Below are 72,089 nucleotides of genomic sequence, written 5' to 3' on the forward strand. Positions count from 1 at the left end.
CATCAACTTTTCTCAACATGTGTGAAGCCAAGTAACATCTAACCAGCTTCCTCCTCCTCCTAACCTAAGTCCTGTAATATAGAAAATATCTTTCAATGAAATATTATTTTTACAAAATGCAGATAAATCTTATGCTTGCCCCCTTTGTTCACATATATCATAATTAGCATTTATACATTCACTCAAATATTTGTTGAACATATCTTACTTAGCAGACATTATGCTGGGCAGATGGTCTGTTGGCATTGTGTACAACTCTATCTTGACACTTGGGCTTTAGAAAATAAAGAGAAATAAAATGAGCGTTTAGGAGGGAACAATTTTATACTTGCTTCCTCTTCACTATTTTAGCAGGAAAATGTCAACATCAACAAAAACCTTTGAGAATCCCAAGGTCAGCAAACATTTATTGGACTTCCACTATGCCCTGGCCTCTGTGCTTGGGTCTAGAGACACAATATAAGATATCAAAGACCCTGTGTTATGAAAGACCTTAAACAAGAATGTAGATTAGGAAAGCTTTGAAAGTGAAAGCTGTCCTGTACAGAAATAAGGTGATGCCTATAGACAGGAAGGCAGCTAAGCAACCCCAGGGCCAGCAGAAGGGTTATGAGGAGCCAGTCCAAGATTTAGTGAGCCTTCCAGGATTTAGACAAGCAGGAGTTTTCAGTCCTCAATTACAGAGCCCTCTAGGAGCCCCTTCCCAATATTCCTCATTAAAGTCACATCATAATCTATCATTTCCAATCCTACATACATACCTACTAGTATCTCTGACCAAGACCATGGGAGCCTTCAGGAGCTAGGAACCACGGTTCCCTGCTGACTTGAGAAGTGTTTCGTCTGCTAGATTTAACAAACAGAAATGCAGGATGCCAAGTTAAATTTGAACTACAAATAAACAGGAAATAACACTTTAATAGAAACATGTTTCATGCAATATTTGTATTTATTTTGTTCTGCATTTTATCAGGCAATCCTAGATTTGGGGTAAAAGCTTTATTTCTGCTTAACATCATCTGGCATCCCAGACACCAATTTAGATATACTTTCTTCCACTTATGGTTGTCAGCATCTCAAAGTATTGAAACATTTAGCAGGAGGTACCTATTTCTTGATCTCCATTATCTACACATATATTTTTTTAGAACAAATTATAACTTCTCTTTGTTTCTGCCCCCTTCTTATGTAAAATGGGAATAATAATGTTCTTAATTCCATAAAACTGTTGAGATGAACTAATAATATATGTATAAAGTACTTAGGACAGGGCCTAGAATATATGACTCAATCAATATAAGCTGTTATACTTATTGGTTATAAGTAGTTACACTTATCACCTTTGATCCTCCTTGAAAAGGAAATTAATTTTGGTGGTATGGGCCACTTTTGCTGAATTTCTATCTTTTTCAATTGCTGAATTTGGGAAATAGGAAACAATGGTTTGCATGGTGCAATTAATTTCAAAAGAGCAACAGAAATTAATGTATGCCAAAAATCTGCTAATGCCACTATTGTTGAATTTTAATTCACCATACCTCTCCCATTTTAAACTGCATTTATGGGGTGGGGTAAATGTTCATAGAGAAGTTCTAGAGAAGTCAACAAAAAATTAATATACAGTGAAACCTGACAGTATTATTTTTCAGTGTCCTAGTCTTTATCTTAGTGTTCAGCTATAATTAATAGAATTTCTGGAGGGTTTAGAGTATTCATATGCTAATAAGTGAATGTATCCTTTCTGAATATCATTTACCTTAATTTGACATAATTTCTTTAAGTATAATAATTCAAAGAAATAGTTTTATCTAAAATCAGAAAGTCTCAATGGCAAAAAGCATTTCACTGCCTATATGTTTTTCCTTCTTAAATGTTAATGGTTAAGTATTATCTGAGCAAAGAGAATTTTTGTAAATATAACTGTGTCTATTTTCACCCACACTAGCATCTAGAAGTCCAGTATAGAAAAAGCTTGCTATTTTTTTTTTTTTTTTGCTTTTCACATTTGCTTTGGTTTGTGTCCTTTTTGAAAAACAATGAGAAAGAATACTTTAAGTCTGTGTATATACCTATCAACCATTATGACATCACCAAGAATTTTACATTAGTTATCATATTGTTATCTTTCCAAAATTATTTGCTATTTTGAGCCTTCTTTCATTACAAAAGTCAAGGAAAATTTCAATATTTAATAAAAGAACTACCTGTTGACACAACCACTGCACAGAGTTAAGTGTACTTAACAAAGCAAGAGTTAATTAAAGTAATGTTTATCAATGTGATTAATTGAAGGGAGACAATATGTATTCCTGAAGTGAAAAGGGCACTGAAGTATGATGTTTCAGTTGCTAGTCTCATTCTGGTACTGTCACTAGTCAGCTATATTAAATGTTAGATTAGACCTCGAAACTGATTGTAAAATGAGAGAAATAGAATGAATTATTCTGGGATCTATTTTCTAAAATTATAAAATTTCATTACATGGTTGATACCATCAAATTAACTTCTTTTCAATTCAAGCTTTTTATACAATACTGTTGCTTTTATTCCAGAACTGAATTGTGGGGGAAAAGTGGTAACAAAGTTCAAAGTTCATTTCTGTCTATATGTCAGCCACCCAAGACTCAAAAAGACTTAAAAGAAAAATTCTTGTGTCAGAAACATCTGCCACATTTTAGGCTTAAATTACAACAGGATTCCAGCTCCAACACTATTGTCACTAATCTCTTAAAAAAAAACCATATTCCAACATATGTAGACAATCCAAGTGTCCAGTGGTATATGAAGGATAAACAAAATGTGGTATATATACTCAGTAGAATCCTACTCAGCTCTAAAAAAGACATAATATTACAACTTGTGACAACATAAATGGGAGTGGAGGAGATTATGCTCCCCAGGAACTAAGTCAGCAAGAGAAAAACAAATACCCAATGATTCCATTCATATGTGGAATATAAAGAAACTATGGAAAGAAAGGTAAAACCAAATCAAACAAATGCTTCGCTTCCAACTGCAGAACTAAGGTTGTCATAGTAGGAACTGAGGGCAGGTATAAAGAATGCAAAATGTTCAACAGACTGTGGCAACAGGTTATTGGTATTTTTGTGGTGGGGTGTGGTTTGCAACATATGTGTTCTAAATCAATACTTATCTCAATAAATATTTATATTGAGGTATAATTGATTTATTAGATTATGTTAGCTTCAGGTATAAACATAGTAATTTGAAATTGGTATGCATTGTGTGATGATCACAGCAAAACTTCTAATTACCATCAGTTATCATACAAAGTTACACTTCTAGTAATAAAATAAATAAGTCATGGATATATAATGAGGCATAGTGAATGGCTAATAATATTGTAAAATTGAAAATTGCCAAAGGGAAATCTGTCAATTTCTTTTAATGTAAACAAGCAGAGAAATCACTTCAAAACACAGGTTTTGAACCAGTCAATAATAGCAGGGGGTAAATATTTAAAGCGTTAAATGTAAGCAGCTAGGGGGAAATATGTAGCCTTAATATATATGAAAGGGCACAAAAAAAATGTTTCAAATAGATTGTTCACCATAAAGTCGGGTGTTGAGTAAATAGAGTTATTATAAAAGGTTAAATATGACCCTGGTTAACCACCCACACATACCCTTTAAATACACCTACATATGTGCATGAATGGGCCATTATTAGCTTTCATTTATGTTAATCCAATAGAGATGCTGTCATTGAACTGTAGTTTCTCAGTAGTAATGTTTTGCACCAGAAATCCTAAGTGCTTGACTCATTCCTTTGAAGTTGTTTCATAATTCAGAATAAAAATGACCCGAGGAAGGCTATCTCTTTTGCCTTCTAAATGACTTTCTCTTGCCTGACCTTTTATTGTAAAAAAAAAAAAAATCAAGTAACCCTTTGTTAGGATGTTGGGCTAATTACTCAAAGGAGTTTTATGCAATCCTTTCAAATGTGAACCAACCAAAACAACCAGAATTTCCATTAGGCCGTTGTTGGAGGGGACACAAACATAACAGTCCATACCAATGTGACTCTAGAGCTTAAAGATAATTTGCAGTAAAAGTTCTTCAAAAATAAGTTTCAGAGAAACAAGGCCAGAATGTGAGAATGTAAAATGAAATTATAGTTGCTATTAGTTATTATTAGTAGCTTTCTTGGTTTAAAATTAGTAAAGCAATGCAGTGCAAAAATAATAATGTACTCTGTTCTTTTTACCATCCTGCAAATATTTATTGTTTTCTTCATTTATTATAGTCATATCATTGACCCATCTGATTGAATTAAGCCCAACGGGTATCATGCTTTCAGGGTATATTCTGAATTTTTATAAATATCCTCACTTTCCTGAGAATTTATTTTTTTCAGAGTAATTTTCTATTTTCTACCTGTCTTTGATAGTGATACAACCCCTAGTCAAACAGAGGGATTTAAACTGTCATCCGATTGTGTCACAAATAATTTTTCATTTCTTTCTGTCATAGAGTGGCAGTTAATTTCAAAACTTCCTTAAGGAAGTGTCAAAATTTTAAATCTAAGAACAAATGTTGGGAGTTTTTATTTTCTGAAATTTCACTTGTATCTGCTAATGGAGCTCAAACCTGAAAATGTCTGTAATTACATTTGAAGTTCCTCAATCTCCTTAGATTTGCCCTAAATGATTTTAAAGCCAAGTTAATTTATATTTAGTCCAATTTTTTAAAAAGATTTATTTATTTATGTTTTCAAAATGGGGTACAGGTCAGAGGTGTGGTGGGTGAGAGGATTCACCAGACATAGAGTGGGGAGCAGAACAGGCAGAAGTACTGAAATACACCGCTGAGGGGAGCAGAAGGTGGGTCAGGAGAGGTCTGCCATGCTATGTGGGTCAGCTCCCTGGATCAAACTCGTGCTGCAGTGGCTTCTGCTACCAGGGAGAGCCCATATTTAGTCAGATTTTATCATAAATTTCAGCACAGTGGCAAGTTATTAATTAAGCATCATTTGAGAACTTGATCAAATAAAAAATATAAATGTTGATATCATTTGAAGACTCTACTAAGAATACAAATAACAATTACTGCGTGAAAGAGCACTATCCAAAGAGTTAAAAGGCAAACTATTATTGGGGAAATAATAGCAAATGATATATCTGATATTCAGAATAAAGAACTATAACTCAATAGCAACATAACAAACAACATGACTAAAAGATGGGCAAATGACTTGGAAAGAAGATATACAAATGACAAATAAACACATGAAAAGATACCCAACATCAATAATCATTAGGGAAATGTAAATCAAAATTTTAACAAGATACCATAGCACACCACTTCAAACAAAAAGACAAAATAATAAGTACTGGTGAAGATTTGGAATACTTTTGCACTGCTGTTGGGAAGATAGAGTGGTGCAGCTGCTACAGTAAGTAGTACAAAGATTCTTCAAAAAATTAGGAATAAAATTATCATATAATCAGGCAATCACACTTAATGAGTAGATACCGAAAAGAATTGAAAGCAGTGACTCAAACAGATACTTGACTATCTGTATTGGGGCATCTTTATTCATACCGGTCAAAAGATGAAAGCCAGTCAAATATCCATTGACAGATGAATAGAAAAACAAAATGTGATGAATATATACAATGAAAAAGTATTCAACCTTAAAAAAAAGTGAAATTCTGGCATGTGCTACAACATATAACTTTGAAGACATTATATACATGAAATAAAATGAACATAAAAGGACAAATATTACATGATTTTATTTATATGAAGTTCTCAGAGTAGTCAAATTTAGATATAGTAAGTAGAATGGCAATTTCAAGGGGTTGGAAGCAGGAGGGAATGAGTAATGGCTAATGGGTAATGAGTTTGGAATAAAAATTTTTCTGAAAAAGAACGGTGCTAAGTAGTTTCACAACAATGTGAATATCCTTACATGACACAGTACCATACAGATAAAGTTAAAGTTGTAAATTTTATGTTATATTACTGCATTAAAGTATATAAAAATTATATGGTACATAATACAAATTACATTTTCTTTAATTTTAAAAATTAAAGAAAGTGAAATCATTCCTGACTGTCTCCATTGGTCTTACAGTCTACAGGAGGAAATGTGTGTATATATAAAATTAGGATCTAAATAACTATAATACAAAGTAAATAAAATAGTAGTTGAAATTACTACTCTGTTCAGTGATGTGAAGATAACATAATAGCTGTTTAAGAAACAGTTTTACAGAGTATAATTGTAAGAGGAATTACAATTCCTCAGGAAAAGGGGAGGCTCCTGCTTTCCTGCCCCACCCAAAGTATGGTAGAGCTGAGCAGGAAGAAGAAGAATGTAGAGTGGAGTCTGAGAATAAGGAAGCAGGATTGAGAGCCAGAAGGAGAACTGAGGGAGGCATGTATGTGAAGAAGCAGCTCTCATTTCTTGGCCCTGGGCTGGTTGAAACAGATGTGGGTGAGAGACCCATGGGGAGGTTCACTATGGCAGCATTTGTCTTGATTTTGATTTTGCTCTTTTCCTCCCAGATTTGTCTGGCCATTTCTAGCCCTTTTCTGTGGGTCTCTGCCATAAGGTGCTTTATTTAGTCTTATGGCAGGTTTTCAGGTCTTGCTTTGAGTCAATCCCCCTTTGGGTCGACTTTTACCCACAATTGGTTTTTAACTTTGGGAGATGAATTTCATTGTAGTATAGGTAGAGGAGGTTTTCTATAAATGGAGAAACTAATTTGCAATCACATTGTGGAGAAGGGAAACTAGATTTTGGGAAAACTAGTGATCAGATCATAATGTAGTATATTTAGAAGCAACTTTTAATGCTGTTCACCTAAAACTTATATAATGTTATAAGCCAACATTAATTAAAAAAAATAGAGATAGTGAGAGAAACCAGCATAGTCAAGGTGTGGTGAGAAAATCCGGAGGCGTGAATATAGTGCAGAGATGTTCTTCCTATGCTTTAATGTATATACAGCTCACTTGGGAATCTTGCTGAAATGATTATTCTGATTCAATAGGTTTCATGGTAAGATTCAAAGTTCTTAATTTCTAACAAGCTGTCAGGTGATGCCAATGCTGTTTTGAGAAGTTCAGATCTCAAGAACATCAGTTTACAAATCTAGATTAGTTCAAGGTTGAAAAAATTCGAAAATTAGAGGTCTGTACAATTGACCTTTGAACAATATGAATTTGAACTGTACTTACTTCAGAGTTAACGGGGAGCATATGGAGTTCTTCTGCATAGGGAAATACTATCACTGGAGCTGTTCCTTGGAAAGAACAGCTGGCAGCCATAGCTGGTGGGGATAGAATGGGCAAAGACAGATAGTGGGAAGACAGGTTAGGGGTCAAGAAGACCAATCAAGAGGATAGGAATAAAACTAGGTCAGATGTGATGAGGTCTGAAGTAGATAAGGTTTGTTGTGAAACAGGTAAAAAGGAAGATGGTGAGGTAAAAGATGTGTGTCTTGGCAGCTTACCTGCAGGTGAATATATAAGAAAACAGAGTATAAAATGTATAAAATGAAGATGATTCATGTCAATACACAATTAAATATTTCTAAGACATTTCAAATTTATGTGTGTAGTATCAATGTAATTATTGATAGTGTTCCTGTCTACACTAAGACTGTCTAGTATGGACAATAAGTAATAAGCCACTCAACCTTTAAGCATGGTGACTAATACTTAGGCTTTTGTAAATGATTATTCAGTCAACATTCACCAAATGTCAGTTATGTGCTAAGCACTGTTTCAAATGTTGAAGTTACCTAAGTTTAAGTAAAAATGACAAGCAAGAGGCCTATCCTCATGTAGTTTACAATCTAGTTTCAGAAGTGGGAATGGAGGAGGTGACAGACAGGAGCAATGTCAAGAACTAGATCAAGAATGAAATATTAGAATTTGAAAGGAAAGTAATACAGTTTTAGGTATAGATATGGATCTTAATTAAAACACAACAAAGTCTTGAGAATGTGTGAGGTACCTCCTTTGAGGTAGAGTTAAAGAGAAGGGTGAGACTTGGGCAGTGTTTGCATGTAGGAAACAGATGGATAAGTCAATGAGCCAGCTCCTGGAAGAGCAGTTAGAGGGGTGAGAGAAGTTCCAAGCTACCACACTAAGGCAGAAGTCAGGGGAGTGGGGAGGACTGAGAGACTCCAATTGATGACATAAAATGTTCCTGAGAAGTCAAGGAGAAGATGTCTGGGAGGCTAATACTGGGTAGGGGAAAACTGTTTTTGGGAAATATTATGACCTGAGGGGCTGGTCAGTAATGCTTTGCTGGTATTTCCCAAATAAAATGAGTACTGAGACTCTTTGGGTGACCAACTTACACACAGATGACAATTTGCTGTCATAATCTAAGTGCCATAGTCACTTCTTAATTAGTAATAAAATGGCCTTTTTGTAATTGTTGTACCTGCAGACTTGGAATAAAACAAAGCAAAAGTTCTAAGCATCTCACTTTTCAATAATAATTAGTGCATATTTTTTCCTCACAGAATTAATCTGAAAATAGGTTATAAATACCATCCATGTGTTTTAAAAGCAGAAAGCAGCAAACAAAATCCATGTTTTAGTATAAACATTTACCTTTATATTTCTTTCTGATATGAAGGGACATTTGGGGAGAAAGACTAAAGAAGTGCCATGTTTGTGAACTTAAGAATATCAAGTAAAACTACTGGGCTGATGAAAGCTAATTTATCTATTCAGAACTGCCAGCATTAACAGTGTTATTATGCCTATTAATTCCAGTAGTTTGCCTTGACAATAGATAAAAGTCCCATGGAACTACTGTAATTAAAAAAATTATATATACATACATATATATATATATATGTATACATACACATGTACACATACATGTGTATATATATGTGTGTATATATGTATGTATGCATATATATATGTATATATATATCATCATTCTTTGTTTTATACATTCTGGGCTGCTACATGCAAAAAAAATGAAGCTAGACTACCACCTCACACCATACACAAAATCAATTCAAAATGTATTAAAGAAATAGACCTAGGATCTGAAACCATAAAATATATAGAAAAAAATACTGACGAAACATTACATGACAGACACCTAAGTAACATCTTTAAAGATACATCACACAAAGGAAGGATAAATGAAGGAAAGGATAAACAGCTTGGACTACATCAAATTAAAGAGCTTCTGTATAGCAAAAAAGACATTATACAGAACAAAGAGACACCCCATGATTGGGAGAAAAATTTTGCACACAATACTAATAATAAAGGATTGATCACAAAGATCTACAAAGAGCTGATGAAACTCAACAAAAATAAAGTGAGCAACCCCTACTGTGAAATTTTAATAGAGCATTTAAATTACTTCCACTCCTTATACTATATCACACACACTTGCAAAAAAGCAAGGCTGTATCTTACTTGTAATACAAATGTATTCCCTGGATAATCCATATCAAAATGAAAATGCTATATTCGGAGCAAAAAGATTACTGTCTGTTGTTATGATATAGTTTTTTCTTTGTCCTAAACCCAAAGGCTGGGATTAGGAGTATGAGAAATTTCTATTTTTTTTTTCTTAGCAGAGGAAAATACAAATTGATCGAATGAGTAAGTCATTCTAAAAGCCAAATGAACAACTGTTATTAAAAACAGTTGCAATAGTCAATACAACTTTAGTAAGTATGCTGGTTAACTTTTTAGTGACCGAATGAGTGCCCTCACAGCTCTACGGTAATGCTGGCATCAAATGAAGCAACTGAATGTAGTTTTATTTTCATTGGGTATCTCAGTGTCTGGCTGTAGGTCTCTGAGAGTGGGGTCTCCAGATTTTCCTTAGTTGTCTTATATGTAATTTATGTAGTTAGTGGTGTTCACAGGGAAGCAGATAGTTTCCCAGTAGTTATAAAACTGGGAAAATAAGCATGCATGTGTTAGCATGGTATTCCAAACCCTGCACCCTTTAGCTCAGGCTGCCAAGCTTAGCTCCCAGAACCTGTCTGAGCCTCCACTGCTGCCACAGGTGAGCTCATTGCCCAAAACATACCAAATGCATTCCAATCACCACACCTTTGCCTAAATCTCACCTTCCAAGACACACCCATAGCTCTATCACTTCTCTTAGAACTTTACCCCAAAACTTTAGCTCTTAGGAGTAAATCCATTCTCTGAAAATCTGTGTTTGTTGTTAGAAACATACATGTGACATTTAGTATATGTTATGTCAGTGGTCATCTGCATCATTGCCACTTGGACTGTAAAAAACTTGATCTGGTTTTTCTTATAGAGATTCTATGAGAATCAGATAAAATGAGAAATTTTAAAGCATCTTGCAAAATAGTCCAAATTAAAAAAAAATACTTCATTATACTTCTTTTCTTGATATTGACAGAATTTTTCATAAAGACATAAGAACACTACTCTACATAATTAACACAAATAACATAGACGTAGAAGTAGATATAGTAATAAAGATTTAACAAAATCCCTAGAAGGTGGACAGCAATAACACCCTCTTTCCACAGATGACAAAGTGAAGGACAAAATGCTTCAGGAACTTGCCCAAGGTCACACAGCTGATGAAGACCTGGAACTGAAACCAGGCATTTTGATCCCAGAGTTCACACATTTTTTCACTTTGCTTGACAATCTTTATATCAGCAGGAGAAACAGCCAAGAGTTCAGCAAGGGTCAGTTCTATTCAAGCACCATTTACTGGGCATTTACTAAATGTCAGGGCCTGTGTTAAGTGCTGAGGCTGAAAATAAATATGCAAAGGTCCCTGAGCTCAAGGACAATGTTGTCATATGACTTATAGAAACAATTTTAACACTCTGATAATTGCAATAATGAGTGCATGTAATATAGACAAGTTAAGCTTGTCATCATGCTGTTGTTTTACAATTGACTTGTTAAGATGTGGAGGATATATATCACAGACACCTGCAAATACAAACATTTAAGTTTACACAGTATTGTCCATCTCCTTTGTGTTTTGGATGCTTTGCTAGGTGAGACAGTGTAATAACCTGAGTACTAGTTCTTCCCTTCCCTGAAGAAGTTGGCAGGCAGGAAAGGATAAGCTAAATGGATAAATGATAATATAACAGTGTGAGTGCTAAAACAAGATTCCTAAAAGAAGACATGAAAAAATGAACAGGCTCTTGACAAGAAAATATGGGCCAGAGGCAGAGGGAGATGATAGGTGGGGACCAAGGACTTTGCAAACAGAGGGGAATATGAAGGTACCATCAAAAAAAGGTTTGGTAAAAGACAAGTTCAGAGAAACTGGAGCACAGAGTACATGGGCAGGGGTTCGAAAGGTGGAAGAAGAAATGTATTGGTCCAGATGGTGATTGGCCTTTTAGCTCCATTCAGAACTGCAGACATAATTAAAAAGACAGTGAAGTGGCAATAGATTCTAGAACATAATAGCAATAAACTTTGTTCTAATTTTAGTTCACCAGTAAGTATATGGAGATATTAGTTTCTAAGGAATGTCATTTTAGGGAGGGGGGGCGAAGTTCCTTCTTTGATAAAATAGGTATCACAGATACACAGATACTGAATATTATGGTACTTTACAATATAAGAGTTTTACAATTTACATTAATATAAAAATTTTAAAAACTTTGACCAACAGGGAAGTAAGGAAGCATATTTAGCTTTGTTTAACCCAGGCTTTGTAAAGTATAATTTCCCCTGCTGCAGAATGCCTATGAAATACTTTACAGCTGACCTCAATTGAGTTAATACTCAGTGAGGGTATGACCCATGAATGGCCGTATGCATATGGATTGGTATCACTTCTTCAGAAAAACATTCATGTGAGAATGCTCATAGGATTTTAGAGACTATAACCTCTGGATTACATCATTTTAAGTCTCACCTTTTAAATTTCCAGCAAATATTTTCAGTATTATTTTTATGGATTATAAGACACTTATTTCTTGGCATGATTTAAAATAATGGTACATCAACAACAAAATGCATCCAGTAATTTCCACTGTTCTCTTCCTATAAGGCTTTCCCTTTCAGTCTTCTATAGAGAACTGACACATCTGTGACCAGAGAGGCTGTCAGTGTCACAAACTCTATAAGCTAAGACTTCCCAGTCCCAGCAGAAATGCACAGCTCAAAGACCAGTGTGCACCGCACAGTCCTTAGCACTGTATGTCAAACCTGGTGGGTACTAAGGCATGTGGAATAAAATGCTCTTAGACAAATTATCTGAAGTTCTGGCTTCACTTGAGTTACTGCAGATTATTTTCTTTTCATTTTGATTTTTTTTCTGAGAAATTATATCTCAAGTGAAACAAATCCAATTACAAATTTTGCCTATTCTTCCTGGGGTCAGAAGCCCCCTCACACAACTCCTTTGACCTTCTTTGCCTCATAAGCAACTCTTCTTAGGCCTCAGACAAGTTTCATTTCTTTTTAACATCTCTGCTAGATTAGACAGGTTATTATTGTCAGTTCTTGGAATATCATTTTTGTCTTTCCTCTTTAACATTAATGTTAACTGTAACTGTAGCTATGTAATTATTTTTTTACTGTTGCTCTCTTCAGTAGACTATGAATTAGCTGTATGAAGGCAGAGACTTTGTTTATGTTTAGTGTTATTCTACAGCATCTAGTAAGAAGTGTTAAATAAACATGGATTAAAGAAATTACAAATGAATAATTTAAGGAGTAAAAATAGTGGACTTCTTAAATTGGCAACAATTGAGGCCTCACTCCCAGAATTTGGACTTTTAAATTGGAAATTATAGAGAAATCCTATTCCACTGATAAGTTTGTTTATAATTGTTTGATTTTCCTAATTATAAATTAGTATTTTATTGTTTACATTACTGTAATTGATGAACACATTAAATTTACCCCATGATTTAAGTTTAATTTTATTACATGAAGTCTGCCATCCAGGTAGTATTTTCTCTATGTAGAGAAAATCTGATTGGCATTTATACACTTCAAATACCTTCATTCTCATATACTCTATTCACTATCACATAGGCATACTACATACATATGATTTGTTCCTTTAATCTGCTCCAAAAATCACTCTTCACCATTCCTTTCATTATTCCTGGGGAACTTTCTAAACTTCTTCCAATTTATCAGTATCTTTGTGGCAATGGAACATTAACTGTTTAAAACCCAGTTGATTGGGACTGGTGGGTGACATAATTAGATTGTTCATTATAAGCATGAAAAAAATTAGAGTTTGAATCTTCAAAATCCATTTAGATCCCTTCACTAGACACTTAATATTTCTCCCATATTTCCTTTTGTGGCCTGCTGAAGTGACACAGTTAAGAAATGCTTCCTCTGAGGTTGAGTTCTCCTGGAATATCATCATGGGAGGAATCCTGTGAAGATTAGTGGTGTTTCCCTTGAAAAACAGAACTACACAATTTCTTTCCAGTTATTTTCATGTCCAACTTACTTACCTTTGTCTTTTGTGAGTTTATTTTCCTACCAAAACCTTTCTTCCAAAGTGTGTGAATGGAGGGAGTGCTGCAGCTAGAGCAATGAAATGTATACAGCAGGCAGTGTGTTCAAGGGCACACCATTGATGATTAATTTGGGCTGACACACCAAGAAAACAGAGTGTAATCCAAACTTCGTGTGGTTCTATTTAATGTGTCACCTATATGATAAATTAGCCCTCCGATAGCAATTTGGCTGGAGAGCCCAACTCTAAAGCAAAGATGACGAAGGCCTTAAGAATAGCATTTTGTTCTATGAGGTTCACTCACAGTCCACGTTCAGGAGAAAGGAATAGTGGATCGCCTTCACATAAGAACACTTTGAACCTGACAAACAATAGTGACAGGTAAACAGCCTCTCCCTAGTTTCAATCCTTGCTGTTAACCACTGTGATTACTGAAGGGAAATACTTCTCTTCAAGTTTCTAATCCATTGGCTAAAGCACTGCAATGTTGGTAACCAAGCCAAGAATCAGTAAACAGACTGTTAAAATCAAATCAATTCACTCAACATGGCTTGTTAAACACTTACCAATTAATACTTTAATGTCCCTTAAGAGGATACTGAACCTACTGGTCCAAGAAAGCAAAATGCTTTTGAATCAATGCTTTTATTTTATATCAGTAAATTGCAAAGAATCTAAAACATCTACCAGTAACTAGTACAAGAATAAATAAACCTACAAATGCAGCAGTAAAGTAGTACAAAAATAGATGTAGAATATTATAATTTGAAATGTAGAATGCAAACTCAAAATATAATGAACTGGAACTATATTGATGGTTCATCAACCACGTTGTTGTCTACAGGGATGTAGCCCTCGAATACTTTAACTTTTCATTCCCTATGGCACCCATATCCTTCCCTTTCCTTCCTTAGAACTCCAGTTAATTCCCTCTCAAACCCTCCAACTTGCAGTCTGCTTTGTTGAGGGAAGAGGAAAGTAATGAAATGAACTAATGGTCCCTGGGAAGATCAGGGGCAGGTGATATACTTGGAACCAAAATAATGACAGAGAAGAGAAAGAGACTTAAAAAAAAAAAAAAGATACATAGCTATCTTTCCAAATCACATCTGGCTTCGTCATTCCAGTTTCTCTGAGAGATCCAATTTTCTACTATGCCTAGAAATACTGGATTTTACTTTGGAAAAAAGGCAGGAAAGGTATACAAGTCTTGTATGCAACTAGATAGTAGCATATTTAGAATATTTTGGAGAAGTGTTTATTTGGTATAACTGTTCTGTACTGTGGGTTCAAGACTCAAATTGCTCAAGAAGTTAAGAGAGCAGAATTCAGAAGAACTGGTCATTGAGGGAAAGAAAATTGAGTTGGAAAGGCCACAAATGGTGTTTTGGGTTTTGACCTGGTTAAGACAGACATAAGGGTGAACTAGAAGGGGAAACTGGAAATAATCTTTAAAAGCCTGATCTATGGTAAATGCATTTTGAGTCAAATTGAGTACAAAGGCTGAATTTGCAATGATTTCCTTGTTTGAATTTTTTTTTCATTCACTGATATTCATTATTTATTCATTGGTATATTTATATCTGCTGAATTCAACTGCCTGCAAGAGGGTAGCAGCTTCCCTTTCTTTTTCAACATTTGGTAAAACCCTTTCTTTTAACTATTTCTTCCCTATTCTTTCAATGAAATCAAAGGGCCATAGTCCTTCAGATCACACAGCTGATTAAAAAGTAATCTATCTTTAGTCACAAGAACTATCCCACTTAGTTATTGAAATAGCTAATCTCCTGTAATTATAAAAGTTTCATATTTTATTTCAGAGGAAATCTTTTCTAAGTTTCCCAGCCTTACTCTTGATATTTCCTTCATCTTCCTGATCCAGCTCTCATTATATCTCCCCAGCATATTCAAGGGTTGCACTGGGTGGGAAAGGGCCTGAGGTCAGGAAAAGAAAAGCTCTTTCTTGCTGAGCTAGCTGGTTGATGAGATTCATATTGGAGTCCTCTGGATGTGGCAAGTTCCCAAGCTGATTATTCCCCTGTGAGGTCACAATGACCTGCTCTGTCTTGATCAATTGCTTTGCAGACAGTTCTCATGGTGACCTCCCCTGGAAGGCCCATGTCCAGCCCAGAACAAGAAATGTGTGTACAATTCCATCAGTGGAGAGTTTTCACCTTCATTTCCCTCCCTTCCCCTTCTCTCCTTCTCTTTCTCTTATTCTTTTTCCTCTTCTTTTTCTTTTTCTCTCTCTCTGTTCTGCTATATGGCAGGCATTTTTCCTTCCTCAGAAAGGAATTAGGCACTGTTTTCTAGGCCCTCCAATGCTAAAAATATAGATCAGGTTGTCTGGTCACCTCATGAACTTAAGGGTCCTAAGAGTCCTCTTATCAAACTTAAGTGAGAAGCACAGCATATTAACCAATCCACCAAAAAGACCTGAAGTCTTTCCTTTTCAATTTCATTCTTTTTTAAATTTTGAGGTGAGTGATAGCCTGAGAACATACAGGGGTTTTTACTACCTTCTTTACAAATTCTCCATAGAGTCTCTGGAATTATAGTAATTCCAATTGTCACTCTTTGACACATTATTTAGTCTTAACAGTAGGGTATATCAGCTGAAGATGACTAAATGGTTCTGCTGTATCATGGGGCTACAAGAACAGAACTACCCAGTCAGTGCCCAGTTTGTGCCAGGTTCTATTCCAGGTGTCAGAGATTCAGAATAAATATTGCTGGTGACCTCTCTGTAGGAATGGGAAGTGGAGGTATTATGCCCTCTCCTCCACATTCTGTGCTCAGGTGGTCTTTGCTTTCTGAGCACAAGAGTGTTTTGGGCTATGAGGTTGCTAAAGGGAAAAGCATAAGTATGAGAAGTTTGAGGAAATTGGAAGTTAATGTTGTATGTGCTGACCAACAGAGATGCCAAATCGGATAGTAGAGCCAATGGAGTTGAAGAGTTTAAGGGCCATTAAAGGACACACACACACACACACACACACATTCTCTCTCTCTCACACACACACACACGCACATATATTTGTATGTGTGTGCAGGGTTGCAGAACAGTAGGAATGGGAAACAAAAATCAAAGCTAGTGTTCTGAGAAACAAAGTAAAATGGAGCAAAAATATCTGAGTTTAGAGCAAATGGGTAGAGATCAAAAGCAATTGCTTAGGAGAGTCCATTGTTTGGGACTTGCCTTGACTTGCCAGCTGTGGCATAATGTCAGAATGGGTTGAGCATTAAGAAGTATGAGTCTTACAGGCGGAATTTAGTAGGTTGGGGGAGCCCATCAGCCCTTGTGATTGTTGCCTGAAATTTATAGAGATACATCACAAGCTGAGCACCCCCTCTCAGGGAAACACATAAGATTATACAGAGGCTCAAATCTTGCTGGTGAGATACATGCTTCCCTCTTGGGTTATTTCATTTTAGTCATGTCCTTTCTTCAACACATGCATCAGCTAAATCCTGTCTTTTCTAAAACCTTGCTATGATATGTGTCCTCTGAACTCTTACAAAAGTTTGGAAATTAGTGACCTGCTGCCCTTCATTGTCAATTATTTGTATAGACACACCCTACCCTCAGACTTGCTGAAGCATAAGGACCTGAAATAACCTACTTGGTTCTCTGCCCTGCAGTTTGGCAGCTGTACCAATGTTACTCACACTGGCAGGCTGAGATCTGCCATCACCTCTGAGATCAATCCCACATTCTCACACTAAAAGCCTATGTCAGACATTTAGCACATGTCAGTCTTACTGCCTGCAACTTTGGGGTCTCAAGCTCTCACTGTCTTGCTGATTCTTCACATTTTTTTTTTTTGCCTCATATATCACTGCTGTAGAGGGTAGAGGTCCTGTTAAGCTAATAAGGTACACACACACACACACATATATATATATATAAGAATGATTTGCTTCAAATTCATTAAATTTCATTTTATTACTATGCATATATATATACTTGGCATATAAGGAAGACTGACCCCATTGGTTATGCAGTTAGTGGGAGAAGGAAGTGTGCTTTCCCTCTCACCTGAGAGAGTTAGAGGAAAATAAAATTAGGTGGAAGTAGCTTTGTGGTGGAGGAGGCAGGGAAGAGAGCTGAACTAGGGGATGCAATACTTCTCAACAGATCTTTTTCAGCACTCACCATATTTACCTCTTTGTTTTCTTGTTATAATGTCATGAAATGAGTTTGCAAATCTTCTACTCATCATAAACTATAGGGAGCACAGCAAAAAAGTAAACACTCCATTAATTCCTTGAGAAATTTTCATTCTGATGTATTCAAATCATGTGTTCACATTTAATTATTTATAGCTACATAAATAAAAATTAAAAATTTGTTTTCCATTAAAGTATCTGGTCATATAAGCTAATAACCTTGTTAACTGAAACTACACAATTATATATATAAATTTCACAGTAATTTTCTTCAGTTATAGTGGTCAAGTGTAAAATGAATCTGGCATTAGTGCTTAGGAAGCAAGAGGCTTCTGTAATTTCGATCTTTTAAAAAATTATTTATTTTTAAAGATTTTATTTATTTATACACACAGAACTGAGGTACAGATCTGAGGTGTAGGGGTGGTGAGAGGATTCACCAGATACATATTGGGGAGCAGAACAGGCAGATTGATGTAGCAGAAACAGAAGTCTGCTGTGTCATGTGGGTCACCTCCCTAGCCAGGCAGGGATCAAACTCATGCTGAAGCACCTGTGGCTAGCTTCCTAGTGTTGCTCTTTAAACCACCATAAGGGAAGGCTCAAAATTTATTTATGCATAGAAGAATTGGGGTGCAGGACACAGGTTGCGGGGAGGTGGTAAGAGGATTCACCAGAGACAGAATGGGAAGCAGAACAGGTGGACCTATGCTGTTGAGGGGAGCAGCTAGTGAGACAGGAAAAGTCTGCTATGCCATGAGGGCTAGCTCCTTCACGGAGTGTCAAACTCATGTTGCAGTTCCTGGTGACAGCCTGATCCCCTTATGCCACCAGGAAGGCCCCTATAATTTTGATCTTGATGTCTTACAAGGAAGCAATTCAAAAGAACTTTTAAGGTTACATTGTTAAAGATATGACTTATTTTCTTGTCTTATTTTAAAAAGTGCAGCCAAGGGTCCTCCCTGGTGGCACAGCAGGTTTAAAGCACAGCAATGAGAAGCTAACGCCCTTCAGCATGAGTTTGATCCCTGCCTTGGAGGTGATTCACATGGTGTGAAAGACCTCTCCTGACCCACCCGCTGCTCCCCTCAGCAATCTACTTTGTCCTCTGTCCTGCTTCCCACTCTGTCTCTGTCTCTGGTGAATCCTCTCACCATTCCTGCACCTTTTGCCTGTACCCCAGTTCTGTATGCATACATAAATAAATCTTTAAAATAATAATAATTTAAAAAATCAGCCAAAAGCAAGAGTGATCCACCCTTCTTTTGTATAGGATAAGGTAAAGATACATAGGTCACTTTCAGCAGCAGACACATCACATCATTAGTGAAGCCTATAAAATATCAATAGAAGGAAAGATGTTGGGGATTGGAACAGGTAAAGTATACATAAAAATATAAATGTATGACTTAAGTGTTTAGTTCATGAACACTTTACAAAATATTCTTATTAAATTCAAAAGAAAGAAGACACAATTCCTGCATTTGGTAATTTCATAAGACCTAGAGGAATTGTTGAGCTTAAATCAATCCTCAAATCAGAGTCAAACAGCATCCCTGGCTATGGCCATGTGATCACTTTGCTGAGCACCACCACCAGAATAACGGATAAGGATTAATGTCTGCAGGATTTGTTCAATCCTGTGTTTCAATAGAATTTTGATTTTTGCTACTCAAAGCTCTTGCCTACTTGACTTAGTTTATTGAAACAAGGCAAATATTCCAAGGGTATTAGTTCTATAACCTTTTGTGGCATGAGATTTATTCTACTTTATAATAATTATGACACTTATATATCAAAACCTTTTCATAAATTTGTCACAAAAAGGAAACAAGAGGATAGAGGTAGATAAATGCAAATCAATCAGCACTATTGGGAATATAACTCAAGGCATACACTATACTTATGCCAGGAGCACAAAGCTCAAATGGATGGAGAGTATTATTCCTGGCCAAAGAAGAGAGGAAGTTTTACTTCTGGTCCCTCTGGAGAACAATCCAGATCAAACCACATAGCTTAGCTCTGGTACCTTTGGTGCTGGTGGCTAGGAAATCCCATTTATCATCAAGATATAATTCTTTTCATTTTGAATACTGGCCCAGGAAGGAAGTAATCCCAAACATGTCACTAAAGATCTTGCCCTTTTTCTACTTCAGGATTAATATAAAGTGTTTTCAGGTATGGTTTTGTAGATTAGTCTCTATTGCTATAATACTTTTTGAGGACATATTATTTCAAATAGCAGCTGAATTCTTAGTCACTCAGCAGGTTATTTAAGTTTATATGCATGCTTATGTGTCACAGAAAAATTGATTTTTATCCCACAGTGTGACTAGAAAACCACAGTCTGGGTTTCAGTGAAAATATAGCTAGAAAACTCATTCATATGGCTAAAAAAATTAACAAGGAATGCACTACTTCATTTTATGATAAAATAAATAACTACCTTAAGAAGGGAAAAAGCAATTTAAATAAATTTTAATATTATTATTGATTGCTTTAAGTAAGAAAGGTCAGAGAAGATAAGTTACCATTTACACAACAAAACTACAACGATAAATTCTTCAAATAAGCAGGTTCAGTATCAACAGCTTTGGCCTTCAATCCTTACTGTACATACCAAAATCTTGACTCACTGAAATTTGTATAACTTATTTTCAAATAATATTCTAGGTTTGGGTTTGTTTTATGATTAAGAACCTCACTGTAAATCATAAACAGTGCCACTTTTGCAAGGTAAGTATGCAGCAGAAATATAAGATTGCCATTCATGTCCAGCTCACCTCACACTGCTTTAACACACATTTTAGAAACACTTTTTAAAATCTTAACACAACTACAGAAATTATTATGGATATGACAAAATTAGCTATAAATGACTCTCAAATATATTTTATAAGTGATAGAACCGGGGAAAAAACATTTGGGATTACTTATAGTTAAAAGGCCTTTATATAACAACAAAAAAAAATAGGAAGATTAAAAAGGCATTCTACTAACTGGGAGAAAATATTCACACAGTATATCTGATAACGGGTTAATATGCAAGATATAGTAACAGACATACAAGTAACCAATTAATAAATGGGCAGGAAATTTGAATAGAAAATTCACCATAGAGGATATCCAGAAGGCCAATAAACATATCATTATCACTTCCAAAAAGAGGTATTGGTTAGGACCACAATGACATACCATCTAACACTACTGAGATGGCACATATTAAAGAAAACAGAAAACCAAAAAACAAGAGGTGGAAAAGATATGCAAACAAAGAACATTATTAAACTTATTGGTGGGGATATAAATTTGTATGGCCATTATGGTAAATGTTAATGATTTCTCTTAAAAAATAAAAACAGAAATAATATATAACATAGCAATTCCATTTTTGGAGTATCTTCAAATAACATAAAACCATCAATGGAAAACACTATATGCTGTGCCACACTTGTTGTTGCTGTACTAACAGTAAGTAGGATGTGGAAGAGCCTAGAGGCCCATCCACAGACAACTGATGTAAGAGGTTGTGGTAAAGTCATACTATGAAATATGTATTCAGTGATAAGGGAAGATTAAATGAGCCACTTACAGCATATGGAAGGAGTTCAAGGGGGTATATATGTAGGAAAGTAAGTCAGAGTAACAAAGATAAATACTGGACATTTACATGGTAGACAGCTGAACAAAGTAAAATATTAAGGAAAAAAAAACTAGCAGACATTAAAATGCAGTGAGAACTCTGAAGTTAAAAGGGAAAAGGGAGATACACAGGGAAAGGGGATATAAGAGATAGTGGTGGGGAAAATAAAGACTGAAAGAAAAAAAGACAAGTGATGGAACAGTGAGTGTTTAGTAAAGATGTCCAGGTCAGAGCTGATCCCTGAGAAGAGAGCATATGTTGTCAACTTTGGATCAGTATTGACTCACCACATTGTCACCAACATCTCTTTGCTGAACTGGGCTGTGAGCTGTAAGAATTCCTCATTGGGACTGCTTGTGGCTTTCCACAGCTTGCCCTTTCTTCTAAGGAAACCCCATCTACCTACTATATGGGCGAGACCTCTTGGCAAATAACAAAGAAAAGTCTTTAATACCCATATGATAGTCTGGAAAAAGCACAACCAATGGTATAATGACCATCTTCTGATACATGTTCATGGTAGAAGAGTATTTTTTAAGTATTTATTTATTTATTTATGCATATAAGAACTGGGGTACAGGCCAGAGAAAGGGGGTTGGGGGTGAGAGAATTCACCAGAGACAGAGCAGGGAGCAGAACAAGCAGATCAAATGAAATACACTGCAGAGGGGAGTAGTGGGCAGGTCAGCAGAGGTCTGTTGTGCCATGTAGGTCACCTCCCTGGAGATTAAACTTGTGCTTCAGTGGCTGCATAGAACCTCATAGTACAGTACTTTGACATGTTGTGCCACCAGGGAGGGCTGGTATAAGAGTATTTTATAGCATATTGTTGCTAGAGAATTGTTGCTCTGAGGCCTTAGCAGTACTGTTCTACTAGATGAGATTTCTTTTTTCACTAGATGAGAGTTATTTTTAAGGATGGGCTAGTTTTGGTATGATGTCAGCAGGGACAGTTTGAATTTGATTTTGTTTGGGAATTCTTTTCTCAACTCTACTGCTTTTTTCATGGGAAGAAAATGAATAGAGTTGATCATGATTTTATATAGATATCTCTATAGGATACTAGTCTAATCATGTTTGTTGATGAGAAAATTTAAATGCACAGAGGGTCCTTAAGTATCCTGTGATATGCTTTGCTTCTCTACTCTGTTGTTTTTCCTGCAACCCAGTTGTGTTTCATTGTGTGCATTCTTTGCTCAGTGTTCATGCCCAGTCATCCCATGCCAAGTGGCTGGAAATGTAGATGGAAAATTATTATCCAGAGTGAAGAGACTTACACTGCCTTTGGATGGGAAGATGCCATGCTCATTTGGCCATACCATCATGTTTGTCTGATGTGGTGGAATGAATGCAGTTATCCAGTTTTGAATTTATTTAACCACATCATTGTGTTCTGCCTAATTAAGGAGAGAAACGAAGACTTAATACCACCTAATATATACTGGAAAGAACACTATTTTGGAGTTTGGATTAGGAATCTAATCCTATAAGTCTCGTGTGGGCCACCTTTCAATAATCTTCCATTTACATTTCACTGGCATGAAAAAAACAGGATAGAATCCTGAATAAACAAAATGTAGAAACCATGCTTTGTTTAATTATTCCAAAGCCCTTTGTCTCTCACTTGTAAGGTACAATATGGCAAAGGCTCTTGGCAGATGCCTAAGAGCTTTTATAACTGGTGTTGAGATCAGCTGAAACAAAGACACATTTGTTGAGCTCCAGCTTCAGATGCTGGCCTAGCTGTTCAGAGGTAAAACCATAAGTGTTTGCTCTTGGATATGGATAAGAGTTGTTCAAAACATTGATTTGCCAGTGCTTACATAAGGCACTACTGCATATTATGAAACATTTGCTTGCCTAACACACAGGAAACCATTTAGAACACAATGATAGCATGTGGTTGGAAAAAGAGGCAGCCTTAGGGAGAAGGTATTCCTGGGAAGCAGGATTATTTTCTAAAACTCAGATTAGATTAGGTATTTGGACACAAAAAAGTGAATCAATTAGCACCTCTAAAAAAACAGCAAGGAGCTCACACAAAACTAAAGAATTGATCACAATGATATACAAAGAACTAATGAAACTCGACAAAAATATAAACAACTCCATCAAAAAATGGGCAGAAGAGTTACAAAGACACTTCTCCAAAGAGGAAATGCAGATGGCTAGCAAGCATATGAAAAAATGTTCAAGATCACTTGTAATACGGGAGACGCAAATTAAAACCACAATGAGATACCACCTCACACTAGTGAGAATGGCACATCTTCAAACAACTAGCAACAACAAATGCTGGTGAGGATGTGGAGAAAAGCTCTCCTGCACTGCTGGTGGGAATGCAAACTAGTACAACCACTATGGAAAAGTATTTGGAAGTTTCTCAAAATGCTAAAAATGGGGCTTCCATATGACCCAGCAATCCCACTCCTAGGTATCTACCCAAAAGACATAAAAACACTGATCCAAAAAGACACCTGCATCCCCATGTTTACTGCTGTTTTATTTACAATTGGAAAGAAATGAACACAACCAAAATGCTCAAAAGTAGATGACTGGATTAAAAAGATGTGGTACATATACACAATGGAATATTACTTAGCACCCCCCAAAAAAATAAACACATGCCTTTTGCAGCAACATGAATGGAGCTGGAAAAGATCATGCTTAGTGAAATAAGACAGAAAGCAAAGAAAAAATACCAGATATTTCACTTACAGCAGGAGTATAAAGGACCAGGTGAGAAAATAATAATAACAATGAACAACTATATACCAGACATTTTATGGGGATGGAGTAGGGAATGGGATCAAAACGGTGGGGGGAGGTAAGTGCACTGGACTATGGTGATGGCCATGGGTGATTTGGTGATGGGAAGCCTAAGGGGATTACAACTGAGATGGAAAATGGCACAAAATGATGTAAAAATAAATTATTATTTAAAAAAAAGACAGCAAGGAGAAAAACAATAAGCAAGCTGGGTAATGGTGTGCATAGGCTATGGAGAAGATACAAAGCTCCTACCTTTTGGGGATAGGAACAGTTGCTTAAAGTCTACAAATACCGGTTTTCATTTATAATGTGGAAATATTGCCCACATTGAATATCTAACTCCCTCTTGTCTGGAGAGTCAAATGAGATTAAGTCCTGGAAGTAATATTTTCAAGTGTAAAATGTTACACAAATGAGAATCCTGACAAAACAATGACAGAGTAATTATTTTCAGGGTAAAACTATCAGCTAACATTTAAATCCTTAATTTTCTAGACAGTAACCTAAGGACCTTATATGTTTTATCTCCTTGGGTTGTATACTCTTAGTAATCTTATATTTTCTAGAATAGAAAGCTGAATAATTAACAGGTTAAAGTGCTTGATCAAGGTCTATTGAGCATCCACATTTGAGCTTGATCTTCTACATTCAATTGTCTTTTCTATTATAAGCATAATGAATTAATCCTATTATAGAATTCACTTAGAGATGATTTCCATGGATTCATATATTCCACTAAAGCAATTTTTCTTGTCTAGGATTTTACCAATGAATCTAAGCACTATCTCAACATCATTTAAGACATATTCTCTATATGTAGCACACTCACAAAGGAAGTAATTAGATTATTTCAGAGTGACAGAACTTGACATGCAAGAATGACTACAGAATATTTTAAAAGCTACATAAAAGCTATTACAAAATTACAAGGACTGTATAAAATGAATTCTTATAAAAATAAAATAATTTGGGCAATCACATAACCTTAGTAGTACCTTCATTTTTATAACTAGTTGCCTATTTTACTTTTATTCTTTAATTTCACTATCAAATGCCTAGTTCCTAGAATAAAAGTCCTGATTTGAAAGTGTCTGAGGTTCCCCAAACTGCACTGTTTAATCTGGCAACCACTACTCATATGCAATGATTTGAATTGTATTAAGCTTAGTTTAAAAAACACTTGTCCCTCCATCACACTTGCCACATATCCAAACACTCAATGACCATATGTGCTATTATACTGAATACTGCAAACCAATTTCCATTATTGTATTGGGCAGCACTATTAAAGAGTATAAAGTTAGTAGGTGTCTTCATTTTCAACTTTGGTGGGGTCTTTCAGGTTATATAGGTAATCACTCCAGCAGATTTTTAGAAATACTTATGGTGGAAACAATTGAAAAAGCTGGAACTAATAAATGATCAAGAGAACAGAAGGGCCTCCCTGGTGGTACAGGATTTAAAGACACAGCTCTATTAAGCTATTACCAGTCACTGCAGCATGAGTTCAATCCCGGAGCCCAGGGAGCTGACCCACATGACACAGCAGACCTCTCCTGTCTCACCAGCTGCTTCTCTCAGCAGTGTACCTCAATAGATCCACCTATTCTGCTCCTCCCTCTGTCTCTGGTGAATCCTCTCACCCACAAACCTCTGGCCTGTACCCCAATTCCTGCACACATAAATAAACAAATCTTAAAAAAAAATAGAAAATTGAGACATCAAGATTGGAGAATTATTTAGAATTTGTGGGTTCCTCATGGGTAAAGCATAGGAGTTTCCAGTGAAATGTTTATTGGTACATAGATGTGGAAATGGGATGAAGAAGAGTGAGCAAACAGTTCTGACAGAACAGTCACAGTTGTTCAAAGAGGGCTTTTTTGACAGATGAAGTGGCCTGTGCAAAGGCATGGAATACTGAAAAGGACTTTTAATATATATATATATATATATATATATATATATTTTAGATTTATTGATTTATCCATATAGAACTGGGGTACAGGTCAGAGGAACAGGGAGGTTGGGAGGATTCACCAGAGACAGAGTGGAGAACAGAACAGCAAGATGGATGAAATACACTGCTGAGGGGAGCAGTGAGTCAGGAGAGGTCTGCCGTACCATATGGATCACCTTCGGGGTGAGGGATCAAACTCACACCGAACTCACACTGAAGCGGCTGTGCTCACTTGCAGTGCAGCGCTTTAACCCACTGCGCCCCCAGCGAGGGCCCTGAAAAGGACTTTTGACCTGGCTATGGGGACAGAGGACTTCAGAGAAGTAAAATTGCAAGGGGAGACAATAATAGAAAATGGCACTAGAATTCAAAACAAGTTTCAAATCATAATGGGCCTTGTATACCTTCAATGTCTTAATATTACCCATTAGGACACAAGTAGATATCAGAAGTCTTCAACTGTAGAGTGACATGATGACTTAGTTCTATTTTTCAAGAAAGTAGCTAAGGAAGAGTGACTTACGTTAGAGATTGGAAAACAACTTCTGAAATTTCCTTAGTAATATTTAATTGTGCCTTAATTGTCAATGATAATACTTCATCATTCAAAAAAGAATGACCTTAAAAATATCTACCATATTTTTGACATTAAAAAATAATGGCACTAAAAAGGACAATTAATGCTTTGTTAAGTATGGTAAATGAACTCCTAGCCTGGAGTTAAAATTTTAGTCCTCTACTGAATAAATAAAAAAAAAATTGTAGAGAAGTTTATAAATCCATTCCTGATCAACATATTTAAAATGCTATTAATTAGTTTTATAAGTTTATTAAATAAAATAGTTGGGTTAATAGTTATTTATCATGTTGGAAATAAAATGGGAACATGGATGAAATAAGAAAAGGTTAATAAAGATCAAGGACACCTTCACTGTGCTAGTGTTTGTTTTAGATAAATATTTGGTAAATGAGGGACAGACTCTTCTTCCCTCAATTTTTCCATATTATTACTTTAGTGCTGAGGTAATTGTCAAAACAAGTGAGGATATATTGGAAATCACTGCCTCTAATCCAGCCTCAGCATTATCCTGTGCCTTAGGGGTTGTGAATCCTTGTATATGTCTCTGGATATGGATCTGGAACAATAACAAAGGGAGTGAACCATCATCCACTTTGATCACTGTGAGTCTGGAGGTTCTGACTTCATAAGGCAGAAAGAGACACTTCTATTCAGGCCTAAAATCTGTACTATGAAAAACATAAGAGCATCATCAAAGGGGTCAGTCTGACATTTTCCCAAAGGGTTGAATGAATTGCCTTTTCAAAGAATGGGGAGGAAGCAGCCTCATGGGTCCTCTCATGCCCTGGCCTCATGACTCCTCATTTCCCTGACCCAGTTCAGTGCAGCTTGACCCTGTTTGTGGCTCTGAAAGGCACCATCAGACTGCTCTGCTGCATCAGAACACACGAAAGAGGAGTATTTGGCTGCTTCAGTAGAAGTGTTATTATTCTAACCCACTTTAGGGATACAATTAATTTTCATTTTATGTATATGATACTTAAAGCCTAAATTTATTTTCACTGATGTCATTTTTTATTTTAGGTTATTGGACTTTGTTTCTTTTTTTTTTAAATCAAATATAATAGTTTATTTTTACATCATTTTGTGCCTTTTTCCATCTCAGTTGTAATCCCCAGGGGCTTCCCATCACCAAAACAGTGTACTTCTCCACTCCCCTCCCAAAACCTAGTTATTTTTAATGATCACCCAGACGCAGCTGAAAAATAAATCACAAAAAGGGACATCTGCTTCTATCATGATGAGCAAACTGGTGAGGAATTTGTATTCTTACTGTAAACTATATAAAACTGGACAAAATTTGTAAAATAATTGCTTCAGAGATTATAAAGGAAAGAGTCTTGGACTGTAATCTCTGAGAAAAGAGAGACAGGTAAGTTGAGCCAACAATCAGCATAGCTTTCTGCCAGGAACCACTTACTGAATGGAGTTACAGGGCCGGGCAGCACCAGCATAATACAGGGTCATCCTAAATAAAGAAAGAGAGAGATAAAGATTCCTTGTTCAATGTAAATTGATACAGCTGCTATGGAAAATAGTAAAGAAATTTCTTAAAAATTTAAAACAGGCCCTCCCTGGTGGCGCAGCAGGTTAAAGCACAGCACTGAGAATCTAAAGCCGCTTCCACATGAGTTCGATTCCCGCCTGCCCCGGAGGTGACCACATGGCGTGGCAGACCTCTCCTGACCCGCCCACTGCTCCCCTCAGCAGTGTACTTCGTCGATCTGCCTGATCAGCTCCCCACTCTGTCTCTAACCGCCCCTGAGCCTCTGGCCTGTACCCCAGTTCTGTATGCACAAATAAATATTTTTTAAAACAAAATTAAAACAAAGGTACTATATGTTTCAAGAATTCTATTCCAAAGTATTAATCTGATAATTATGAAAACACTTATTAAAAAAGATATATGCACCCCTATGTTCATAGCAGCACTAATCACCATGGCACAGAGATGGGAGCAATCTAAATGCCTATTGACAGGTGGCTGGATTAAAAAAAAAATGTACATAATGAAATACTACTCAGTTATACAGAAAGATGAAGTCCTGTATTTGTGACAACATGGGTGGAAAATGAAGAGATTATTCTAAGTGAAATGAGTCAGAAAGTGAAAAACATATATAGGACAGTTTCAGTCGTATATGGAATATAGATTAAAGCAAATAAACCAACAAAACACAGCAAAAATAATAACTAAGCTCAGAAAAAATTGGTGGTTATATAAGAGAAGGGAAATGGGGGAATAGGGATAAAAGGTCATTTGATAGTGTTGGTGGCTAACTAGAACTTTGGTGGTGGGGGTAGTATGATATCTACACACATCAAAGTTTAAAGCTATAATCTCAAAAAGTATACAGTATTGTAAACCAACAGAAATCTATAAAAAAATTAACATTATTTTTCAAAGAATTCCCATTTTTGGGAAGGTGAAATGACCGAAATTTATAGAACAGACAATCAGAGAGAAGGGAATTCTGTGGACAAAAAGCTACAGAACTCTGCATAGGGTCTTCTGGAGTATAGATGCACAGGAAGAACCTCCTTGAGGCCAGAAAAGGACAAGCAGGAAGCTGTGAATATTAAGTGATGATGTTCTACTGCTCTCTCACTTTTTTAGAAATCTTGCAACCACAAGTACTGGCTATATTTATTATGAGCTTTTCTTTTTTTAAATTTTAAACAGATGGCCCTCCCTGGTGGCGCAGTGGGTGAAAGCACAGCACTGAGAATCTAAAGCCGCTTCCGCATGAGTTCGATCCCCGCCTGCCCCGGAGGTGACCACATGGCGTGGCAGACCTCTCCTGGCCCACCCGCTGCTCCCCTCAGCAATGTACTTCATCGATCTGCATGTTCTGCTCCCCACTCTGTCTCTGGTGAATCCTCTCACCCTCCGCAACTCTGGCCTGTACCCCGGTTCTGTATAAATAAATAAATCTTTAAATAAATAAATAAATAAATAAATAAATTTTAAACAGATGTAGAACAATCTTGGGAGATAAAGCTAGTATTTCTCTCAGTAGCAAAGGACAACCATGTTGCCCATTCATTATTAAAGGATTCAGTTTTTCTCGCTAAGATTTTCTGTCCAGGACCACACTGGATGTGCAGCAACACATGTGGTGATAAGTTTGATGGGAATTGGGGCTCAGAAAGACAGTGCAAATACTGACGCTCCTGCTTCTGCTCCTGCCATAAGTAACTTCTATTTGCAGAGAATTCATTTTTTTCTGCCAATAGTCTTAAAATTGTGGCAAGCTAACGTGTCAGCTCACAAGTTGGGTGAGATAGCAGTTCTTTCATTTGGACTGTTTTGGTGATGAAGATGGAATGTTGACAGAGATAACACTTTCTAAATACCAAGATGATGGCCTCATGTGTCAAATAATGTGCTTTGAGAGAAAACCATGAGAATTAGTAACAAACATGTTGGCCAGTTTGTATGGTCAACTGGGCAGTAAATGGTTGTCCCTTCTATAGTCTTTACTGGAGAAGAATTGTGAAGTGATTACAGGGTGAGTACCAGAAACTGGACTCAAACACACGTCCCTGATTACTGTTAATTCTCCTTGAGGAGGAGGATGTTCCTTGTCAATATTGCAATCAGCTTCAGGTCTGTCCTACTGTAACATTACTAAAATTCAACTGGACATCCTTCTGGTTAAAAGTTTAACCTTCAATTACCTCACAACATTTACAAAGTGCATAAAACAACAACAAAACTATAAAACTTTCAGAAGATAACATAAAATTATCAAGATTGAGAGTAGGCAAGCATTTTAGGACTCAAAATGTAAACTGTAAGAAAATTAATTGGGTTTATCATCAAAAGTATATATTTCTACTCTTTCAAACACCTTTTTAAGAAAATTAAAAATAGTGCCACAGAGTGTAAAATAAATTCTTAGTACATATGTCTGAAAATGTTTATCCATAATATATAAAGACACGCAACTTAATAGAGAGAAAAATTCAATTTAAAATGCACAAAAGATTTGAATAACTTCACACAAGCATATATACAAATAATCACTAGGCATATGAAAATATGCTTAGAGAGGCAATTGCAATTCTCATACAATGTTAGAGAGGATGTAAAATGGCAATGCATTCTAGAAAGCAGTCTGGTAGCTTTTTTATACATTTACCATAAAACTCAGCAGTTCTACTCCTTGGTACTTACCCAAGAGAAATAAAAACATATGTTCTTTTTCTATGAATGAATGTTCACAGCAGATTTATTCATAATAGTTCCAAACTCAAAAGTCCACTGAAAGATGAATGGATAAACATGTGGTAGTATATCCGCAGAAGGAAATACTTTTTCAAGAAAGAAGAGGGAAAAACTACTGATAGATGAGTAACCATGATTGACTCTCCAGAGCATTATGTATGAATGAAAATAAAAATCCAGAACTAACAAAACAGAAAATTCTATGTGAACTCACTGATATATTATTTAAAAATGATAAAATAAGCATATTAGGGAAGAAAACAGATCATGGATTCGGGTTGCGAATTGGAGGCCAAGACTGCAAAGTGGAACAAGGCAACTTTTTGGATGGCTATTCTTGAATATGATGACAATTACATGGGAGATACATTATTCAAGTTCATCAAGTTATTTTCTTAAAATGAGTACATTTCACAAATCAAAATTGCAGTGAAATACCATCAAACGACAATGAGATACCTATGGAAGAGACTCATCAAAAAGAGCAGACACAAGGAGTGATGGTGCGGGTGTGGAGAAAATGAACATGTGTACATTGTTGGTGGAAATACAGACTCATTCAGTTTCTATGGAAAACAGTATGGAGGTATCTAAATATGTTAAAACATAGATTTATCATATGATCCAACAATTCCACTTCTCAGCATATAACTGAAAATCACTAATTTGAAGGAATATATTCACTCTCCTGTCATTGAAACACTATTTACAATAACCAAGATATGGGCTCAACCCAAGCACCTAAGGACAGATGGACAAATTAGGAGATGAGGCATCTCCTAATAGAATACTGTTCCGTTGTAAAATAAGATGAAGTCTTATTTCAACAATATAGATTAAATTAGAGGGGATTATGCTAAACAAATAAATCAGAAGGAGAAAATGAATGTTGCACTTTTTTACTCATATGTAGAATATAAAGAAACCAACAAATAAATAATAGACAAGGCTAAACTAAAACAAGTTCTAGAAATCTAACTGCAGAATTGAGACCACTGGATGGGAAAGGTAGTGGGGGAGGGATAGACGGTAAAGGGAGACGATTGTTGGTACTTTAGTGATGGGCATGGTATGATAATATACATTTGAAGAAGTGTGAACCTATAACACTAAATCATATACAACATTGTAAACCAATGTTGCCTCAATAAATATGATATAAATTGAAAATAAAATACATGGATGTGTTTCAGTATAAGCAAATATTTCAATACAACTGATTTAAAATAATAAGATAAACAAAAATGTAACATGGCATATCAAAATGACTGAAACAAACCTGAAAGGGTTCCTACTAGTAAAAGAGGACAAGCATCAGAAAGAGAATCTTGGCTCCAGATACTCGAACTACAAGGAATACATAAAGATACATTACACCGTAATTATATTATGTGTGCACACATGCACACATATACATCAAAGAATGGATATCATTCTAACATTAGTTTTTTTACTCTTTACCCAATATTTATTCTTTTTTTTTCTTCAAAATCTTTTCCGTGAGTAATGACTATTCAAGAAATCTTGAAACAGGTTTGCATTATTAGGGTCTTAGATTTATAAAAATATTTTTAGAATACTTTCCTGAAAAATTTGGATGAAATATTGAAAAGCCAAATCACACAAACAGTTGCCTAGAGAAAAAGCCCTGCAGGCCCCCACTACAGGGAGTTTAACTGACATGTGCCCCAGCTGTGGCATTCTGAAATGTATTGCTCATTTGTGTAAGGCATGGGTTCCATAAGCTGGTTCTAGTCAGTGACTGATTGTAGCAGGTTTACTAAAGCAGTTTGATCTTGAGGGACACAGGACTTTTCTAGTGTACTTTGGCTAAAGTACACTCCAGGGGCCTTGAATTTTGATTAGATTTTATAAAAGTCGAAGATACGTTCACCCAACTTCCTTTCTTTCTTTCCTTGATTTGGAGTCAAATATGCCTCATAGTTGGAAGGTCCTTTTCCAGCTACCTGTCCAGTTTTTTTTTTCCATAGACATTTTCTTTAGCAAAACCCTTGCAAGTTTAATGTCATCTTGGTGACAATTTCATGGATAACATGAACACATGCACAGTACAATATTTTATCATCATTTATAGCAATCAAGTCCCAGTAATGGCTCTAAAGTTCTTATATTCATCTCTATTATATTTTGTCTTATTAGTTTAAGGCCAATTTTTTGAGAATCATGATTCCATTGCCTTATATATCTATTATCCAGCTTTCGCAGGTTTGTGAGACATCCAAAAAGCTTCTTCAACTTGTGAATAAAAAATCCAAACTGAGGGGCCTCTCTAGTGGCCCAACAGGTGAAAGTGTAGCACTATGAAGCTCTCCACTGCAGCACAAGTTCCATCCCCCGTCAGAGAGGTGACCCATGTAGCACAGCAGACCTCTCCTGTCTCCCCATTGCTCATCTCAGCACTGTATTTAGTCGATCTGCCTGTTGTGTTCCCTACTCTGTCTCTGGTGAATCATCTCACTGCCCTGAATGGGGAACAGAACAGGCAGATTGACTAAATACAGTGCTGAGGGGAGCAGCAGGTGAGATAGGAGAAGTCTGCTGCTCCACGTGGATCACCTCCGGTGTGACAGAACTCTGCACTGAAGCAGCTGCAGCTAGCTTGCAGTGCTGCATTCTAACCTGGTGCACCACCAGGGAGGGCCCAAACTAATAGTTTTTAAGGATAATTTTGACAAAGACTGAGAGAAGACCTGGCAAATAAGCAAGAGAATAACTATTCTGAAAACATTTTTTCATCTTAAATATCCATGGTCACATTATAATTTTCATACTTTAGAGAATTCATTTTTCATTAAGTCATAAATTTCATGGGATTCTAAAAAAAATCTAAAAGGGCAGAAATAAACATTTCATAATAATTTTTTGTCATTGTCCCTCAATAAATTTCAATGATATTGGTATAGATTATGATTTTTATTAGTCTACATTTTTAGAACTCATGAATAGAAAATATTTAGAAAGGGTTCAATTTTCTCTATAAATTATGGTTAAAGCTTTTATCCTTTTACTTCCTTGAACTCTTCTAATATTATAAGTGCTTGCTATGTATAGAAATGTTCTATTACATGTTTCTTGTCAGCCCTCTTGAGTTATAGGTAAATTTTCATTGTTAGCTGATGAGTGCGGTTGATTTTGTGTAGTTGATTTTTATGTTTTTCCTGGAGAATGGGGAAGCCAACTCAATGGCTCCTGAAAAACAGATGAAAACATGATGGTACTACAGAGGACAACTTGAAAAACAGATTCAAAGAGGCCCCAAAATAAAAACAAAAACAAAATGAAAACCCAAAGAGGACAAAGAAGGAACTGGGTATTTGCTTATGCAAACTTTTTCTCACCTGTTATTTCCTTTTAAAGTGTTATTATCTTTTTTTAGGAAAGCATACAAAAAGGATATGTTTTCACACCAATAAGAAAGCCCAAAGTAAAATGAGAAAGAGAGAGAAAAGGAGAACGAGACAGACTAATGGAAGAAATCAAAGGCTTTGAACAGAAGAGGTATGATGTTTTCTTTTATATAGGAATGAGTACTTTTGATGTTTAGAATGCATCGTTGGTGACTTGGACTAGTTAGTGATCCAGAGAGAGAATCTAAGATATGTCCCTTAAGCTACCTAGCAGCATGACTAAGAACAAGTCACTCTAAACAATAAAGTAGAACTAGGGCTGGGAAAACACCAAATGTGCGCACCCAGTTAGAACTGAACATTTTGTGAACTAATAAGGTCTCTGTGAGTTTCTCTCACTAAAGAGAAATGTGAGAAGGAAATGTCACACCCTGCTGAGTAGAGGGGAATGTCAGAGGCACCCTTGCCACTTTTTCAGGAAGTGTTTGCCTCAAATGAATTATGACAACAATCCTCCCCAGCTGGGACCATCAACTCAGACCCTGCACAAAATCCTATCTTCTTAATAATTAGTGTGCATATGAGCCATGGTGTTAGATCAGTACAACATTATAATCCTCAGATGTGGTAGGCTGTGAACCACAGTGAGTTTATTTCTCTCCATACTTCATATGATCATTCTTGCTGCTGGGAAGGCGCCCAACTCTGCCAGGAGGAGCACAACTGTGAGTGGCCCCACCCTCTCATCAATACTTCCCCTGCCTTCCTCGCATGGGTGCTCTCGTACATGGTTTCCCAGAGAGGCCTGCCAGTATTCACTGAGCTCACACTCCTCAGAACACTGTCTTGGGCGCTCTAAGAGATATACAGGGCAGAGAAGACATGCTCTTTCTTCTGAGAATTGTTGAAAACTCTATAATTTCCATAGTCTGGCACTAACTAAATATGGTTATTTCTTGTAATGCCTATGTTGACACACTGACCTGGGTTTAACTCAAGGGATTTAGAAAATTAATACAAGTATTAATAAGTGATATGAGAGCCTTCCAAACAACAAATGGCAAATATAAAGCCAGGCTGGTGTATAGTAGATGGATTCAAAAGAACGTCTAATTTGATCTCACCACAATTATGCTTCCTCTCTTACTTCAAATATCCCAATCATAAACTTTGTAATGAATAGGCAAGAGGCAAATTTTATTCCAATTCATACACTTCAACACTCAGAAAATACTAAGAAAAATAGCGAATGCATATTAAACACTGATATTTGCATAGAATTTTGCTCATTATTTTATGTACATCATCTTGTTAAAGATTCAAAAGAACCTATAAAACAGCTACAAGTATTATCTATCCCCATTTATGCAGATGAGAAGTGGTGCTCCAGTAGGGTAAGAACTTTCCCATCCAGCATGTGGCTAAAGATCATAGAGTTAATATAAAGGGGAACCCAAGTCTAATGACAAAAGCCCTACTCTTCACTACTTCACATTGTTATTTACCAATGTATAGCTAAACAGACTTGTTACACTATTTAAGGCCAACAAAGTCTTTCTGGGAATGATTTAATACAAAGACTCATGTTTGACAGCTTAAGAAAATATTTTGCTTGAAAAGCACAATTGTGTTATGCCTATCCTTGTTTTTCTAATTAAGCAGCATTCTCAGAGCTTTTGAAATATTATCAGTTTTCATTATTTATGATAAATATGTCCTATAAAGTAGTTGTTGATAGTGATTAGTGAGTGCTAAGCTACTGCTCCTAGGGGAAGTGTGGACTTAAGTTTCTGTGGACCTCTGATGACATTTTTGTCAACTAATCAATACGTAATCTTTTGTATGTGTGCTTTTCTGTTTAAAGACACTATTTAATCTTTATTGTTGACTCATTAACTTCAACTTATGGCTAACAGCATTCTAGCTTACATCAGAACGAGCTCACTTTACAAACTATTTTCTCTGTGAGGTATACATATCACAGCCTTCTTTACTGAGGGATGACACAAGATGGCACTTCTGCATATACTGGGGCTTGGTGGGGGGCACTTAAACGAGTGAAATGACCAATGGGAAGCACAAAAATTTAACAATGTGGTGCTAAATTGACCACAAAAGGGACACTTATTTATGAGAGCTGAAATAGAAAGGTAGAGTATCTCTTTGTTCAAACTCAGCTGGGGACAGACACCTCTGTTGTGGCATGGGCAGAAGAATATGGGCTATGCTTATGCTTGTTTTTCTAACTAAACAGCATAAATCTTTCTCAGAATGAGTTTTTGAAATATAATCAGTTCTCATTACTTATGATAAATATGTCTTATAAAAATATGTCCTTCAGGCCCTCCCTGGTGGCGCAGCAGGTTAAAGCACTGCACTGAGAAACTAAAGCCACTTCTGCATGAGTTCGATTCCCGCTTGCCCTGGAGGTGACCACATGGCGTGGCAGACCTCTCCTGACCCTCCCGCTGCTCCCCTCAGCAGTTTACTTTGTCGATCTGCCTGTTCTGCTCCCCACTCTGTTCCTGGTGAATCCTCTCACCCTCCACATCTCTGGCCTGTACCCCAGTTCTGTATGAATAAATAAATAAATCTTTAAAAAAAAAAAAGGCCTTCAAAAAGTATATGGACAAAAGCTTCTCCAGATAAATACTGGGATTACAAATAAAATTTGGCAAGCAGTTAAGTAGGTGAATTCACAGATACTGAATTGTGAATAATGTAGGTCAAAAGTGTGTGCATACGTATGTGTATGTATTATATATAACTTAACCATGATATACATACAGAAACATACATATGTATGTGTATATGTGTGTGTGTAACTATGTATATGTGTGTATAAGTGTGTCATTAGAGATGGAAACTATTTTTTTGTAGGGACAGGTATAGTTGAAGCATGCAGAGGACTCTAACCCCCAAAGGGCCTTAGTATCTTTATCTCTGAGCTCCCATAAGCCTTATTGCTTTCTCTATCAGTGCTCAAGTGAGGAGATACATAGGAGAGCCAGACTCTATAGCTTGGCCTGTTGCCTCCTTTGCCTGCGTAGCAGATGGCAATTCTTACAGAGAAAATTCATGGGAGGAAACCTATCATTAGAAAGTCATCAAAAATAGGGCCCTCCCTGGTGGCACAATGAGATAATGCACAGCCCTGCAAGCCAGCAGCCGCTTCAGTGCGAGTTAGATCCCCTCCTGGAGGTGACCCAGGTGGCACAGCAGACCTCTTCTGTCTTGCCCGCTGTTCCCCTCAGCAGTGTACTTCGTCCATCTGCTTGTTCTGCTCCCCACTCTGTCTCTCACCACCCCTGCACCTCTGGCCTGTACCCCAGTTCTGTATGCATAAATAAATAAATCTAAAAAAAAAGTCATAAAAATAATGGCCCTTTAAACTTAGCATATTCTTACAGAATGTACATCTGTGTATAAATTAAATAAGTTGAATAATTTTAAACAGTTAGTTGAAAACAAAGTGAAAAGAAATCCAACTTCCAGAATGGGAATGGTAACTGGCTGTCCCTTTCTGCAGCATCTCCTACCCACACGCACACAGAGAGAAGAAGTTCTGGTGCTTTGTTTGAAGCCTCAACCCTGAAGTGAGGTGAATCTATGTTACTGCATTACTTTTTTTTATTTTTAATTTTATAATTGTGATAAACTGTACATAACATCTACCTTCTTAACCATATCTAAGTGTACAGTTTTCAGTACTATTAAATATATTCAAATTGCTGTACAAATTTTAAGCCTATGAACATTAAGCAACTTTTTCTCTTTTCCCGCAGTCCCTATATTGTGTTTCTATGAATTTAACTGTTCCAGGAACCCCGTATGAGTAAAATCAGACAGTATTTATCTTTTTTATGTCTGCTTATTTCATGTTATGTGTTACTCTCAAGATTTATCCCTGTTGTAGCACATGGCATAATCCCCTTCATTTTTAAAGCTGAATGCATACATTATATTTGTTTATCCATGGTTAACAGACACTTGGGTTACTTCCACCTATTTCTTTATTTTAAAGTAACTAAAATCTTGTGAGATCAAAGTATGACAACGTATTTCCTTGGAATGACAGTGATTATTATGTTGTCTTTAAACTTAAGAGTTAAACCTATTTCTTGGGGATATATGATCTAACCATGCTTATGTGATTCTAGATCATTTCATCTTTCCTCTCCACTCTGACTTCACTCCCTCTTCTCTGGCTGTTTTTGTGCCTCATCCAAAAGCCAAGTTTATTCACCGTGAGGTCTCTGTCATTTTTTGTTCCCTTTCCTTGGAAGGTTTCCTCAAACCTCAAACTTTCTCTTTTCCTTGAAATTTCTGCTCAAATGTCACCTTATCAAAGAGATTTTGTGACCATCATATACCAATACAGTCATCCCCAAGCCTCTATCTCTTTTGCTTGATATTTCCATAACAGTCATTGTCACTCTGACATATATTTTCTTATGTGTAACACCTATTTTCCCCAACAGAATGAAAGTTCTATAAGGTATTGACTTTAGTTTGTTCACCATTGGCATTCCAGCACCTACAATTGAGTCTCAAAAATAAGAGGTCCTCAAAACCATTTTGAGTTTATTGTTTATAAATAACTTACCATGTGCCTGGCATTTTTTTAAGTGCTTTACAAATGTTAACTCATTTCATTCCATAACTATCCTAAGAGAAGGTGCTACAATTTCCCATATTTCATAAATAAGGAGACTGAGGATACAGAGACATCAAGTAACTTCCTCAGGATCATCCAGCTTGTGTATGATGGAGCCATGGTGTAAATTTAAGCAGTGTACCACCAGAATCTGTGATTTTAATGACTATATTATGGGTAACAGAATGAAGAATATGATCTTCAAATTACAAATGAGAGAGAAGGGGGCTGTAAGTTTTCTCCTTCCTACTAGGCATCATAATGTTCTTGCCCAGCGACAAACCATATGGTAAGTTATTGAAATTATGGGGCAGAGGAGGGAAGACACAATTTTTTCCTACTGCCCTTTCCCTTTTCTTTCAGAGACAAGCGTGGCACAAAATGTTACATTTTTTTTAATGGGTATTATGTCCAGAGTTTAGGTATAGGTGACAGATATTAGGATGGTACCTGCCTGACCAATAGAATCAAATTCATTTCAGAACATGGCAGGCCAAGATGTATACTAACATCCTCATGGAAATAATTAGTCATTTATATTTACTCTTCTTACCTGGAAGTACAAATACCTTATGAAGAAAGGAAGACCCTTATAATTTCAACTGATTTTTATGTTATATGCAAATGTCAGCATTTAGAACCACAGCCTTTTCTACCACATTCTTTTTATAGTTCAATTTTCTGTTTCCTTTTTGAGTGTTCTCTTCTTCCTCTTTTCCCTGCTCTGTCCTTTGCCATGTAGTGTATATTTGATAGATCATCTCAAAATCCCCCTAATATGCTGCTTCAGTTGAACTTGAAAAACATTGAAGTGATTACTAATTTATTGCTGTCTTCTGCTAAGTGCTTAATGCAACCTTAATAAAAATCAATAGCTGTGTATGCCTCTCCATTGTAGGAATATACTTCTGATGTATGACTAGGCTAGGTAGTTTTCAAGAGATTTATTGAAAATATTCCGATATATTCTAGCACCTTCATTTTATTGGTGTCATGGAAAACAATGGAAAGAGTGGGTACTGTTCACCCTCTTCTTTAAAAGGTTGTTGTGAATAAAGATCCAGGTTGTATGGAATGGGGACATAACATTTGGAGAGAATTATAGTCAGGAAGCTAAGTGCATTTTCAACTAAAGACCCAGGTTGTAAACTGCAGTAGCTATAACCTTTTAGTCCCTACCCCAAAATACACTCATTTCTAACAACAAAGAAGAACTTGACATTGACCTTCCTATTTGCAGTATCCATCAGTAATGCTTGACTTCTTGTTTCACTCTATGTTAGAGGAGAGCTCTCCCGACAAAAGGAGACCCCTGTAAGGGATGGTTAAATTCATCTGCCTGCACTAAGAACCAGACATTTTCAACAAATGAATTTCAATTTTCTCCTTTTAAAAAGAGTATGGCAGGTTCTCCATGGTGGCACAGTGGGGTTAAGCACAGACTAAGAAGCTAAAGCCATTTCAGCATGAGTTCAATCCTGACCCACCAACTGCTCCCTTCAGCAGTGTCCTTCTTGATCTGCCTGTTCTTCTCCCCACTCTGTCTCTGGTGAAGCCTCTCACCACCTCTGTACCTCTGGCCTGTACCCCAGTTCTGTATGCATAAGTAAATCTTTTCTTTTTTTAAAGAGTATAGTAAGGCATCTGTTACTAAATCCACACAGAACACTTCAGTCCTCAGGCAGAGAGCCTCTGTACTCAGCACTTGATGTGAGACCTTGCAGGATTTAGCATTTCAAAGGCCCACTCTAATATAGTATGCGTCTCAAAATACGCTTTTTAAAAAGTATAAAATATGAGATAAACTAGTATTCAACTCAGCTACTATCCTCTTGGACATTTATGCCAAAGAAATGAAAACTTTAATTTTACACACAAATCTATACATGAATATTTAGAGAAGCTTTATTTTTGATAGGTCCAAACTGGAAACAACCCAGATGATCTTCAATAGGTGGATGATTAAGCGAACTGTTATGAATCCATACTATGAAATACTACTCAACATCAAAATTAAATGAAACTTTGATATACAACACTGTGGCTGAATCTCCAGAGAACTGTGCTGAGTGAAAAGAGTAAATCCCAAAAATGTTATCATGTGATTCCATTTATATAACATTTTTGAAATGAAACAATTAAAAAAACAGAAAAGGTTGGCCCTCCCTGGTGGCGCAGCGGGTTAAAGCACTGCACTGAGAAACTAAAGCCACTTCCTCATGAGTTCGATTCCCGCCTGCCCCGGAGGTGACCACATGGCGTGGCAGACCTCTCCTGACCCGCCCGCTGCTCCCCTCAGCAGTGTACTTCGCCGATCTGCCTGTTCTGCTCCCCGCGCTGTCTCTGGTGAATCCTCTCACCCTCCGCATCTCTGGCCTGTACCCTAGTTCTGTATGAATAAATAAATAAATCTTTAAAAAAAAAAAAAAAACAGAAAAGGGCTTTCCCTGAGGGCTCAACAGGTTAAAGTGCAGCACTACAAAGCTAGCTGCAACCGCTTCAGCAGGAGTTCCATCTCAGGCCAGGGAGACGGCCACATGGCATAACAGACCTCTCCTGACCCGTCCACTCAGCAGTATACTTCATCAATCTGCCTGTTCTGCTCCCTACTCTGTCTCTGGTAAAGCCTCTTAACCCCAAACCTCTGGCCTGTACCCCAGTTCTGTATGCATAAATAAATAAATAGTTTAAAAAAAGAGAAAAAAAATAGAGGTTACCAAGAGTTAAGGAGAGGTGATGGTGGGAGGGAAATATAAAGAATATGAGTGATCAGTATGGTAACAGATTTCTATCTTGACATTATCTTTGTCAATTATCTTTATTGTGATAGCATACCATAGTTTGGGAAGATGTCATTATTGGGGGAACTAGAAAAGTGTACATTGGTATCAGTATTATTTATTATTATATTTGAATCTATAATTATCCTAAATTAAAAAGCTTAATGAACACATCTTAAAGGAATGTAATAGGAAGATAACTAATGGGGGACAGAGAAAGGAGGAGGAGGAAGAGAGAAGAAAGGAAAGGAAAGAAGGGAAAGGGGTGGAAGGGAGGGAATGAAAGGAAAAACCACAGCTGCATCAGATGACTTGGTTGAGGTTTCAATAACAAATTTTTGAATAAGGGGGATAGAAGTACAATACTACAATTACTACAATATTATTTTATTGTATCATTTTAAATATCATTTTGCAATTCTGATAATGACATAAAAAAATCTGGGAAGATACACCAGTTCTACAATAGACATGAGTTATCTGATGTGGGTGAGGCAGAGAGTAATTATGGAGGAAAGAAGGGGGAAAGGATTACTAAAACACAATAAACAAGAGTAGGAAAATTTTGCTAAATCATATATATATGTGGGTAATATGCATAAAGAAATTAAAGGTAGCTAGAATTAGATATTTATCATCTATGGGTATACACTAATATTTAGAAGAGTTTTTTGTAATATATTGTAATGTATGAAGTATGATATTCTATATAAAGTTTAGACAAAATACTTCATCTAGAATAAACAACCTCTAGATATGAATGTTGGGAGAGTCTCTGCAAAGGCAACAGTCAATAATGCCTCTTTTCCCTCTTTTGTTACATAGCCATAAATATTTGAGACATGTTTATATGTATATAAACACTATGAGAGAAAATCCTGTGAATAATAATGTACCTATCAAAAATAGTTGCTGTACAATGGCAGCAGAATGAGAAAGATGATTAACTTTTACTTTATAGGTCTATTATATTGTTTTACTGGTTTCTACAAGTATGTGAAATTATTTCCTATCTTGAAAAGCATGAGTTAAATTTTCAGTAAGAGATGAAAATGTTCTATCTAGAATTTTGTTGTTACTGTTGTTAGAATTGATATTTGGAAGTGTCTTCTATTCATTTTATTATTTTCTGTTCTGTAATATGCTGCAGCATTCCTACAGACTCCAGTTTTAAATGACTGTGTATAATGTTGGGTTCATAAACACCTTTATAAATCTATTTCCTTTAAAAATAAGGGCCCAAAGTATATGCATTCTAAGTGGCTGTGAAATGTCACTAAAACATTCTTAATCTTCTTTAAATATGCTGTAAAAAATGAAATGAGATGGGTATTAACAAAATTGAATTTAAAATAGTCTCAGTAATGCAGTGTATAAGATACATTAGAAAAATGCATTAGCTCACAAAACATTTTATAGGCCTGTAAAATTTTCACTGGCTTTCTCTGTCCTTAACAATGATAGAGCAATGATAAATCTGTAGGAAATTTATCAGAAGCATGTGAAAATGGTAATGTTCTTGCTGTGGATGCAGTTTTCATGTTTATTAACTTTTATATATACTTAGTGCTTGACATTGTTATGATATTCCTGGATTTCTAAGAGGTCTTAAAATGCCTGGGCAAAGTCATTTTCATTAATTCAACTCAATAGATTTATATTTAATAGTGTCCAGCATATGCTAGATGCTATGCCAGATGCTTTGAGAAAGAGACTTCAAAAACAGAAGAGATTGTCAATAATTAGATAGTGACCTAGTATAAAAAAGCAAGACATTAAAAAGGTTAAGTAACATGCTGGACAAAGTAGATTCTGTATAGTTCATCTTAAGGAGGACTAGGATTTTGGCAGACAGACAATATGGAGACCCACTGTCCAGACTGGAAGACTGTGAGGAATTGTGGTGTGATGGAACAAGAAAATGTAGTTTGTATTGATGAAGGTACCTGATGGAAAGTGAGAATAAATTATGGAAGTGGCACAGTACCAAAATCACTAAGTCCATAGGCTCATAGGCTTTTTTTTCTCAACAGGTATTATCAGTTCAGGGGGAAATGAATAGTTTTTTTAAGTGGAGCAAGTAGATATCTACATGTGAAAATGTAGTTGGACTCCTTTCTTGTATCATATACAAAAATTAATTCCAACTGATCACTGATCTATATCTAATTGCTAATACATGTTATAGTATAGTATAGAAGAAAATGTAGGAATAAATCTTCATGACCTTGGATTAAGTTAGGCAAAAATCTCTTAGAAATAACACCAAAAACATACACAACAAAGAAAAAAATGATAAAGTAGAATTCACCAAAATTTTAAAAGTTTATATTCGAAGACATCATTTTAAAAGTGAAAGACCACTATAGAACAGAAGATATTTTCAATTATATATTTGATAAAGACTTACATTTAAGAATGTAGAAATGGCCACTACAACTAATATTTTGAAAAGACAAATCAATTTTAAAATGGTTTAAAAAATTCTTAAAAATGTTAACACATGTGTCAAGGAAACTGCACAAATGGCATATGGCATGTGAAAAGGTGCTCAACATTATTAGTCATTGGGGAAATGAAACATCACCATGAAGTAAATATTTCATTGCACTGGAATGACTAAAATACAAAAATGAAAGCAATAACACAGACCCTGGAACCAGACTACCTAAACTGCAGTTTGGCCCTACCACTTCCCAGTCTGAAGCCTTGAGTTGGCTAGTTAATCTCTCTGTACCCACTCTCTTCATCTGTACCCATCTATTTTTTTAGCAGAGATCAAGGGAATCTTCAGAGTAGTATCTATACTGGTCTCAAAGACAAGTTTTTGTAAAATATTAGATGAAGAATTTAAAGGAAGAAGAAAGGAATTAACAGTTGTAGAGCTTCTATAGAGCACCAAGGTCTGTACTAATCCCTCTGCCTTTTATTAAAAATATATATGTATATATATATATTGATTCTGAAAGAGAACTTATTAAATGACCAAGTAGGGTTCAAGTACAGATTCAGACTCTCCTGCATCCAATTTGTGTGTGAAGAGGCAAGTTTAGGTGGCCAGAGCAGGGAATGAGATGAGGTTGGAGTGGCAGTGGGAGGGGAGATGGATAAGAGGCATTTGGCCTCGTTAGGACTATTCTAGATTTTATTCTATGGGTTATATGGGGCATGGAATTATTTAAAAAGAACCAATGGCCAGAACCAATGGGGACATGGATATATTTTATATGTAAAGCCCAAGTTAGTTTGGCTGTTCCTTTCAGAAGTTTTGTAGTTACTCAAACACTGAAAAGCTTGCCGTAGTGAATTTTCCAGCAGATACTAAGTTTACATCCACAAATGAAAGATGACTTTTAAAGATAAATTTAAATCCTGAGTCTAAGAGTTTGTTAATTTGAACTGCTGATTGTTACCAAATGAGAGATTGATTTTGATGTGAGTTTTGGAGTTTAGAAGGCCCTCCCTGGTAGCACAGCACTAAGAAGGTTAAGCCACTTCCTCATCAGTTCAATCCCCGCATGCCCTGTAGGAGATCTGCATGGTGTGGCAAACCTCTCCTGACCCACCCGCAGCTCCCCTCAGCAGTGTACTCCATCGATCTGCCTGTTCTGCTCTTCACTCTGTCCCTGGTGAATCCTCTCACCTTCTGCATCTCTGGCCTGTACCCCAGTTCTGCATGAATAAATAAATCTTAAAAAAAAAAAAGACTAAGTCTTATTAAACTCTCCAAAAAATAAAAGCCAAAAATTGTGATCTCACTTTACACCAGAGCTCGGTGAAAAGGTGAAGAGGAAAACCATCATATACATAATTATTCAAATGAGATAGATAAACATTTTATACTCATTCATTTGATGGCAGGGTCCCCCCCCCCCCACACACACACTAGTTGTGTAGGAAGCCTGAAGTTTCTCATCTATGTGACCAGCAAGTACTTAAAGTGTCTACGGACGCTTAGCACTCGCCCACCAAAGTTAGTATCATGCAGCTGAACAGAGGCCCCAAACATCTCCCAGCCCTATTCTTGGCAGTACCCTAACCTGAAGTTATGTGCTAGCTTAGTGTACATTGGGGAAAGTCCCGCATATAAAGGTGTTCTTTAGCTTGAAGCCACTAGTTCTCAAGAGTGATCTACACTGACCAGAATGGGTCAACTCTAGGGGGAAAATGAAGAAGCTGTAATTTGGTAACCTGAAAAAACAAGGGAACAGCCTGCACTGCACTGCACCCCTTGCATTCTATATCACTTCCATATGTCCTAGCAGGTAAGTTATTACAAGAACTTCTCTGATTAGATCCCAATCCTATTTTATATACAAATAGAAAATATTTTTACATGTTTTTAATATACACTGAATTTTATATCAATGGTAGGACAGCAGATATTTAGTTTTATCTGGTCTTATTTTTATTTACTCATTGTTTTTAAATGTTAAATGTGATCATCTATCTTTAACCATTTTTAGGCTATTCAATACTGTTTGCATATGTCAACTATACATTTTCTCTGAAGCTTCTTGTTATAAGTAGAGCTTCTCTTCCAAATCCATCCTCAATGTATTTTTGGCCTATGAAAGTAAATAATCTCCAATATCTTTTAAAATATAAGCCTGACCATATGCATTGACAAGTGGTAGAATATAAAAAATGGAGACAGATTTATCCCCTATTCTGTCCAAAGCTGTAACATAGGAATTAATTATTGTGATGGTACAAATAAGTCATTTACAAGAATATCAAACTTTCTCCTTGTTAAAAATCAACAATTTGAACCATTTGTATTGGTACCTATTTTTTTTTTAAAGATTTATTTATTTATTCATACAGAACTGGGGTACAGGCCAGAGATGCGGAGGGTGAGAGGATTCACCAGAGACATGGCGGGGAGCAGAATAGGCAGATCGACGAAGTACACTGCTGAGGGGAGCAGCGGGAGGGTCAGGAGAGGTCTGCCACGCCATGTGGTCACCTGCAGGGCAGGCAGGGATCGAACTCATGGGGAAGTGGCTTAAGCTTCTTAGTGCAGTGTTTTAACCCACTGCGCCACCAGGGAGGGCCTGGTACCTAATATTTAAGTAAGGTTATTTCCTCCTTGCTTTTATCACATACTTCTAAGTTTGGTTGGTATTACTCAAACCAAACTCAGTTTCATTCTAATTCCACCTTATCTCCATTCCTTCATTTTCCTATCTCGTTTGTCAAATATTTTCTCGTATTCTTACTTCTTTCAAACCCTAAAATATTTGCTATAAGCATTGAATTATTTTTTTATGCCTTCTAATGTAGTAAAGCTGAATTTTATAATTTATAATTACTTTCCTTTTTTAAAATTGTAGGTATCTGCTTATTATAAAAAATTATTTTAGAATTGTAAAAGGATGTACTTGTTATAAAAATTTTCATGGAATAAAATGTAACCAAAATGATTAATGATAAAACATTTTAATGGTGATTTAAGTCCATTAACTGAGAATAGAAGGAAAACCCAAGATATTCTAATTTTTAAGATATCATAGCTAGTTCTTTATGTGTTATCTCAGATATTCTGTTTTCTATGCCACAACTACACCTCTAATAATTATTTTACTAAAAAAAAACATAAATCTTCTAGTTTATTGGAAAGAAGGAACAATAAAAGAAGGATTGGAGGGAAGGAGGGAGAGAACGAGGAAGGCAGGCAAATTCTGACAAGTGCTTGAAGGAAACAATGTGATTGCAGAGATGGAAAGTGGAGGGGGGGGAATTCAACCTCTTTACAAAGAGTAGACAGAGAAAGCTTTCAAAGGTGGCAGCTAAGCTGTAAGAGTAGGTTGAGTTAGCAAAGCTATAAACCATGCTGAGTTAGCAAAGAACTCCTGATGTGGAGAGCACAGCAATGTGAAATTAATCTGAATTCTTCAGGTGAAAGAAATTTCACATTTGCTGGTTTGGAAATCTCCCTGATTCCTTGCTATTTAGGGCCCTTTGGTAAATGTGTGGGAAGCACTGCGCTGGACAGAACTGAATGCCAGCTGCAAAAGCTGGGGCGGATAAAACCCACTCTCCTTCTCCATCTGTATTTAAGTTGGCAGCTTGCAAGGTCTTAAACTAATTATTCAGAATTAAGTGATGCAGTTCAAATATAGGGGTAAAGAATGTATTTTAAGTAGATTTATATGGTGCTTAAGCTTTATATGGCACTTGGGTATCAAGATAAAGATTCACACTAATTAAAATAAAATAAAGCGAAGATTCCTCTCAGCACCCTCTAGCTTTACTTTTGTCTCTTGTGGGCATATTGTCACCAAATGGTTATTGCCTCTCTTTATGTAGCCACAAGAAATCACAATTTTAAAACTTATTAAATTATTGTAAAATTCACTAAATAGCCATGTATTTACTGATCAAACTTTGGTTTCACTGAAGAAATCTTAAGAGAAAGTTAGGTGAATTTTTTGAAGGAGAGATAATTTTATCTTATTTGTCATTGTGTGTTTAATACCTTGTCAAGTGCCAGAAACATAGTAAATGTTTGACAAATACTTGAATTAAAATGAAATTTTAATTTCCAGTTGTGGTTAGTGAGGGATTTCAAGGATCTCTTTGACTCAGATATTAGTCACTATAATTAAATGACAGGGAAATAGGAGAATGTGTATGCTACACTGTGTATGCTTTTATCCTTAGCCATTGTATTTGGCTGTACCTATGATTTCCTGCAAACTCTGTCTCTCTTGTGAAATTCTGTTTGTGACAGATCTTTCATATACTTGATAATGAGCCTACAAAACATGAGAATACAATGAAGCTGAGAAGGCAGAAAATAATTACACTACTTTCAGGAAAGATGAATAGTTAAGGCCACAAGGCCTTTTTTGAAACTGTCCTTTAAGGAGTAGTCCCAGTTGCACTACTGAAATTACTGAGAAAAAAAAAAAAAAAGGAATTTTGTCACATGTGATCTTATTTTTCAGGATGATTTTTTTTTTCTAAACTAAAGAGAAATACACTGCAATCCTGCAGTGAAGTGTGCATTTTAGTATATCAGTACAAGTTTCAAATATTCATTATAGCAAACAACATTGAAATTTGGTATTAATCTCCTAATTACCATTTTGAAGAAATGAAAAGTAAATACAATAAGAAATGGAATTTAAAGTCAACCATAACCATTGGTTAATTTTTAAAGGCTGTGTACATTTATGAATATTCAAATTTACTTTACAAAAATGAAATTAATGTTTTATTAGGTTAGCTATATGACGTTATCTAATACTCAGTCATGTTTTGGTTTTATAAAAAGATCTATAGCATGATAAGCATAAGCTCAGAGGATTTACTCCACTATTACCATGGTATATACTTTTTCCCTCATCAGTCTGAGACCTTTCCGTATCAGTGAATAGCTTAAACTGCTTAGGAAAGTGCTGATTATATTGTGATACTCTTTCTTATTCCATTAGTAAAAATAGTAACAATAATGGGCTTTTATACCACCTCAGCATGCTTCAGATTTTCTGCTTGGGATCACCATTATATTGAACTCCACTAGTGACTAAAACCAGACAAAAAGTAGGCCATCTTAACACATGAGAATAAATCACCAGGTATGACCCCATAAAGGTAAACACTGAGGTTGGGTCACAATCACCTTCTTCCTTTTCATCATGTTATACTTTATATCTGTATATATTAAGTGGCCTCTTCAGTCTGGTCTCCATATTACATCTTTCATAAAATATACAGAGAGAAACTCTTGGACACACCAATCAGAAACAATGATGGGGATCCAAATTAGAAGCAAGGGAACACACTTCATCTAATAACAGCAGGAAGAATGGCCATTACACATTTAAATTATGGAAATAATTTAATTTCACTGATGAGAATAAAAAACAAGAGAGAGGACAACTGTAATTGGGAAACCCAAACTTGTGAGCTGTTTTACATTTGCATGGGAATTTGAATTAGGCTTTAAAAACTCTCCTCTAATTTACATGTACAGAAAAAAATTGTTTCAGACAACCTTCACCAACTACTTTCTATTCTCAGAGTGCTTTCCATAAATATTTATGTGAAAATTGATTTGACTCTTTTCTAGTTTCTGCTGACCTGCTTGCATTTATTTTTTTTCTGTTAAAATGAAACAGTAGCTAGCAGAGTGGATAAGCAACTAAAAAATCAATATCTGGTACACTGAATTTACACCTCATGTTACCTCAATATTCATACATATAAGTTCCACCTCCAATTAGAGTCCCCTAAACTAAATTACTTTAAGCATTGGAGATTGTGCTTTCTTGGCACTGGAGATTTCTTAGGAAATTACTTGTCATTTCTGGTCAGGTGTTAACTTCAGCTGTTTCTTATACATGCTTTTGACTACAGCTTTACATAATGGAAAATATCATTTAACTATAAATAGGAAAGGTTTATGCTAGAAAGAAAATAAGGGTTATATTCTAGTTATCACATCTCCAAGAAAAATAATTTGTCTAAAATTTTCAAATGTTGCCATTTGTTTAAATCTCTCATATGGGTATGTCTGGAGTGAAGTACATGTATTACTGATATAAAACCGTATCAACTTTTGAAGGCAGGTTTAAATTCCAACAAGAGACTTGAAGCACAGAGGGTTGTACTTATGGCATAATTGCTGCTGAAACACATTTATGTGATTTTAAAAGAGGGCTTTCCTTATTTTCCTCAGGTGGTTAATTAAGTATTGCATACTGTGAAAACCTCAAAAGTGAAACTGAAAACAGACAAGATTATTCAACTCAATGCCACAAGCATTTTACAAATGGCAGGAGAAAATACTGTTTGGTGGTTTTTGCAGTAGGGCTGGCAGGTCCTGCACATTTACTAAAAATAAAGCTCCAGTGGGTAACTTAGAATGCTGGTCCAGTGTAAAGGTCTCACAAATCTCAAGAGAAGCAAGACACCAGATGATTAATCATGACCCATGGGTCCAATGGTGAATGCTAATTTGAACTGAAACTGCAATCTTGGTTTTGAGGGATGAATTGTTTTATATTTTAATTGTTGATTTTTTTTTTTTTTTGGTAATGCTGCATTACATTATTGTTTGTATTTTGGAAGTACAGGAATTTCCACTTCCCCTGAGATGTTACCCTGGTGCTCCTGTTACAGGGCACCCCAGTGTGAAATGGGCCGCCTGTCTGTGGGGCCTCACCGGCACACTTAAAATTCAGTTGCACTGCAGGTGCAAAGGGTGAAAATGGGTTTATTAACAAAAGGGGAAAAGAAAAGGTAACAACAACTGGAATATCTTACCGGCTGGGCTGACTTAGACATCTGGGAACAAACTAACTGAAAGCCCCAAATCACATTCTCCAGAGAGCCCTTTCCTGAGCGAGAAAGTGAGAGACGCAATGCCCTATTTATCCCCCAATGTCCCAGAATGCCTGCTTAGCTCCACCCTTGGGTCCTCGCAGTACTTTCCCTGGTACTGATGGGAGTTGTAGTTTTCAATCACTGGAGTAGGGGGTAGAGTCCAGAAAGCTGGAGTAGGGGGTGGAATCCACAAGACTCTGCAGAGTTCCTTTAGGACATCCTTCGTTAACACTCCCATCACAAAAGCTGAATAGGGTTTGTATAATAAAATTTGTTCTCTAACAGAGCAAAGGAAAAGGAGTATTTAAAAAGAGAAGCAATGATAATTGGCAATGCAGATAAGGGCAACATTCAAATATTTTTTTCAGTGGCATTATTTGATAAGAATATTTTTAAAACAGACTTTGTAGATACAAATTCAGAGAAAAGGAGTTTCAATTTTATATTGAATTATTCCAGATATACACAATCTTTAAGATATAAATAATGTACATAATGGGATTCCACAAAATTTTTACAGTAGTTTCCTTCTACAAATAAATGTTTAAAAGTTCATGGGGAGGAATGACAAATGAAAAGATTTAGAATGATATATGCACTATAGATTCTTCAATAAAGGACTGCTCAAATAAAATAACAACTATCAAAAGTTGGTAGGAAGTAGTGGTTTGGGGTTGTTAGCTGTTATTTTATGTAGTCATTGAAAGAAGAAATACAATAAATTAAAATGTGAAACATTCTGACTTACACAGAACACACAAGCTATACAAATAAAAATTGCTATCCTTCATTATTGTAAAGAAGATTCATCTTCAAAGTTGTTTCAGTGTAAGTGTAATTTTTTAATTTTGTTCTTACTTAATCTGTTATATATATTTCAAGATAAAAATGGGTTAAGTAAAAGATTTTCTTTCTATGTGAAGCCAACGGTAGTTTGGAGATTAAACCTGTAATATGACTGCATGGGAATCACAGAACTAAGTGAACTGATCCAGTCTTCAGGATATCAGACATATTCTGACTTAATGTCATACTGTTACTCTCAGTTATTCAGCAAGACTCATGTCCTGCTTAAATGTATAGCAAGGCTCTTCAAACATATTTTATAAACAAGCAGCAAAACATACTTCATCAAGAACACTTACCAGCTCTATCTTTGCTTCCTTCTTCAGGGAGTACCTGTGAAATCACAGTTCTCTTAGTATCTCAAATTTACAGATTTCTTTAAAAAACATCAATTAGTGGGGAAAAAATGTTTGTAAAATGAGAATCAAATGATGCAGAGAGATGAAAATAAAATGCCAACAGGGCATGAGGATTGAATAGTTTTAGGTTGCACAGCTCATTTCAAATAATTAAAATGCTTATTAATGAACAAGATACATGAAGTTTCTCTCTGACACATATAAAGATTTATATTATACCATGCATTTAATTAATAATGAGAAGACAGGGTCTAGTGTTTGTCTTTATTGCCCTCTTGACACCCCCAGTCTCCTCAATGTTAAATCTAGTCCTTCCCTCCCTTTATCTCTCTGCCCTAGCAGAAGTTGGGCAACTAGCAAGCCCCCTTTCTGAAACTTTACCCTTCTGGGCTTTTGTACTGCTACAGGGTCACTACTGTCATTTCTACATGTACCTACCATACCCTGTGTGATCTTTCTAAAATTCAGTTTGGTTACATCACCCTTTTTGAGCCATTCAATCTTCTACTCTAAGAATAAATACAGTTCAGAGGTTATAGTTACATATTTAGCAATCAGAAAGAAAGCTAATAGCTAGTAACTTTAAGAAGGCTAATGAATGTCTCCAAGTCTCATTTCCTCATCAGTTAAATGGAATTGCTTTAAGGAGTAAATGTAGTAATTTATGTGATATTCTAAGCAGCACCTACTGATGAGATATATTATAAAAAAATGTTGATTATTTAGAAGAAATGAGTATTTTGTTTTACTATGTTTTTCAAAGCATCGAATAAACAATACAGCAATGAGGGATGAAAAGGCAAAGTGCTGGCCCTCCCTGGTGGTGCAGCAGGTTAAAGCACTGCACTGAGAAACTAAAGCCACTTCCGCATGAGTTCGATCCCCGCTTGCCCCGGAGGTGATCACATAGCGAGGCACACCTCTTCTGGCCTGCCTGCTGCTCCCCTCAGCAGTGTACTTCGTCGATCTGCCTGTTCTGCTTCCAGCTCTGTCTCTGGTGAATCCTCTCACCCTCCGCATCTCTGGATTGTACCCCAGTTCTGTACGAATAAATAAATCTTTAAAAAAAAAAGGCAAAGTGCTGATGCATTTTGTTAAAACTTTGATTTTGATGGGTTCCTCCCTTGTGGTACAGTCAGTTAAAACACAGCCCTGAGAAGTTAAAGCCACTTCAGCATGAGTTCAATCCCCGCTCCCGAGGTGACCCACATGGCGAGGCAGTGTACTTTGCCAGTGCTCCCCTCAGCAGTGTACTTCACCAGTCTGGCCTGTTTTGCTCCCCACTCTGTTTCTGGTGAATCCTCTCACTGCCCCTGCACCTTTGGCCTGTACCCTCGTTCTGTACGCATAAATAAGTAAATCTTTAAAAAAAAACTTTGACCTTGATTACAAAGTTCCTCTCCACCCCATTTTTATTATCTCTTTCTCCTATTCTGTACCTCTGTGAATATTTGCCCTGGGCAAAAGCAGAAGAGTTGGTGACTGACTATGAAAAGAGTGGGGATATTCATCTTTTAAAGGCACCATCTCACACCAAGTAAAGAATTTCTCATAGTCAAATATCAGACATCTTAAGAAGTTCTCTCTCTACATTCCTCCAATAATGTCAGGAAGTTGACTATTACTGCTCTAGTGAGAACTTTACCTGACTGGAGCTGTGCATTGTATTTAAATAGTTCTGACCTGTTTGGGAAGCAAGTTTATGATGATTTGAATTAGAATAATAAATAGAATAAGATTAGAAAGTAAAATAGGTTTTGTTACTAATAAAATATTATTTTCTAATGTCATATGGTTTAATGCTTGTACAACATTGATAATATAGAAGAATTCTTCAAATTCAGCTTTTTAAAAATTTTCACTTACAAATTTTCATTTTTCTTCTACAGGGAAATTTCAATCTGAAGGCTTCAAAGGGAAATGAAACATAATAAGGAGTCTCTCAATCATTCTTTGAGACTGAGTGCTACTAAATAAAGCTCCTCATTCATTAATAATATAATAAGTAACTGGACAAAAATGAAGGTGAAATTACTTTATTTCAAAATAAGTCAATGTATCACAGTGACAATGGGACAGATACAATAGAATAGTTGAAAATAGGATGTCTTGGTGTTAATTACTCAAGATACACAGAACTTGAATTTGATAAATATGCAAATGTGTATGGAAATATGAAAATGTTAATGTTATTTGTCATATTCATAAAAAAGAACATAGAATTTAAATGCCTGAAAATAAAGCAATGCAAACTAGTGTGCCTAAAAATAAGAAATATGGGAAACGTAATACTACAGTTCAAATATGTCAGAGATATTTAAAAATTAACCGCTAATGTCTATAAACATTTTGACAAGTTAGAATCAGAAGTGTAAGGAAATCCATTTCTTAGGAAAATTAATTAGACAGTGAATAAATATATAACATGTACTTTCTATATGTCAGTTCTAAAACATACATAAATGTGACAAAATATGCTTCTTTCTTCTTATATGTTCAGAAATTTATTAGCATGCAGATATTCATTAAAAATCATGATGCGGGCCCTCCCTGGTGGCGCAGCAGGTTAAAGCACAGCACAAAGAGGCTTAAGCCACTTCCGCATGAGTTTGATCCCTGCCTACCCCAGAGGTGATCACATGGCATGGCAGACCTCTCCTGGCCCGCCTGCTGCTCCCCTCAGCAGTGTACTTTGTAGATCTGCCTGTTCTGTACCCCACTCTGTCTCTGGTGAATCCTCTCACCCTCCACATCTCTGGCCTGTACCCCAGTTCTGTACGAATAAATAAATAAATCGTTAAAAAAAATTATGATGCTATCAACTATAATGAGGAGGGCAGATGGAGTTATTTAATGGGTACCCAGCTTCAATTCTGCTAGATGAAAAGAGTTCTGGAGAGGGAGATGGTGACAGTTGCTTCACAATTTGAATGTACTTATGCCACTAAACTATACACTTCAAATGGTTAAGATAAAAATTGTATGTTATGTATATTTTTTCATAATTTAAGTTGAAAACATGCAAAAATTCCATAGACACACACATTCTATTGCCACTCTTAGTTTTAACTTGCCAATATCTTCCATTTCACAATATTCTGTTTGGAAATCCAAATAATAGGGTAGAAACATTTTGGATCTCAGCAATATAATATATTAGTAGAACATATGCTTATGCTTTAAGACTCATAATGTGACATATAGACAGATATTAAAGGAACTGCTACTAATTTGAAAAAAAATCTGCATGTAAATGTATCCTGAGATTATATTCAGTTCCAGAAATAGAAAGAAGGAAGAGTGCAGTTTTGAGTATATTTTGGGGGTAATATCACATGCTTGTATAGCTAAGAGTAAATGTCTCTAGCTAGCAATGGGCTTTTTCCTCTGGATATTTTATTTAACAAATACTTGTTGAGCCCATTAATCAATATATAGAAATATACTTACCTCACACTATGCTAGGAAATTGACTCTTTCTCTGTTCTGTGGGTGATAGTGAACAAATAAATAATCCAAACTGGAGATTTTGGCACTCCAGAACTTTTAGAATTACCTTATGCATAAATTATAGTAAATTCCTTTGAATATTAGGGCCACTTCCCCAAAGGTATTAAGTTTTTAATATTTCTAAAACCATAGTAATTCTTTTTTTATTTTATATATATATGTATATATACATATATATAAATATATACATACATATATATATACACACATATATATTTTTAAAGATTTATTTATTTATTCATACAGAACTGGGGTATAGGCCAGAGATGCAGAGAGTGAGAGGATTCACCAGAGACAGAGTGGGGAGCAGAACAGGCAGATCGACCAAGTACACTGCTGAGGGGAGCAGAGGGCGGGTCAGGAGAGGCCTGCCGCGCCATGCAGATCTCCTTCAGCGCAGAGGGGGATCAAACTCATGCGGAAGTGGCTTAAGCTTCTTAGTGCTGTGCTTTAACCTGCTGCGCCCCAGGGAGGGCCCATAAATATATATTTTTTACATTATTCTTCATTTTGTACATTTTTTCATCTCCTTTGTAATCCCCGTGGACTTCCCACCACTTCACCCATGTGCCATAGTAACTCTTAAACCAGATAGCTTAAGATAATAAGCTATTCTAAGCATAATAACATTTTGGGAATTTGTTTTATGAGAAGACTAGATTTAAAATATAGTTTTTTGGAACTTTTAACCAGACATGTATCCTGCTCCCCACACAGATAAATATGCAAATTAAATAAAGACAGAAACACTAGGTAGCCATAAAAATATCCATATAACTTTTTACTGGGCGGCTATGGTCATTGATGCATGTGATGATCAGTCAAGTCCATAAGCACATTAACTATTGTCCAAATGAAATCACAAAGCTGTTTCAACACCTGCTGCTCCTGAAACAAAGGACACATTTGTTCCTAATGTCCTTGTAGTAAACCTAGCTAAAAGCAGCAGATATGATCCCCAAATAAATAAACTCTTAAGTAAACATGTAAGCCATTTTACTATTTGTTCTTTACTTTGCCCAGAATACACCTGCTGGTTTCAAACACAAAAAATTATATTCAGTGATGACCCTGATATAACATTACAGGGTTTCAGTACAAGGAGCAGATAAAGGTAATCAACATATTACCACTAAAACTTGGTTTTTGTGTAATTAAAGGTTGTGAGAGTACTACATGCTGATTTTGGCTAAAATAATTTAAGGCTGACTTTGATGTAGGTGAATTTTTATAAAAAAAAAAACTCCACTTTTTTAATCTTCCTCATGTTAGTTACCTAATTTATCATACACAGAGTATATCTCAATATACAGAGACTATAACTGTGTAAAAAATGAATGACAAAAGGAAGTGTTTAAAAGAATTATCTATAATTCACTTAAAGGAGCCCTGTTCAGAGAAGAGTTCCACTTCAGTATCTGTTTATGAACAAATAAAATTAAAATATAATGTTCCTTAGTTATCATTTGAAATTCTCATTACTGACTTTGAATTCAAAACATTAAAAACATGACCTTGAGAGCAGTTTAAAAAACTTATTTGCTTTTGTTTCTTGAAAAATTCTATCCTCTAATTCTGACGTAATTGTAAACTATCCCTTCCCTTACTTAAGTTGAAAAAAAGATTGTAGACTCTTACTTGGTGGGAATGTAGGAAGAAATATTAGAAAACAGATTTTCTCACAAATAATTATGGAAGTCAGAGAAAAGTCCGCAGAAAGGACACAGAGAATGCATTATATAATTTTCAAATCTACTCTTTATTTTCACTTACTCTTCCCTGATTCCCTTTAGACTTGGAAGAAAGTCATAGTTAACTTCAGTGCTATATTAAAAACTCAATAAACCTTAAGCCTAGGAATCAAAAGAAATCTACTTCTGTGGATTTAAAAATATTTTAATTAATTCCATAAATTATAAATTTTTCTACTTCTAAATTGAAATTATAGTGTATGTATATTAATATTCACATATTTGAATAGAAGTAGCAAGTAATACATAAATTCAGACTTTTAATCTAACTGCATAAAAATAGTTTTTACAAGTTCAGTGACTCTAAAATGATGTTATTTAATAAGCCATGGCATTTTAATAAGCAGTCTTGACATCTGGTGCTAATAAAAAGAATTTTATATTTTACAGTTAACATTTAAAGAAAAAACATGACTGTAGTTTTACTATTTTCCACAGACCATAGATGGCATAGGCCACATTTGGGTGGCTTCATTTCCTTCTTGATTAGTTTATATAAAGAGGCCACTTGTTTTCTTTGATTCTATGTATGTTTTATATATGATTTGGACTGAGTCCCAGAAATGAATAAATGAAACAAGAAAGGAATGCATCAAATGAAAATGAAGTTTCTTAATAACAAAACTTATTATAGAATTTTCCTGGATCCAGTTTAGTTAATAAAGTTCACTCTAAAACAATGATCCAAGGAATTTTGCATCTGGATAAATATTTGAATTAAGTTTTCCAGAACTCTGAAAAACTATAAGGAAAATTTCCATGTTTTGTGCAAACTTGCTTGTTCTCTCTAGGCAAATTCTGACCAATTTGTCAAGTCAAGGAAAGTTTTGCCAGAAACCTTTATGGAAGCAGTAACTGCACTAAAGCTGCTGGGACAGTCAAACATGGAGACCTCCAGGTCCTCTCTATGTCTCTGGATCATGAACTTGAAATATGGATCTTTCTGTCCAGTTTACTCAGATGTTTGTGTGTTCTTCCCGTTAGGTCCTGTGCTCAATGTCTACCTTCAATCTCGACATTTGATTTTGGGTGTCTAGTGACTGAGCACAAAATACCTACTACTAATCCTTTATCATGGAAGATGTCATTGTTTAATCTCGAGGTGCTGATGTAATAGTGTAAATATGTATTATATAAATCATCACTGAATTTTGTTAGAAGTAAAAGTTCAAGAATACATTTAAACATTACCAAATAGTAATAGTGGAAATGTTATGTTATGAGGTTAATCTGTGAGAATAGGAGAGATGAGAGTGAATTAATAACTCATAATCAATTATTTCTTCTTCTTACTTCATTTGCAATTCTTTAATAATCATAAAAAGCATATGATTTTATGATTTATATATGGATTCCCCAGTCAAATAACTTTAAGACCAGTAAGATACACTTCAAACATCATCCTTCAGCTACTATGTTTACAAGAGGCCTGATCCATCCTAAGATAATTTTGTGGTTAAGTAAAAGACTTCAAGATTTGATAATCTAGGAGAAGTAAAACATATATAAGTATATAAAACAACTAGAAAAAAATTTGGTGCAAAGTCAGTTTACTAAATAACAAATACAATTAACATTTAAAAATCCCATAGAGTTAGTGAAGGAATTTTTACTACATTTGAACATGCTGTTGAAAATCCAAATAGATTAGAATGACCTTGAGTTTTTTACTTTGAATAAAACTAGTCTAGAATAGAAGACTTCCCCAGAATGGAAAAGTCATATTAATTGCATGGAACACGTATACCAAAAGAAGTATATGCAGGAAATACTCATTACATAACTTAAGGAATACTGCACTTCATGAAGAAAAGCAAAGATTATTTATATAGAGAGAGATATTTAAGATGTTTCTTAAAGAATAATCTCACTAAGGAAATAAGAGGGAGAAGGGAATTTCAGAGAGGAACATGTAGGAAAGAAAGGGGCAGAGGAGAATATATACACCTGGGGAAAAAAGTATTTTAGTATTGCTGTAAATCAGTTATGAGAAAGCGTGTAAAATGATAGTTTGCATTTTAAAGGGTTAGGACTGACTTCTGTAGGTGGAAAGGACTCAAAAAAAGTTATAATAATGTTATAATTTATAATGTTTTATGATTATAATGAATTGTTCTGATTTATAATGTTAAATCCAGAAACAATATGGGGGATGGAGTGGACACACTACATCATAGATATATTGTAAATGTTTTGGGAAAGCCCTGTCTCCCCTATGCTACCTGAGACCTAGCAAAGGCAGAATTCACTTCTATAAGTCTTATGTTCTGTGAAGTAGCCATGAAGGAGTCCATTGCCAGCACATAACCCAGCCTTTCAACCCTCACTAAAGCCCAAGGAGCCAGATATTGAAGATCTGAACAACGGGTATCGATCCTTTGCATTTCCATGGTGCATTCCTTAGAATTCAGGGAAGTAATTAAGCCTCAGCATTTGGCTTATTCTGTACATGGGTAGCATCAATATATTTTTAGGTCAAGATAACAGAATATTATAAAAAATAATTACATTTTATTTCAGTGATTCACTGTTCCTAACTATCTGTACAAACTAAATTCAAAACTCCTGATTGTTGGGACAATCACTTCTCAAAGAGTTAAATCTGTCAGTCAGTCTGCTTCCCAGACTCACATCGTACTTTGATTTTCTAATAAAGTCTTTGTGTAATTATTATTATATAGGTTTATATTTCATTTAGCCACAACAGAAGATTTTGCTGGAGATGCAAGGACAGATGAAACAAAGAACAGGAATTAGAGTGTGTGTGAGTAAATTGTCAGTCACATTTAGGAGGGAATTTGTTAATAATATGGTAGAGCAAGGTATTGAGGGAAAGAAAGATGTCTTAGATGGTTTCCAGGTTTTGACCTGGGCAACCTGGTCCATGGCAGTATCATGCTGATGAAGATGATTAATAGAGGAGTGGTATAGGGTTTAGTGTACAAGGTAAAGAATTCTAATTTTAGACACATTGAGTTTGAAGCAACTGTGCATCTGAATAAAGAAGCTGGAGTTCACAAAAGCAGACTATACTAAATGAATATGGCATATCAGTGATAATTCTGGCTGTGAAAGAGACTGAGATTGTTCATAAAATGTGATTATACAGAGAAAAAAATATAAGCAAAGGCAAATGTCAGGATCAGAATAGTATTTATGAAGGTGAAGGAAATGACTAAGGAAAAGAAGACAGAGAAGAGAGTGATACAGTATATGACAAAAAAGTGAATATTCTAAGTAGGGAGGGGAGGAGGTTAATGGAAAAAGACTAGATTCTGGCAATTCTGAAGGTATTAAAATTAGTAATTATAAGATGACCTTGGCTAGAGCCTGAGGATAGAAATTTGAATAAATAAATTAACATATGGCAAGGAAGTGATATTATCTAGTTTCAAATAATTTGACCTAAAAGACTCAGAAGTGCTAGCCAGGCAGTTTACTGGAAGGCTTTTGTAAAGGCATTCATGGCCTAAGCAGAAGGGACTCAGAACAACTACGGTTGCATTTACAAAGAAGCAGGATTTCAGAGAAGAATGGGCCCAGTAACATAGGGTCTGATGGGAAAAAGATAATGAGGATATAAATACTGACTGATTGAGGACAGCTGATTTAGTTAGGAAGGGGGGTGATGACAGGAAGTTGCGGAAATACACAATGACAATTTCTTTGACAGTACTGAAGGCCAGGATAAAGGAGGGCTGGAGCTGGAAAGCAGGTACATGGGAAATCTGTATTTTAGAAACAACAGTACATTCTTGTAGTACTCAAACTATAGTCTCACATTTAAATGTATTTATACTTTATTAAATATCAAACCATTCTTTAGTTATCTTACAAACTTGATTCTTTCTTCAAGCATACAACAAATATAAGAAAATTAAGGCCCATCTATTAAAGTGTTGTGATGTACTAGAAAGAGTTGGATTTTTGAGTCAAACACATTGGATTTGAGTCTTGAATTCAACTTTTATTAGTTACATGGGTTTAGGCAACTTTTCTTTTATGCCTGAGACTTGGGTTCTTTATATGCAAAATGAAAATAGTAAAATATAATTGATATAATTGTAGATTAAAATAAAATTGTGTGCCATCTCTCCTCCATAGCAACTAGGATCAAACTGAGCATATACAATGCTTACTCTATGCATTCTAAATAAATAAGTAACCTGGAACATTTACGTATAGCTGGATGAAAATATCATTCTCTTCAACTACTATTTCCCGATTCATATCTAACTTTTAAAATGTCATTTAAAAAGGTATGGAGAAGAGGTCATTCTGTCACATCCCAATTTTATCCTTTGTTAATCCTCTTCTCCCCCTCACATTTAGCCATCCATAAGTAAGAGATCAAAATCAAGAGTTTGGTTTGGCCGTAACTATATGGTGGGTCTTCTGGGGCAACAGCCCCCTGGATTTGACCTATTTGCCTTGGCTTTTAGGCTTGTTTTTTTTTTTTTTCCTGTAGATTAGTACTGCCAGTTTTTAAGATTACACAAGATTATAAGGGCATGTTTTATTTAATGCTTCATTTTCTTTACAAGAGTGGTTTGGGTTTAAAACACAAAGCAAAACCCCTCAAAATCCCAATAACTTGGATTTCTACTTGTTCAGCTGAATATAGGCCAACAGAGAAAAAACTGGGTCACCAAGTTCTGTACATAGAGCTCTGAAAAGTTTCAAAAGGTGGATGGTCTACTCTTCTGCTGGTCCTAGCTCAAGTAACTTCCTGAATGAATCCTAAGTGATTTAAAGAATAAAACTGACTTTTAAGAATGTGTTTGTTTTTTGGGGGGGGTATGGAAGAAATACTAGTGATTTTTTTTATATCCTTTCAATTTGGAAAACCACAGAAAAATCAAATCAAAAGTTAAGGGTAATAAGAGATGAAATATAGGAGATGGTGATATCTCTACTTTTATCTATATTAATCAAAGTCCAGGACTCCAAAATTATTATTTGCTAAATGATAATTCAATAATACCTTCAGATAAAACCAGTTATATAAACTTTTGCTTCATGTCACTGATGGAAACTTAGAGGAGAAAAATTTAGGATAGAAGGTCTCACAAGGACAAGCACTAGAGGTGGGGGTAGGGGTGATGAATGAATCTGAGACTAAATATAACTATGGAAGTTTCCAGTGGTCAGAAGAGATTATCAGTCAGAGGTAGGGGTAAAGAGGATTATTGATCATAGAAGACTAACCTAATGTGATAAATTCCACAGTAATTCCATCAAAGTACATAATAAAAGAAAACTCCTTCCCTTGGCAAAACACAGTTCTTGTCCTTTGAGACTGCTGGCCTGTATCTATACAGGCATCTCTCCTTTTTTTCCCCTTTCCTCAATAAACTTGGTGTGTGCTGATGAATGGGAATGTGTGCTGAATTCTTTCTCAGATGGATCCAAGAATCTTACACACAGAACCCTATTATCTGAATCCCATCATCACCATTTTAAAAAGAAAGGAAAAGCACTCAAAATAAAGTTAAACAAAAAGTTGGGAACAGTGAGATTTTGGTACCATCGTTTGGTCTTTAATAACAGAAAAAAGTTGCCTGAATTCTTGCTTTTCTGTTTCTGCCAATCTCTGCATTAAGGTGCTGATGAGTAGAGAAAATACAAATAAATGTAGCTGGAAAAACAAAGTTAAAAAGCAAAGTTGATAACTTTATGATGTGAAAATGCACAAACTAAACAGACATTTCTTAACCAACTAAAATTTGATCCCCCCACCACCACCACCATCTGTTAACTTAGTGCTTCATTTCCTTATTCAAAGACTTTCTAATTGTGGGAACTATAAAAATGAATTGTTGAACTCTTCTGCTCCAAAGGTTAATGTCTTTGTAGATCCACCTCATTGGTGCTGAGGCCATACTGCTAACTTGGTTGTTCCCACCCAGTGAATGACCTTGGTGGGAGCTAATATAGGTTTTTCCAGCCAGAGGATAGTCTCTATCCTTGACTTTGCTACAAGACTTCCCATCAGCCTAACCAAACCTTTCTTGGAAATGTTTGACCTGAGATGCCTCCTTCCCTCCCTAGTTTCACAGGTGTCAGATCTCCAATACACTAAAGAGGTTCTTCCTACCTTTCCCTGCTCCCTTTTCTTAGTAATTCTCTTGCATGTCTAATCCTATCTTGGTATTTATAAGCTCTTGGCAGCCATAAGCTAACACATTAATCTACTCTTGTATTATTATTTCATGTGATAAGAAAGTATTTGTAGACTGAAAAGCTGAGCAAAGAAATATTTAGGAAACTGCCGAAGGGAATACAATAACTCAGTGACCTATCTCTGCTCAGTTCCATCTTAGGCTCTGATTATACATATTAAGAGACAGATATTTATTGCATGCATCTCTTATGCCAGACTCTGTACCTTAGTCTAAGAAGAGTCATATGGTCAGTTATATTATAAAAAATATCATTTTGCGGGCCCTCCCTGGTGGTGCAGCGGGTTAAAGCACTGCACTAAGAAGCTTAAGCCACTTCAGCATGAGTTTGATCCCCGCCTGCCCCGGAGGTGATCCATATGGCGCGGCAGATCTCTCCTGACCTGCCCGCTGCTCCCCTCAGCAGTGTACTTCATCGATCTGCCTTTTCTGCTCCCCACTCTGTCTCTGGTGAAGCCTCTCACCGTCCCTGCACCTCTGGCCTGTACCCCAGTTCTGTATGAACAGATAAGTGAATCTTTAAAATATATATATATATATTATTTTGCAGCAAAGTTAGTTCAAGGGCAGCAAGGTCAATTGAGGAGGCCTCAATTTGGAAAGGTAAATTTACCAAAGCGGAGATGATGGGACAATATGTGAGACTCATCCCAGTGTAAATAGAGGGAGTGAGGAAATGTATAGTAAGGAAAATTGAAAAAATTAATGCGTGAAAAGATATTTTCCCTTGTATTATTCCCTGGGAAGACAAAAGAAGAAAAGTCACATCCTGCACTATCCAAAAATATTTGACTGCCTTATATTCAAAGGTGTGTGTAAGGGGTCTTATACTCTATTCAAGTCCCTTAACATCCCAAGACAGAATGAAAAAAATAGGACAACAAATTGCCATTAAAACAAGGAAATGGCCACACACGAGCCACTATGATATATCATAGAAGTCAATCACAGTAGAAAGACTGAAGGTGCTGGGAGTGGCCCCAAGCCTTGAACTCTTGCATAGGATGCAGACTAGTCTGAAAATAGGTGTCACAAAAAATGGAAGGTCAAGCCAATGTTCCTTAGATGGGAATAATGGGTACTAGGAAAGTCTGAAAGAAAAAGGGAGCTCTCTGTGGGCAGCATTTTATCACAGAAGGGAAACAGAAGTATGTTCACAACAGGCTGATCTGCTGATCTGCCTGATACTACTTTCCACACGCAGAAGAGAGAGTGGTAGAAGGAAAGAGGGGAACCTAATTGTCAGGACTTAAATAAATGGCTTGTGATTTACTGATCTTCACTGTGATTCAAATTTCATTTAAGATGGAGCTGCAACTACAGCCACCTAGTCAAATTTAGCTATTATCTAGTTTAGTTTTACCATAAAAAGAGAATGGCTTTTACAGACTTAAATCTTAAATGGCTTTTGAAAATCAAACAAGGAGTAATATTTTGTGACATAAAAGATTACATGAAATTATATGCAACCCAAATGTCAGGATCCATGAGTAAAGTGTTATTGGAATACATTTGTATTTTCTATGCTGCTTTCAGGCTTTATATTAGTCTACTAGGGTGCCATAACAAAATAGTGCAGATTGAGTGATTTAAACAATAGAAGTTTATTTTCTCACAGTTTTGGGGATTGAATTTCTAAGGTCAAGGTGCTGGCAAAATTGGTTTCTCCTAAGATCTCTCTCCTTCAATTTACACAACACCTTCTCACAGTTTTTTTCTCTGTGTGTACACACTGGCGCATCCCTTTCTTTTCTTGTAACTATACCACTTCTCCTGTTAAATTAGGGCACCATCTTTACCATCTCATTTAACTATGTCCTTAAAGGCCCTATGCTCAAATATAGTCACATTTGAGATTAGGGAGTCAACCTGCAAATTCTGAGAGACACAATTAGTCCATAATGGCTAAAATGACAAAGTGGAATATTTGAGAATATATAAGTCTTGAAAAACCTAAATAGTCCCTGTTTGGCCCTTCCATAAATGAGAAGATATTATTCTCATTGGCAACCCTAGGGTAAAAAGATGACTGGATATGGTGATAAGACTATTTATTACAAGGTAACAGAGTGACCCGGTTCATCCTCCACTCCAACCCTAGACTTATGTTATTTTTCTGAAAAAGTAGGTGCACTCAAAGATGATTGTAAAGGAATCACAGAAGGACATATAAAAAGAAATTTGGGCAAAAAGTAAATGGGGGTGTGGTGAGAAGACAAGTGAACATATATAACCCAATAATTTATTCCAAAAAACGCAATAAAAACTCACAATAATAACTCTTATTAGTTTCAAAATAATTAGATAAAATAAACATTCTTTAAAGCTACTTAAATTAAAATGTGTATGTATTCTGACTTATTAAAACAATATATCATAAAATAACTTAAAAGACAAAATGTCAGCAGGCTATGCCAAAGGTTGAATAAAAGAGAAACATTAATGTGTGGCAGACATAAAGATTACATTTAAAGATACAAAACAAAAGGATTAGTTAGACAGAAAATGCAGGCAGGACTTAGAAAAATTGATGAATTCAGTTATTAAAAATTATGGCAGGGCCCTCCTTGGTGGTGCAGCAGGTTAAAGCACTGCACTAAGAAGCTAAAGCCACTTCTGCATAAATTCGATCCCCACCTGCCCCGGAGGTGACCACATGGCGTGGCAGACCTCTCCTGACCCGCCCGCTGCTCCCCTCAGCAGTGTACTTCCTCGATCTGCCTGTTCTGCTCCCCGCTCTGTGTGGGGTGAATCCTCTCACCTCCAATCGACTCCCCCCCAGCATCTCTGGCTTTTACCGGAGTTCTGTATCCATCAATAAATAAATCTAAAAAAAAAAAAATTATGGCAAAAAAAAGAACAGCATGGAAGAAAAAGAAAAATCCAACATACATAAAATTGGCATTCTTGGAGAAAAGAACAATAAAGACATGAAGTATTCAAGTAGGGACAGAAAATTTTTCTTAAGAAAAACAAATGTGTTACCTAATGGGAAGCACTGTGCTCTAGAATATCTGTAATGTCAATGACAGTTAAGTTACTGATATTCCCCTATAAAGAACGAATTATATACATAGTCACGTTAAACTCCTCAATGCTAGGTAAGAGTGAACATTTGTTTACAAAAGCCACAGAGCTTAAAATGTCACCTAAAAGTGAATGCCTAATCAAGCTGCTTTGTAAGTTAACAAAGGATAGTCTTAGAAGTCTTACTGTTCAGGGAACACTCAATGTAACTCCTTAAAAGTTACAGTTTGCTAACAAAGACTACCAAGTAGAAGATAAAAATGAAAAGTTTAACTCAAAGATGAACAAGCTGTGGTACAAAGATGGTGAGCATTGAAACCATTTAAATATAGAATCAAGGGATTGATATAGTTTTATAGTTTCAGTTTTTGTTTTTTAAGATTTATTTATTTGTGCATACAGAACTGGGGTACAGGCCAGAGGCTCAGGGGCGGTGAGAGGCTTCACCAGAGACAGAGTGGGGAGCAGAACAGGCAGATTTACGAAGTACACTGCTGAGGGGAGCAGCGGGCGGGTCAGGAGAGGTCTGCCACACCATGTGGTCACTTCCAGGTCAGGCGGGAATCGAACTCAGGCGGAAGTGGCTTCAGCCTCTCAGTGCTGTGCTTTAACCCACTGCACCACCAGGGAGGGCCGTTAAATAGTCTTTTAAGGTTTGCTTGTTCATGTGTTCAAAAAATTAAGTAGCAATTCATTTAGCCTTAGTAGACTATTTGTACTTATATTCTAATAAAATTAAAATATAACAAATTATGATAATTTGTAGATTCAGCAAGCCTGCTGCTAACACAACTTTCTGTAAATTAGACAAAGATAATCCCTTTTGGAAAAAATGACTCAGACATGCATGCACATGCATGCACTCACACACACACACATTCCTCTGGGTGGCTAAATTAAAAGTCTTTCTTTTTGCTGATAAATCACATTTATGTTTGAATTTCAGACCCATTGCTCCCTGAAAGTGGTCCTCTGACAAAGAAACACCCTCAACACCACACTTTTATTTTTAAATTTAGAAACATTTTATCGCTTTACAATTTTATTTAGAGACAATTGACATAGAATAAAATAAGGCACAATTTGAAAATGTTTCACATGTAAATACAGCCCCCCCCCGCCATAAAATTCCTCAATGTTCTGCCTACTCATTCTTCCCTCCTTTTCTGTCTGTAGGAAACCACTTGATCTTTCAATACCTCCATAGTTTTGCCTTTTCCAGAATTTCAAATATTTGTAATAAAACAGGTTTGGAGGCTTAGATGGACTACTTTCACCTAGAAATATTCAATCTTCTACCAAGTCTTTTCATGACTCAATGCTCATTTCTTTTTAGTCCTGAAAAATATCTCCTTGTCTGCATGTATCACAGTTTATGTATCTATTTATCTACTTGTACTAGCTATTGAAGGACTTGTTTTCTTCCAAGTTTTGGCAGTTATGAATAAAGCATTTTAATCATTCCTGTGTGGGTTTTCATGACAAACTTTCCTTTGAATAAACAAGAAGCTTGATTGCTGGATCACATGGCAAGGGTATGTTTAGTTTGTAAGAAAATTTCAAACTACCCAATTTTACCTTCCACAGTGGCTATACCATTTTTTATTTCCACCAGCAATGAATGAGAGCTCCAGTTGCTCCTTTACAACATTGCTGATGTCAGTGTTAGGGAATGGCCATTCCAATTGCTATGTATCCCATTGTTATTTTAAGCCTTATTTCCTTGGTGATGTACAAAATAGTTCATTTCTCATATGCTTCTTTGTCATATTGTATACTTCTCTCATGAAGTATGGTGTTTTCCCTCCATTCTTTTTTTCTCTGTTTCATTTTGGATCGTTTTTAATCTCTTTAATTACATTTACTGATATTTTTCTGTACGGTATTTCAACTGTGATTAGTTCCACATAGTGCATGCTTTTTCCTCAGACATTCCTTCTAGGAGTCCATTTTAAATACTTTTGGTATCTTTATGCCTCTACTTAACATGATCAATCCTACTTCTAGCTTTTTGAGGTTATAATAAACAAACTTCAATTTCCCTGTCTAAGAATTCTATCATTTGTGCCATAACTGGGTTTGTTTTCTATGTGTTAATGTTTCTCACTATGAATCATATTTTACTGCTTCTTGGCATTCCTGGTAATTTTTAATTCGATGCGAATCTTTGTAAGCTTTTCCCAGTAGAGTGTTGCATAATTTTGTATTTCCATAAATACTCTTCATATGGGGATGCAGTTAGGTTAGTTAGATTTTAACTTTCCAAAATGATTTCATCTTTCCAAAGCTTGATTTTTAAACTTTGTTTTGTGAAATCAAAGAGTTTATGTAGTACTAACCTTTTCCCAATATCCTTTGAATGACAAAGTTTTTTCACTCTGGCTGATGGGACCACAAACTAACCCCATCTTCTGCAAACTCCTATTTATTGCTATCACCTACCATCTGTTGCCTAAACTATAGTAATTTAGTAATTGGTCGTCTTGCTTCTATTATTCATCCTCAAAATGTAAGTTGTAAGTATGTATACACTGGGCTGTCATAAAAGTCATGACACTTATTTTCTTGAAAAACAAGAAAAAAATATCATGACTTTTCTGACAACCACATATTATACAATGTCCCTCCCTACTCTCTTTAAGTTTCTAAAAGATTCCCCATTCTACTCAGGATGGAACTTTCAGTACCTGACCTCTCTAACTTAACATACTCCCCTTTCAATACTGCAACAATAGCATTTGTTACAATACACAGTCTATGTTGGTTGGAGGAAAATATCTGTCAATTACTCTACATATTACCAATTATCTTACCTAGGAAAAACTGGCCTAAGATGTCCACAAGTGTATAATCTGGTATTAACATTACCAGAATTCTATTATCCACTAGGTTAAAGAAAAAAAGAGAATAAGGCCCTCCCTGGCGGTGCAACAGGTTAGATGTAGCACTGCAAACTGGCTGCAACTGCTTTAGTGTGAATTTGATCCCCAGCCGTGGAGGTGATCCACATGGTGCAGCATGTCCTGCTGCTCCCCTCAGCAGTGTTCTTCCTAGATCTGCCTACTCTGCTTCCCACTCTGTCACTGGTCAATATTCATTGTCCCTGCACCTCTGGCCTATACCCCAGTTCTGTATGCATAAATAAATAAACCTGGAAAAAAGAATAAAACATAAATATAAAATTCCCTATACTCCTAACAAGTAATGTTATTTTCAGAGTTATGACCTCAACATTACACCTATTAAATGAATGTGTTCACTACATAGTTATGCTTTATTATAGTTTACTAAGCTTTAATATATTTACATACTTACATCAAATCAAAGTTTAAAGGCTGAATAGAAGGTAAATGAAAATCTCTATATGAAATCATAGCTAGAGAAACAAACTAGCCTAGAAAAGTAGCATGTTATTATATCACTAGTTGCTTCTATAGCCAAAAATGAAGTATAAATATAAAATACCCTAAAAACTAGAATGAATCTGTGAATTCACATCTTTTAAAAATGTCCTAAGATCATCCAAAAGGAAACACATATTTGTATTTCATGACCCCTAGTCTACATAATAGCAAAAATAAATAAATAAATAATTTTTTTCTCAAGGGTAAAACTGTTGCATAATTGGGTAGCAGATAATTTTGTTTTCCAAGAGGCACTGAACAGAAAAATTGCTGACAAAATCACTGATGAAAGTTCACTGCTTTGTAGACAACTGAAAAGATCCCCATTAGAGCTTAGTGTTCAAGTTGGGTGTCACCTTGGTGTAACACAAGAACTCTCTTCTTAGAGAAAAGTGAAGATATTTATTAAACTGTCCAGGTTGGCCAAATGCCCAAAAGTAGATGACCAGATTAAAAAGATGTACATACACAGAATGGAATATTACTCAGTAATCAAAAATGATAAACACATGCCTTTTGCAGCAACATGGATGGAAATGGAAGGGATCATGCTTAGTGAAATAAGCCAGAAAGAAAAGGAAAAATACCAGATGAGTTCACTCATGGCAGGAGTATAAAGGACAAGGGGAGAAAATAATAACAGTAATAGTGAACAACTATATACCAGAGACATTTTACAGGGGTGGAATGGGATAAAAAATGGAGGTGAGGGGGGATGTGAACTGGATTATGGTTATGGCACACAGGTGATTTGGTGATGGGACCCCCACAGGGATTACAACTGAGATGAAAAAAGGCACAAAATGATGTGAAAATAAACTATTATATTATTTAAAAAAAAAAAACTGTCTCAGGTTGGATGGACTTAGGTTGCATATTTAGGTTAATAATGGAAAACATTTAGTAAGAGAAGTAGGATAGGAGAATTAATATGAGCCATGTGCTTAGCTTATCATCATTTTAATCTTCACAACTATCCCATTAAGTATATTTTATATCATCTCCACTTTATAGAAGTTAAACATATTTGAATATGTTTGAATTATTTGCTTTTATTTATTGCATCTGTGGGACCAATTTAAGGATATCCTTGAACTGCTGTTCATTAAGATCTTAATACCAGTCACATTTTGGAAAATACTACTAAATTATAAGAGTATTGCTACTTAAGTAATATTGGAATAAAGCTCGTGGCAAAGATGCTAAAAGTAAGAGGAATTAAGATTGGTGCATCCCTTTTAGCAAGTGGATCAGGAAATATAGCCATTCATTCGATGTGAATGACTCCACAGACACCACCTAACCTCTTCTCTCTAGCTTTAATCCTCTGATTCCAAATTCCCAAAATAGTCTCCCAAATGGATATTTTTCTGTACATCTAACTCAAAATTCTAAATCAGAATCAATCATTTTCCTTTCCCATTCCACTTAATCTCCTTTGTACCCAATTTATGTTAGAGATGGTGATATCTCTACAAATACTTGAAACATTTTTATCTTTAGATTTTATCTCTTACTGTTCATTTCATCCAATTAACTCATTGACATTTCTTGTAATACTTAGCAACCATCTGTTCTGTCCTTTCCATAGAGCAATTCTCATCAACAGAATGAGAGCAAAAGTTATATGGTAACTTTCTGGCTAAGGCCTTTGCCTCCCTTTACTTTTTAATATCACATAAAGTTGAGCCACCTGCTAGCTAAGAACATATGCCTCAAACTAATATATGAAGTCATCATTTATTTGGCATTTATTAGTTGTCACACCATAGGCAACCCTAATATACATACTTGCCATGTGTCAGGCACTGAACTAAGCATTTTATAAGAATTACCTCATTTAATCCTCTATGAATTAATACTAATACTATGAAGACTATATTATTCTTCTTCCATTTTTACAGAAAGCAAAAACTTTCTGGGGTTTATATAGTTCAAGAAACTTGTGTAATGTCACAATTACATATAAGAAATAGGATTCAACCCAGGATTACTTGATTCTAACACCCCTTTTAAAAATCAATAGTATAAAACCCCTTCAGCCTATAATGA

Source organism: Condylura cristata, unplaced genomic scaffold (genome assembly GCF_000260355.1).
Source record: "Condylura cristata isolate star-nosed mole 26May11 unplaced genomic scaffold, ConCri1.0 scaffold00010, whole genome shotgun sequence".
NCBI classification, from domain to species: Eukaryota; Metazoa; Chordata; class Mammalia; order Eulipotyphla; family Talpidae; genus Condylura; species Condylura cristata.